Here is a 60948-nt window from a genome sequence, read left to right as displayed (position 1 = left end):
ATTAAATAAAGAGATCTACGTGTGCACTTTAAGAATGAGATACTGTTGGGCGGGCCAAAATTGATTACTCTAGATTTACAAGTTTGGTTAACTATTACTCCATCCGTCCATCTTTATTTATGCAATATACTAAAACCTGATATTCAACAATACTTATTTAAATTATAAAATTAAGAAATAATTTTCTAAATTATCCTTATTATTAATTAGTAATCATTTTTCTATTACATTTTTCAAGATATTATATTTATTATATTCAAAGAATGATATGGTAAAATTATCCATCTATTTATAATTTCTTAAGAATTGTGCAAAGTCAATAGTGGACAAGTAAAGATGGACGGAGGGAATAATTAAGAAAAATTTCAAAAGAGTTGGCATTATAAGTTATTCAATTTAAGCTTAATTCATAGTCAATTTCTTAAACTTTGCTAGGATAATTCATTTAAACACTTAAATTAAATTTTATTTTAATTAAATATCTTGCTTCCTAATAAAGTATGCTTCAATTAGATTCTTTCAATTTAAATTCTGAACTCTTTTTTTTTTGTGTCTGTATTTTCATTCATTTATTATATGATTAAGTTAACTATATAAATTATGTCATCTTCTTTAATTATATGTATTCGTCTTAATAAATTGTAAAACCCCATAATTTTTAGTTTTTTTAAATTAAAGTTAATGCGTATAATTAAAGGATATGGTATATGATATTTAAATAACTCAAACTGCATAATTTAAGAGACTGATGTACTAAACCTTAGATATTATATTTTGGCCACGTACACCTGCACCGCCAATTATCCATAATTTTCTTTCGAGATATAAAAAAAAATAAAAAATAAAAAAGTAACCGACGTAGCCAAAAGAATTGACACGACGTCGTATGCTCGTGCACATAGGTGGATTTCATTTCCCATGCAATTTTTAAAATATATATATATTATTATCTTGCCTAACGCCTATATAAAGGTACCTCAAGACACCATACACGAATACACAACAAAAACACATCAATAAACAGAACACAAAAAACATTCTCTTCTAAACTCATAAATTGAAATATGAGTCCAAATGTATTTGATGTTGCAAACAATAAGGGTTTGGGCAAGGCAGCTAGTTTGTCTAGCCGTGCCTATGTGACATTTTTGGCAGGTAATGGTGACTACGTAAAAGGTGTTGTTGGTTTAGCTAAAGGGTTAAGAAAGGTGAAATCTGCTTACCCTCTTGTGGTGGCGGTGTTGCCTGACGTCCCAGACGAACACCGCCACATACTCATCAACCAGGGCTGTATAGTCCGGGAGATCCAACCCGTTTATCCTCCTGAGAATCAGACTCAGTTTGCTATGGCTTATTATATCATCAACTACTCTAAACTCCGCATATGGGAGGTACGTACGTATAAGCTAGATTTTGGATTTGAGTTTTAACTTTATTTTTTTCCACGTTAAATGTGATGTATATTGATAGGTGTACAAATTTTCGTTAAATGTGATGTATATTGATGGTGTACAAATTTTACCACCACATGTTAAGTGTGTACGTAATATGAGCGATGTACTCTTACTCCCTTAGGGTGTGTTCGGTATGGTGAAAGTTGATTCAGAAAATATTTTTCTAGGAAAATAAGTTTTTTTCAAATGGAGGAAAATGAAGGATAAAAAACTAGTTTCACAAATGACATTTTCACATTAATTGTGTTTTTCTCCGGCCTCCAACACACCGTTTCTTCAGTACCCCTCACCCCACCTCTATAGTATTTGTCTCTATAGTATTTGTCTAGATTATATGCTAATGTTTTTAATATAAATATTTTTCTTTACATACCAAAAAAAATTCAATTATTTTTCGAGAAAACATTTTCTTTTGTATTGAACACACAAAGGTCACACACTTTTTTGACCAATCTATTAATTATTATTTTTTTAAGAAAAAAGAGATTAAATTGGTGCAAACTAGTAATTATTCTTTTTTTAATTATTTTTTTTTGTGATGAGTAAATGCAGTTTGTGGAGTATAGGAAGATGATATACTTGGATGGAGATATTCAGGTGTTTGAGAACATAGACCATTTGTTTGACTTGCCAGATGGCTATTTCTATGCCGTGATGGACTGTTTCTGTGAGAAGACTTGGAGTCATAGCCCACAATACAAAATTGGGTATTGCCAACAGTGTCCAGAAAAAGTCCAGTGGCCTGAAGAAGAGTTGGGACCAAAGCCTCGTCTTTATTTCAATGCAGGCATGTTCTTATTTGAGCCAAGTCTCCCTACTTATGATGACCTTTTGAATACCCTTGAAGTAACCCCTCCTACTTCTTTTGCTGAACAGGTAAAAATAACATTAATCTTGCCTTTTTTGTTCTTCTAGGTTGATCTTTGTCCAATTAACTTATATGGGTTGTTGGGGGAAATTAACTTGTGCAGGACTTATTGAACATGTTCTTCAAGGACATTTACAAGCCAATTCCAAACAAGTACAACTTAGTTTTAGCCATGCTGTGGCGTCACCCAGAGAATGTAGAGGTTGACAAGGTGAAAGTTGTTCATTACTGTGCAGCAGGATCTAAACCATGGAGATACACAGGAGAGGAAGAGAACATGGACAGACAAGACATAAAGATGCTGGTCAAAAAATGGAGGGATATATACAATGATGAATCACTAGATTACAACAATATTAAGAATGTCAATACTACCAACAAGTTCATGCGTGGCGCTGTCCGTTACATAACTGCCCCATCTGCTGCTTAGCTTGGTGACAGAAGAACCAAAACTGATGTTTGATCTGTATGGGGTATTAAAGAAAGTTATAGTACTCTACTAAATTTATAGCAGAGAGATGGAGTTTATGTATTTACATATAGGAGAACGTGCTATTTTAAGTTCTCCTTGACAATTTATGTTTATTATTATTATGAAAATATATTGGGAGAATACATGAATGAAATATATGTATTATTAGTTTTGTTTTGTTAGTTTCTATATCAAAGTTCAATGTTAATATGTAGTTTCTCAGTAGTATAAGTTGATCTCCTCAAGAACCCAATATCGGATCACATATAGGAGAAAGCTAGCACAAATGGCTGCTGTGCCAAGAACAACTAGAATCCGAACCCACAAGTGAGATATAAATGCGTCAAGGACTATTGCATCCCACAACCAAAACCAGAAAACGGAGAAAGAGAATCCCAGTGCAGCACCCACGGTTACTTGGCTGATTGTGTGAAGAAGTTGTGAAACCCGTAGCCATGACTGCACAAACACAAGGAAAGAGCAGATCAATTTATGGCGACAACAGTTAAAATTTTGTGTAGATAATCAGTTGAAAGCAGGTACAAGCCGAACTGCTGCTCTGCAAGCATATGAAAATAATTTGACAAAAACCAACTATATGAAGGTCCAGTGGTACACTTACAAAGTAGGATCCAATTGCAAAGATGAGTGCACTAATTACTGCAGTGATTCCGTTTAACCCAAAATATTCTACCACTGTGTCAAACAAAAAGAAAAGACTTATCAGAGGTTGGGCATGGAGAGTTTTAAATGCCATAGCTGCACACAGAAACTCAAGAAAATAATAAGTTGAAGAGTCATACAAAGGCGCACACTACCTGTGTCCTTTCTAGTAATCTTACTCATCAAATGAAAACAATATTGTTCTAAGGTGTATCTGAGGCAAAATCAATTCAATCTTAATCTATATCAGTCAAGAGCATTTGTGAAGATAAACGCTATTAGCAGACAGGTTATTCAAGTACAGAAGTTATCATAGGACATCATGATAACATTAATTGGAGAGCTGCTGCCATGATTTCTATATAAGTAGGCATAATTTGGCTAAGTAGAGGTAGCAAGAGTTTTGTAGTACTTAGCCAAATTCGAGTGTTCCTTTTGTAAATCTGAGAGAGAGATAAATAAAAGGTTGGGCATTTTGCTCGTACATTGTGTGTGTTTGTTTCCTTTGTGTGTGTTTGATACAAAATAAACTAAGTGTCAAACGTTGTTAGCGTTGGAAGGCTGAAGTTGGCTGCGAGTCGACTGCCGAGCAGTGGGAATTTTTGAGGTGAAAAATCGCCCTTGTTTCAACGCCCATGCCAACACGCATGTCTGCCGATGCCAACCCCATTGCATGCACGCATGCCCACCCGGTGCCATGCGCCTATCGCGTGCATGCCCGCCTGATGCCATTCGCCTATCTCGCGCCGCTGACATTCGTCAAGCTGCTTGCTATCACCCAATCACCTTGACATAGCTGCACACCATGACATCGGCATGCAACCCCGCACATTGCTTGCCACAGCCACACAGGCCCGTGTCAAGGGGCAATGTACAAGCCCTTGACACTGCCCTCGCCCACCATACGTCTAAGTCCGAACTTGGGGGTCTAACAACTGCCCATATTTGCTCCTGATCATCTCCTTCAACAAAGCTTGGTATTCATTAGCATATCTCCATAACCACTTCATCAAAAGGCAATTATTATGTAATTTCAAATTCCTGATACCAAGATCCCACCTGCTTTCTTCTCTAGTTGAACAACATCCCATTTCACCAAATGAAAACCCTTGTCCTCCTTGTTTCCATTCCATAGAAAATCTCTTCTGAGCTTTTCAAGTTTATCCTCCACCCAGCTAGAATTGGAAACATAGACATTACATAAGTAGGTAAAGAGTCTAACACTGCATTTATCAGAGTCAGTCTACCTCCCCGAGATAAATACTGTGACTTCCACTTTGAGATCTTCGTTTCTGTCCTCTCTATAATCCCATCCCAGATAGCCAATTCCTTGTGCTTGTAACCCAGAGGCATGCCTAGTACCAGGGGCTTTTCTGAGTTTGGATCAGTTTAAATTGATAAGGCTGTACTTTTTGTTGAACTGTTTGTATTGAACAAGTGGTGTTTGGTTTATATATAACAACTATTACTTCTACGCCTCAATTCCAATCTGGTTAGGTTCAGCTAGATAAATCCTCACTATCCATGTCGCTCCAATTCAAAGCTGCTTCATACCATTTTATAAAAAAATAGGTTTCTTATATTAGTGTTTGGTTTAAATATATTAAAAAATATCATCTGTGAACTGTAAACAAACATAGATGCAAAGTAGAATTAAGTATGTTTACTTTGGGTTCACTCAGAGTTGGAACTTTCTTAAAGAGCCTATACAATCTATCAAGGCCAATCATTCAATGGGAAGATTTTCACTATAATATCACAAAACATCTTTTAACCTCCAAAGAACCCCCTCAAATCGCTCTTAACTGTCTAAATATCAATCCACTATTGTGCGGGATGACCAGAATTCAAACATACTTTAATTTACACTTAACACATTGGAATCAAGTATACAGGGTTTGGTAAGATATTTGTGATTTCTACGCTGTTAGAAGATAATGTCTCATGTTCAATACATGTTGCCATGAATTTTGACTGATGGATATCCTCCCATGCCCGGAAATATTTTATAAGTTGTTGTCCCTTCTTGAATCTTGATTTGTTAGGAACTTCCTGTTTCTCCCATATTGTCATTTAGTCAATTCCTAGCTCATTAGAGTTCTGTTTTGGCCTTTTAATTGCTGATCTTTTAACAGGATAGGGCTTCAATCAAAATTTGCTTGCATGTTATTTTCCTTAGTTTATTTTTGAGTTCACTTTATTGATTCTAATTAGTAAATAATATGCTATCTCATCTGTAAACAAAATAGAACTTTTTGTAGTCTTTGGCCTCTGTGTAAACTGCACCAGATATGTGTTATCTGGCCACGTGTGTATGTTTGAGAAGTGTGAGGACTATGGTGACTTTCTTGCGCCCAATGTGTGTGTGTGTGTGTGTATATATATTAGTTTGGTTGTTCTTGCTCAATGTGAAAGATTCCATGCAGGTGACGTGAACAGTATTAGTATTGGAGCAGGAAGCAATATCCAGGACAATTCTCTTGTTCATGTAGCCAAATCAAATCTAAGTGGAAAGGTTTTGCCAACAATTATTGGCAACAATGTTACTGTAGGTGAGAACTATTTGGCAAATCAATAACATACACCCGCTGTGAATATTTGCAGTAACCTTGATGGTAACTTTGAAATCTAACTTTGAAGGTCATAGTGCTGTTTTACATGGATGTACTGTTGAAGATGAGGCATTTGTTGGTATGGGTGCAACTCTGCTTGATGGAGCTGTTGTGGAGAAAAATGCAATGGTTGCTGCTGGTGCCCTTGTCAGGCAGAATACAAGGATTCCTTGTGGAGAGGTTTGTGGTAACTTCAGTTTTAAGCTATTCATTTTGCCATCATCTTAGGTATCACACAGAACACACATCTGACTCTGGCATGGTTATTGACCTAAAGATGGATTTTCTTGTAAGTTTCGATGCTAGTTGCTATGTCATGCAATATGTTTCTTAATTTTCAACTTAAAAAAGGTCTCTTATTTTTCATATACATAAACTTGTGAAGTTGTAGTGTAGAGATAACATGACTTGGGATGTGAATATAAAGATTCCCGCGTAATATCCTTTTTGAGTTTATTTTTATGTTCTCTGCCACCTTTCTACCTTGCCAGCATAGTGCACTTCCATCACTTGGGATGAAAAACTATGAAAGACAATTGATTACCTTTAGCTTGCTAATAAATGTTGTTTTGGTGTTCTTTTTCATAAACAGGTCTGGGGAGGAAATCCAGCTAGATTTCTGAGGAAGCTCACACAAGAAGAAATTGCTTTTATCTCGGAGTCAGCAGCCAACTATTCTAATTTAGCACAGGTTCATGCTGGTGAAAATGCAAAAAGCTTTGATGCGATTGAATTTGAGAAGGCGTTGCGGAAGAAATTTGCTCGAAAAGACAAGGAGTATGATTCTATGCTGGGTGTTGTCCGTGAAACACCTCCTGAGCTTGTCCTGCCTGATAATATCCAGGCACCAAAGGCCATTTAAGTGTGGATCCAAGTTGATTATCCTTTGGGTTTTGTGGTGTTAGCCAATTTCTTTTTTCATTGGGCTGATCAAACAAGAAAATACCTACGTTACATTCTCAATAATTAAGGTCAGGCTTCATTTCCTGTGCTGATCCTGTTTTCCAATCAGAAGCTTTGATTGTGGATCAAGTACCAATTGTACTGTAGACAAGATGGTTGTTTTTTTTTAATAATCAATTTTTTATTTCCTTTTCTCTTCCCCTTGTTTTAGTTAAGGGTATGTATTTCAATAAATTGTCAAGAAACTTCAGCAATTCGTACATAAACGTGGATATGTACGTGTTTGTTAGGTCAAATGTATACATCCTGACTCCATTAATTAATACTAGCCAGGGCCAGGCAGATATAGTTTTCAGTCTAGAAATACTATACTTGGTGGAATTTGCTTGGATCGGCAACAAAGTTCGACCCCTTTTGTGCATTATTCTAAATGATATGGCATAAGTTAAGTTTTAAAATCTTAACTTTTTTGAAATTAAAGTACATTATTATAGAATGTTATCAACAATCGTAGATTAAAATCATGTAAACTTTACCTAAATCCCATAATGGAAAAGTCTAATTACTATACATCCCTCATTGTATCAAAATTACCCGATATCCCCTTTTTTTCCAACTTTTCTGATACATTAGTTTTGTATCTGATACATCAATTATCTAATGAGTAATTAATGAAGATCATCTATTTATGGATAATATCTTAATATAAGGGATGATTGGTTCTTTAAATCAATTACTAATCTAATTAATGGGATTAATTTGGTTAAAAAAATAACGGTTGTGAAGTTGAAGATTCAAGCCAAAAAAACAGAGCATAAATTCAAACCAACTTCGATTTCAATTTTTTTCCAGTTTTGGTGATACATAAGTTATGTATCTGATACATCAATTGTTAAAAAAATCAATTGTTATGTCCATGAAGATTCAAGCAAAAAAATAGAGCGTCGTCTCGAATGGAAAAAACAGAGCATCAATTCATACCGAATTTGATTTCAGTTATTTTTTCACTTTTGCTGATACATAAGTTATGTATCTGATACATAACTTTAGCTATAGAATAGTTAATGCACATCAGCTATTTATGGATAAAAGATTGGCTCTTTATATCAATTACTGATCTATTAAAGAAGGCGACAGTTATGTACGTGAATTTTAAAAATTAATGTATCGGAATCATTAAATATTGAGAAATGAGAATCTGATACATGTGCATGATGTATCATAATAAATAAAACTTGATTCATGTATCAGAATTCACAAAATGTGACACTTATGAATATTATACTCGATACAAGTTTGATACAGTACAAATATAAAACATAAACTTTGATTTTATATTCGATTTTGACACGAGAGAAAAACATAGTAAATCTGATGTATGGAAATATTAAAACATATTAAATCTGATACATTACAGTTTATGTATCAGATACATTAAAAGAATCAGAATCACCTAAAATGTTTACTATAAAAAAAAACTACTTGACATCAATCAGTTCTCCTTGGTTTGGAGAGATGTCTCTCTTAGTTTTTTTTTGGATCGTCGTTATCGCTAACACAACCATTCATGGCCTTCTGACAACAATATCTCCACCTATTGATGATTCAAAATCATCAAGAAAATTAGCCCTATATGCCGTTCCGAATCTCAATGGGTGGGACGGGATCTTCTTGATGACGTATTTCATTCCCTGCATTGACATGAAAATGGTTAAATACAACTTGAACTTTATACATAAATACGATGTATCATATGCATTAAAATATCTGATGCATGAGATGAGAATCTGATACATACAGAAGATGTATCAGAAACAATTATATATTATATTCTGATACATAAATGTAGAAGTATCAGAATCATTAAAACTTGAAACATCAAAAAATGACACTTACACATGATGTATCAGAAATAGTAAATCTCCAAAAAAATGCATTTGAACAAAACATTATGTATCTGATACATAAATGTATATGTATCATAATCATTAAAACTTGAAACATCAAAAAATGACACTTACACATGATGTATCAGAAATAGTAAATCTCCAAAAAATTGCATTTGAACAAAACATTATGTATCTGATACATAAATGTATATGTATCATAATCATTAAAACTTGAAAATAACAAATACTGAGACTTAAAGATGATGTATCAGAAATAATAATTCTCAAAAAATTGTATATGAAACAGACATTATGTATCTGATACATAAATGTAGATGTATCAGAATCATTAAACTTGAAATAACAGAAATTGAGACTTAAACATAATGTATCAGAAATAGTAAATCTCAAATAATTGCATTTGAAAAAGACATTATGTATCTGATACATAAATGATATGTATCAACTTCGTTAAAACTTGAAACAACAGAAACTGACACTTAAACATGATGTATCAGAAATAGAAAATCTCCAAAAAAATACATTTGAAAAAGACATTATGTATCTGATACATAAATGTATATGTATCAGAATCATTAAAAATTAAAACAACAGAAACTGACACTTAAACATGATGTATCAGAAATAGAAAATCTCCAAAAAAAATACATTTGAAAAAGACATTATGTATCTGATACATAAATGTATATGTATCAGAATCATTAAAAATTAAAACAACAGAAACTGACACTTAAACATGATGTATCAGAAATATAAAATCTCCAAAAAAAATTCCTTTTAAAAATACATTATGAATCTAATACATAAATGATATGTATCAGAATCATTAAAACCTTCACAAAATTTTCATTCTAAAACAAAAAACTTAATTGAACACATACCTTTGGGAGATTAGGGCGTGTTGTAACCCCTTCAATCTTGTTATCTATTTCTTTGGGTGCATGTTTAACTGTAGCTTTCGACTTCAATTTCTCACGTAGCTTATTCATTACTGTTGGATCGTTACGATGTTTGGATCTAACTTCGTCGTAACCTTCCCAAGACGAATCAGAACCAGGAGAAACAAGAATTCGTTGATTTTTAGTGGACTGTTTGAGACCATGAACGGATTCCATTGAAGGAATGAGAAACAAAAACAGAAAGATTTACAGAAGAAAACAAATGATAAAAATTTAGAAGATTTTTCAAAGATTTTCAAAAGAAATCAAAATATACAAATTTTAGGAGAAATCAGATTGAATGAGGATGAAGTAAAATTCCATATAAGGAAAGATTGAAATATACCTTATTTGGAACCTTGAAATTGATTAACAGTTGAAGAGTAACAAATTAACTAGAGCAAATTAGGGCAAGAATAAAAGAATAGGCGGATGTATCAGAGAGGTATAGAGAGAGAAAGGAAAAAGAGGGAATTTGGAAATTTTTTGGTGTAAATGGGAATAAAAGTAAATATATTAGGGGAATATGTGTAAAAGGGTAATTTTACCTAAAATCATCCTTGAAGAATTTTTAATACATTGTTCGGAATCCATAATGGGCCCAATATCCTTGGCAACAACCCTTTTAGAATTGTTTAGAAGCATGACTCACTCCCCAGCAGTGGGTTGGGTGTCAGGGTGGACCCACGTTGTAGGTGTCGGGTGCTCGAGCGACTAGCATTCATCGACGACCCCAATGCAAATTGCATATATGTAGACCAATCGAAGTGACTTATTTTAAGTATTTTAATAGGTTTGGAAAATTTAAAAATATTTTTAGCATTTATTTTTAAGATAAAAATAAACCAAAATATGTTAGAATTTTTAACTTTATCGCTTTCGGCTTATAAGCCCACATACAAAAAGGTCTGATGGATACTTTGTTTTCAAGGCAGAAAGTTTTGTGCGCATTATATGAGAAGCAAGGGATCAATACTCGATTGACCTTTTGTTGATTATTTTTTGAGGAAACAACACAAATTTCGTTAGTTTAGGTCCGATTTATGTTTGGACACGGTAGTTTAACAAATTACCTTCCATACTATTCTTTGTTCGCCGATACATGTATCTGGCGGGCTCAGATATATGTATCACGAATACATGTGGTGTCAAGGTATAATTTATTCTAGATACACGGTATTCAAGCGTGATTCACATGTATCTACGATACAGTGACTCTCTCGCTCTCCCCTCTCCCTCTCTCACTCATCTCGCTCCCTATGTATATATGTATTTTCGAATGTATATAAGTCTCACAAATATTATGTATCTGTTATTCAGTATCAATTTGATTCAGTGTATCTGCTATCAATTTCATCTCATATATTCCATATCAATTTCATTAGTGTATTTGATGTCAATTTAATATATTCGAGCATAAGTACATATATTATTATAAAAATACATTAATATATTCATCAGTATATATGTGCATAGAGAGAGAGGAAGAGAGAACAGGAAGAAGGCGAGAGTGAGCGAAGGGGAGAGAGAAGAAAGAAGTGAGAGAGCGAGAGAAAAAAGGAGAGGCGAGGGGGAGAGAGGGCTGAATAGCGAATGGGAAGGAGAAATGAGTGATTATGTAATAGTTTAGAATATTTATAATTATTTTAAAGTATAAAAAAATAGATATGATAAAAATTAGTTTTTTCTTTTTTTTTCCCCACTTTTTCTATTTCCTAGATCTCATTCACTAGGACAAGTTTTTTTTAGCTTCCAGCCAAACTTTGAAGCGTAAGACATGCATAACGGTAAGTCGTGATATTATTATTTATCATTTTCAAAATATACAAAGTCATCTAGTTTTAGTGATTAAAAGTCTTTTCCTTACTAGTTATAATAGTAACCGTAGTTTTCTCAATGACTTACGACTAAAAGTGTCGTATTCTCGTTGAATTTTTTTTTCATATTCATATTCAAATAATATTGTATATTTTAATTTAAATAAATAATCATAAATTATAATTTTAAAATTTTGAATTTGCAACGATAGAATGAGGGCAGCTTCATAACCGCAAAAATTGCACATAAGAATATTAAAGTTGGTCTTGGACACATGCTCATCAGTCCAATGTTCCCACCTAAGTCTATCTAAACCTATTTCCCCATAATATAGGATAATGTTTTTGGACGGTTTGAACTTTTCAATATCTGAAAACAATATCTTATCTTTTTTATACACAAAAACCAATCACATATACTAAACCCTCCAATTCATTTAAGACCAACTATATTAACTACCCATGAAAGAAAAGTTTGGAAAAAGACAGCTTCTATTTGTTCTTCAACGTTCTTTTCGATATAATTCTTTTTTCTTATATTTGACTCTTTGCATATTATAAAGATTTAAATTAAGCATGAAAAACTTACCCTTCCATATTTGAATTCGAAATCTATTATTAAAAGCTCTGCATCATTTAGTAATGCTACTCGGTGCTTACTCTTTTTAATTATTTTTTTATTTCACACCCTAATTTTGATATTTATTCTAAGATCAATTTATTAGTAATTTTAATTTTATGAACTCGCATATTAATATCATAGTATATAAATATGTTGTTATTTAAAAGAGCTCATTTTTTGATTTTATAAAGTGTTAAATTATTTGGGACTAAAAGTAAATATTTATTAATATGAGGGTTAATTTAAATAAGAAGAAATTCATAGACTTTTTTATATGTCTAATGAAGACTTACTGAAAATGTGTTTTTAAATAACTTGATAAAGCACTTTAAAAAAAATTTAAAAAAAATATTTTCTAAATCTGAAGAACGTTATTCTTATGTATCATCTCTCTATCTAGTGATTTACTTACGGTCTTGAATTGAATATTTAAAATTTCGTATTCGATATTTGTATCGAAAAGATAAAACATTTTCTATTAAAAAACAACATTTACAAAGCTCAAATTTGTGATTTAAGAATGTAGTTTTTAGTACGTGGTGTTCTTCTAGATCTTATTTTTCCATGAAGCTTAACGTGACAAATATTTGTTGAAACGTGGCAAAATTGTGGGGGCAAGTTTGAACTTTTTACGTAAAATATTCAATCCACGTGGCTCAATGTTTAATAACTGAAACTGACGTTACAATACCAAGTGATTTTTTATCGGCGATAGTTACGCTAGTCAAAAATAATTTGTATTTGTTGCACCTAATGAAAGTAAATAAATAAAGAACGTAATGTCTTTGTTTTTTTTATAAAAAAAAATAATCCATCCTTTTAACCCTTTAATAAATTTTTTGGATTTGTTTTAAAGAGAAGTTGAATACAGGACAGCAACAACAACAACAATCCAGTAAAATCCCACATCGTGGGGTCTGAGGAGGGTAGAGTGTACGCAGACCTGACTCCTACCAATGTAGGACGGCTGTTTCCGAAAGACCCTCGGCTCAATAAAAGCATAGAAAAAGGTTAGACAAGAATATTAGAGTAAATAAATAGATGACGAAAACGGTCCAAACAATAGTATAATCAAAGCACAAAAAAACAGTAGATATTATTATTGGATAATAACATAAATACCATAACTAACATACATCAGAGTACAAGAAATCATAGTGCGTTAATACACCTACGAGTAAGGGAGAATAAAACCATTATGTACTAGCCTTCTACCCTAATGTGTGTCCTCCACACCCTCCTATCTAGGGTCATGTCCTCGGTAAGTCGTAAATGCGCCATGTCCTGTCTGATCACCTCTCCCCAATATTTCTTCGGCCTACCCCTACCTCTTCTGAAACCATCCATGGCCAACCTCTCACATCTCCGCACTGGTGCATCTGGGACTCTCCTCTTCACATGTCCAAACCATCTCAGTCGCGTTTCCCGCATCTTGTCTTCCACCGAGGCCACTCCTACCTTTTCTCGAATAGCCTCATTACTAATCTTGTCACTCCTGGTATGCCCACACATCCATCTCAACATTCTCATCTCGGCAACCTTCATCTTTTGCACATGGGAGACCTTAGCTGGCCAACACTCCGCCCCATATAACATAGCTGGTCTAACGACCACTTTGTAGAACTTGCCCTTAAGTTGTGGTGGCACCTTCTTGTCACATAACACACCGGAGGCGAGCCTCCATTTCATCCATCCTGCCCCAATACGGTGTGTGACATCCTCGTCGATCTCTCCGCTGTCTTGCATGATAGAACCAAGGTACTTAAAACTACTTCTCTTTTGGATGGCTTGGTCCCCGAGCCTAACTTCTGCGCCAACCTCTTGAGGTGTCTCACTGAACTTGCATTCTAGGTACTCTGTCTTGGTCCTACTCAGCTTAAACCCCTTAGACTCCAAGGTGCGTCTCCAATCTTCCAGCTTAGCGTTAACTCCGCTAAGAGTCTCATCGATGAGGACTATGTCGTCCGCAAAAAGCATACACCATGGCACCTCACCTTGAATTTGTCGCGTCAATCCATCCATCACCAAGGCAAATAGGAACGGGCTAAGAGCTGATCCTTGATGCAACCCCATCATAACTGGGAAGTGTTCTGAGTCCCCTCTTACTGTCCTTACCCTGGTTTTGGCACCCTCGTACATGTGAAATAGCAAAAAAAAATGTTTTTGTTAATTATAAAAGTAGCATAAACTGTTTATTCTAAAATTGTTAAGACAATTGTTTCTGTAGATAGGATTTAGTCGGTTCATAGATATACCAACTTACCATGTTTGGTTTTGAAAAAAATAAATTGAATTTCTACTTTATCCAATAAATTTCAGTTTACATTTAATTTGAACCTATGGGTAGGGGATATAAACCTTTTATTTTTATTGTAATTTGTAATAATAGATTATAATTTTTCTTTCGCAAATAAATAGTAGTAGGAGAAAATAAGTGTGTTTGACCAAGAGGGAGTTGCAATTGAGCCTAGGGTCTTTCAAAAATAGTCGTTCTACCTTGATAGGAGTAAGGTCTGCGTATACTTTATCCTCCTCAGACTCCACATTGTGAAATTTCACTGGGTTGTTGTTGTTGTTACTGTTGACCAAGAGGGAGTTGCAACACCTTTTAAGCAAGACCCCTCCAACAAAAACAACTATGAGAACACTGTTTGAATTTACTTTTGCTTGTTCAGTTTGAATTTCACGTATTACTTTAATAAATAATAATTGATATGTGTAATTTATCATACATTCGTACTAATTGATGTTTAATTTTAAGTTTTTACAAAATAATTTATGAGATATAAGTAATTAATATTAAGAATGAAATATTTCAAAAATAATTTAATATAATGAACAAATAAAATTGAACGGAGGAACATTTATTACAACAACAATAATAATATATTCAGTGAAATCTCATAAATGAAGTTTAGGGAGAAGAAAATGTACGAAGACTTTATCAGTATCTCATGAAGACGAAGGAACAGTTATTAATAACAAAAATCATGCTCCTTGATAATGGGAATCATGGGAGAAAAAGGGGATCTCCTTAATTCCATAAGAATATTCGCAAGATTTAGGACACGTAAGTCATCACTTGAGAGGATAATGTTTTTGGTCGGTTTTTTCAACTGTTAAGACCAACTAACTTAACTGAAAAGTTTGGAAAAAGTAGCTCAAGCAAATAACTATTTGTTATTTGATAAGTTTTAAGCTATATAATTAGTGTGAGAAATATTTATATTCGATCCCAAGAGAAGGAAAAGATCTTCAGAAAGTGGATATTTTATAATTCGATAAAAAATTATTATCTTTACATGTTATAACATGTAATATGTTTATTTAAAATATATATATATATTTATTTTTTAAAAGAAAATATTTATAAATATGCTTGATAACTTTGATTCAAACATTACATTACTAAAAAGTGTTTGATCGTCAATAATTGTATTAGTCAAATATTCACATATTGCATCATCTAGTGATATTTGATCGGAGACAAGTATGTTAGTCAAATATCCAAATATTGTGTCACCAAATAACGTTTTGTGCCCGATGATTACATTAATCAAATACTTTTATGGTGAGTCAATAACTTTTGTATTTATTATATTAAGTTAAAATAAGTGGAAAAATTTGTATTTGTAAATCCGGTCATTAATTTTATTCTTTTAGTTAATTTTAGATATTTCTAAAAGGAAAAATGGAATGCATAATAGCACGAAATAAATGGTATGTAAATGAGTTGTCCCCTTCGATGTATGAAGATTCTTAATTCGAATTAAACTACATTAATATTTTTATGTCTATTGGCCATGCGACAAAATGAACTTTTAATTGTCAAAATTGATTATTCAAAAAATCGCTTATTATTTTCATCCTTGTCTAATTTTAAAGCAATTATTTAACATTATAATATTGATATTACTTAAAATAAATGTACACTTTAATATCAAATGATTTACGATCATCTTACATAACTCGACAATTATATAAAATGCACGTGTCGAGAGATTTAGGTAATTGAAATGAGTGCTTTTTTTCTCTTTTTGTAGAAAAATGTTAATTTTTGGACTATTTCTTGAACTATGTTGTCAGATATGGACTAATAGTACAAGGCTAACATAATTAAAGAGTAATTAATTGATCAAACCATTAATAATCATGCTAAATATGTGAATATTTATTAATAAAGAGATCAAAAATGCATTTTTTATTTAATTAAAGGACAAATGCACTCAGTTAAATATTACAAAACTATAATTAGATTTTTTTTCTAAAATTGAAGGGTCAAAAAATGTTTGTGAAGTTTTTTTATTAAAAAGTTTAAATTCAACAGTGAATATTGAGGTCATCATGCAGAACTCTGAATTGGCTAAAACCTTAACAATTGTGGCTCAAATTTTGCATCACCGAGTATCCTTAAGTCGGTGAGGGTTATATTAGTCAAAATACCCAAATATTGCATCACAAAGCGCCATTTGATCATTGATGATTACGTTAGTCAAATATTCAAATATTGGATCATCAAGTGGCACTTGATTGGCGATGATTACGTTAGTCAAATAATCAAATATTGCGTCACCAGATGTCATTTGATCAGAAGCGATTACAGTAATCAATACCTTCATTTATGAGTAAATAATTTTTTTGTATTTATTATCGACGATGATTACATTAATCAAATACCTCAGTCCGTGAGTAAATAATTTTTTTCCTTTATCATAATATGCTGAAACAAGTGATTTTTTTAATATTTTGGTAAATTCGATCCTTCACTTCACCTTTTAGTCAATTTTAGATATTTTCAAAAGAAAATATGAATTGCATGACATCACAGAATAAATAATATGTAAATGAATCGTTCCTCTTCAATGTGAAAAAGTATGTAATTGGAATTAAATTACAATAATATTTTTTATGTTTAATGAGTACGCGACAAATTAATTTTTTAACTGTCAACATTGATCATTCAAAAATTCCTTATCTTCTTCATTTGTGCATAATGTTTAAGTCATTTTTTTAATATTACGATATAAATATGACTTATAATAAATGTACGCTCCAATATCACACGATCTACGATCATCTTATATAACTCGATAATTATGTGCAATGCATGAGTCAAGATCACTCATCAATTGAAATTAGTGTTGTTGGTACATTTTGAATCTTTTGTAACTGTATTATTATATCAGATACGGAATGACAATATAAGCTTAATATAGCTAATGAGTAATTAAGTGATAAAAACTATATATTGATAATCATGTTAAATATATAAAATTCACAAATAAAGGAATAAAATTCATTTTTCATCTAATCAATGGTCAAATATACTTGGTCAATATTATAAAATTTAAATTTAATTTTTTCTAAAATTAAGGGATCAAAAAGTTCTATTATTTTTTTTTTATTAACTCTATATATCTTAAATGCTATAATGAAAATTGAGGTCATCATGCAAAAACTCTGGAATACGAAGTTGAACTAGCCTTGACAATTTTGACTCAAATGTTGCATCATGACCAAGCAACGCTTTGTTGGTGGCAATTATGTTAGCAAAATATCCAAAAATTGTATCACTAAGCAAAATATGGTCGGCGATCGTTACGTTAGTCAAATAGCAAATATTACATCATCAAGTGGTGTTTTGATAGACGACAATTACATAATTAGTTAAATACCCAAATATTACATCATCAAGTGGCGTTTGATCGACGATAATTATGCTAGTCAATTACCTCTATTTGTGAGTAAAAAAATATCATTCATTTTATTCCTTTAGTTAGTTTTAGATATTTCTAAAAGAAAACATGAAATTCGTGATATCAAACAATAAATTGTATATAAACGAGTTCCTTTCGATGTAAAAGGGTCTTTAATTCGAATTAAATAATTATATTAATATTTTTTTATGTTTAATGAGCAAGAAATAAATTGAATTTTTAAAGTCAACATTGTTCATTCAGAAAATCACTTATTGTTTTCATTCATGTATAATTTTTAGGTCATTTTTTTTTATCATTATACTATTGATATTACTTTACATAAGCATACGCTCTAAAATCAAGCTATCTGTGATCATCTTACATGACTCGACATTCACGTGCAGCGCACATACGAAAGACTTGTTAATTGAAGTTAGTGTTTTTAATCTTGTTTGTAGCAGAATATTATATAAGATATAAAACAGTGCAAGCTTAACATAACTAAAGAATATGATTAGGTGGTTGAATCATTAATAGTCATGCTAAATTTGTGAATATTCACAAATAAAGGAATCATAAGTGCATTTTTCATCTAATTAAAGGTCAAGTATACTTCGTCAAATATTACAAAACTAAAATTACAATTATTCTAAAATTAAGGGATCAAAAAAATGTTTTGTAGGGCAAAAATATCCCTTCAAACTCTTTTTTATACATCACTTTTTATATATTTAGGGGTCATTTGATAGGGTACATAAAAACAATGTTAAAGAGAGTGTATTAATAATGCTTGTATTAGTTATGCTTGCATTAATTGTACATAGATTATTTCTTATGCATTGTTTGATTTGGTATATTAAAAATAACATGGATTGCATAAAACTACTTATTTATAAAGATGTCATCCACAATTATGATGTAAAAAGAGTTTTGAGGGGTAATTGAGTCTTTAACCATGTTAATGCTTGCATCATATTCCTTTGCATTACTAATACCTAGAAAATTTATGGTATTAGCAATACACACTAGAGTGTATAACTAATGCACATAGCATAAAAAAGTTTACCAAACAAGATATTACTAATACACAGAGCTAATACATGCATTATTTTTGTTAATATACTCTACCAAGCGATCCCTTAAACTTTTGGAGGATATTTTTATAAACAAACAATTTATTCTTAGAAATTATGTCATTCATATTATTTGTCATACTACAAATCAAATATTCACTAAAAAATAACACTAAAACAATAAATCTAAACATAATTAATCCTGACATAACTAATCTTATCATTACTTGTCTTCAATCCAAACTACCTTTTAACTACGAATAGTCCAACAATATATATATATATATATATATATAACGTAACTTAACGTAACTTATTTTCATTACATGACATATGAGAAGATATTATTATAAACTTAATTTCTGGTATAATGTTATTTGTGTCAGAATCTAAGCTAATAATATTTTCAATTACTAAAAGTTTCTCCATTTGGGATATAATATACGACTTGTTTTATCTAACTATACTACACTTGTATTGCTCTCATAGAAGAGATTTGGTCTATTTAATTAACCTATCGGACTCTAAAAACTCAATACTGACTTCTTCCTAAGTAGCCTCACATTTTCTTTAAAGGAAATAAATTCAAAAAGAAGTTAGCTGATCTTTTACATTAAATAAAGAGATCTACGTGTGCACTTTAAGAATGAGATACTGTTGGGCGGGCCAAAATTGATTACTCTAGATTTACAAGTTTGGTTAACTATTACTCCATCCGTCCATCTTTATTTATGCAATATACTAAAACCTGATATTCAACAATACTTATTTAAATTATAAAATTAAGAAATAATTTTCTAAATTATCCTTATTATTAATTAGTAATCATTTTTCTATTACATTTTTCAAGATATTATATTTATTATATTCAAAGAATGATATGGTAAAATTATCCATCTATTTATAATTTCTTAAGAATTGTGCAAAGTCAATAGTGGACAAGTAAAGATGGACGGAGGGAATAATTAAGAAAAATTTCAAAAGAGTTGGCATTATAAGTTATTCAATTTAAGCTTAATTCATAGTCAATTTCTTAAACTTTGCTAGGATAATTCATTTAAACACTTAAATTAAATTTTATTTTAATTAAATATCTTGCTTCCTAATAAAGTATGCTTCAATTAGATTCTTTCAATTTAAATTCTGAACTCTTTTTTTTTTGTGTCTGTATTTTCATTCATTTATTATATGATTAAGTTAACTATATAAATTATGTCATCTTCTTTAATTATATGTATTCGTCTTAATAAATTGTAAAACCCCATAATTTTTAGTTTTTTTAAATTAAAGTTAATGCGTATAATTAAAGGATATGGTATATGATATTTAAATAACTCAAACTGCATAATTTAAGAGACTGATGTACTAAACCTTAGATATTATATTTTGGCCACGTACACCTGCACCGCCAATTATCCATAATTTTCTTTCGAGATATAAAAAAAAATAAAAAATAAAAAAGTAACCGACGTAGCCAAAAGAATTGACACGACGTCGTATGCTCGTGCACATAGGTGGATTTCATTTCCCATGCAATTTTTAAAATATATATATATTATTATCTTGCCTAACGCCTATATAAAGGTACCTCAAGACACCATACACGAATACACAACAAAAACACATCAATAAACAGAACACAAAAAACATTCTCTTCTAAACTCATAAATTGAAATATGAGTCCAAATGTATTTGATGTTGCAAACAATAAGGGTTTGGGCAAGGCAGCTAGTTTGTCTAGCCGTGCCTATGTGACATTTTTGGCAGGTAATGGTGACTACGTAAAAGGTGTTGTTGGTTTAGCTAAAGGGTTAAGAAAGGTGAAATCTGCTTACCCTCTTGTGGTGGCGGTGTTGCCTGACGTCCCAGACGAACACCGCCACATACTCATCAACCAGGGCTGTATAGTCCGGGAGATCCAACCCGTTTATCCTCCTGAGAATCAGACTCAGTTTGCTATGGCTTATTATATCATCAACTACTCTAAACTCCGCATATGGGAGGTACGTACGTATAAGCTAGATTTTGGATTTGAGTTTTAACTTTATTTTTTTCCACGTTAAATGTGATGTATATTGATAGGTGTACAAATTTTCGTTAAATGTGATGTATATTGATGGTGTACAAATTTTACCACCACATGTTAAGTGTGTACGTAATATGAGCGATGTACTCTTACTCCCTTAGGGTGTGTTCGGTATGGTGAAAGTTGATTCAGAAAATATTTTTCTAGGAAAATAAGTTTTTTTCAAATGGAGGAAAATGAAGGATAAAAAACTAGTTTCACAAATGACATTTTCACATTAATTGTGTTTTTCTCCGGCCTCCAACACACCGTTTCTTCAGTACCCCTCACCCCACCTCTATAGTATTTGTCTCTATAGTATTTGTCTAGATTATATGCTAATGTTTTTAATATAAATATTTTTCTTTACATACCAAAAAAAATTCAATTATTTTTCGAGAAAACATTTTCTTTTGTATTGAACACACAAAGGTCACACACTTTTTTGACCAATCTATTAATTATTATTTTTTTAAGAAAAAAGAGATTAAATTGGTGCAAACTAGTAATTATTCTTTTTTTAATTATTTTTTTTTGTGATGAGTAAATGCAGTTTGTGGAGTATAGGAAGATGATATACTTGGATGGAGATATTCAGGTGTTTGAGAACATAGACCATTTGTTTGACTTGCCAGATGGCTATTTCTATGCCGTGATGGACTGTTTCTGTGAGAAGACTTGGAGTCATAGCCCACAATACAAAATTGGGTATTGCCAACAGTGTCCAGAAAAAGTCCAGTGGCCTGAAGAAGAGTTGGGACCAAAGCCTCGTCTTTATTTCAATGCAGGCATGTTCTTATTTGAGCCAAGTCTCCCTACTTATGATGACCTTTTGAATACCCTTGAAGTAACCCCTCCTACTTCTTTTGCTGAACAGGTAAAAATAACATTAATCTTGCCTTTTTTGTTCTTCTAGGTTGATCTTTGTCCAATTAACTTATATGGGTTGTTGGGGGAAATTAACTTGTGCAGGACTTATTGAACATGTTCTTCAAGGACATTTACAAGCCAATTCCAAACAAGTACAACTTAGTTTTAGCCATGCTGTGGCGTCACCCAGAGAATGTAGAGGTTGACAAGGTGAAAGTTGTTCATTACTGTGCAGCAGGATCTAAACCATGGAGATACACAGGAGAGGAAGAGAACATGGACAGACAAGACATAAAGATGCTGGTCAAAAAATGGAGGGATATATACAATGATGAATCACTAGATTACAACAATATTAAGAATGTCAATACTACCAACAAGTTCATGCGTGGCGCTGTCCGTTACATAACTGCCCCATCTGCTGCTTAGCTTGGTGACAGAAGAACCAAAACTGATGTTTGATCTGTATGGGGTATTAAAGAAAGTTATAGTACTCTACTAAATTTATAGCAGAGAGATGGAGTTTATGTATTTACATATAGGAGAACGTGCTATTTTAAGTTCTCCTTGACAATTTATGTTTATTATTATTATGAAAATATATTGGGAGAATACATGAATGAAATATATGTATTATTAGTTTTGTTTTGTTAGTTTCTATATCAAAGTTCAATGTTAATATGTAGTTTCTCAGTAGTATAAGTTGATCTCCTCAAGAACCCAATATCGGATCACATATAGGAGAAAGCTAGCACAAATGGCTGCTGTGCCAAGAACAACTAGAATCCGAACCCACAAGTGAGATATAAATGCGTCAAGGACTATTGCATCCCACAACCAAAACCAGAAAACGGAGAAAGAGAATCCCAGTGCAGCACCCACGGTTACTTGGCTGATTGTGTGAAGAAGTTGTGAAACCCGTAGCCATGACTGCACAAACACAAGGAAAGAGCAGATCAATTTATGGCGACAACAGTTAAAATTTTGTGTAGATAATCAGTTGAAAGCAGGTACAAGCCGAACTGCTGCTCTGCAAGCATATGAAAATAATTTGACAAAAACCAACTATATGAAGGTCCAGTGGTACACTTACAAAGTAGGAGCCAATTGCAAAGATGAGTGCACTAATTACTGCAGTGATTCCGTTTAACCCAAAATATTCTACCACTGTGTCAAACAAAAAGAAAAGACTTATCAGAGGTTGGGCATGGAGAGTTTTAAATGCCATAGCTGCACACAGAAACTCAAGAAAATAATAAGTTGAAGAGTCATACAAAGGCGCACACTACCTGTGTCCTTTCTAGTAATCTTACTCATCAAATGAAAACAATATTGTTCTAAGGTGTATCTGAGGCAAAATCAATTCAATCTTAATCTATATCAGTCAAGAGCATTTGTGAAGATAAACGCTATTAGCAGACAGGTTATTCAAGTACAGAAGTTATCATAGGACATCATGATAACATTAATTGGAGAGCTGCTCGTAAAAGCACAATATTATCTCGACAAGCTAAAGTGTTGTCTTCAAGGTCATAAAGAGTTTTAAAGTTTTAAGTATATGCAACACAATCACATTACAACTATCACAGAAACGGAAGAAAGAGTGCAAATTCAGCAACGCATACCATCTTTTTAGGTGAGAACACGGAATAGAGAGCTGAAAAAGAGCCTAAAGATGGAAAGCCTATGCAGAACAAGGTGATAAAACATTCATATATAAAGAAGTAACAAGGTAACAGCAAAATTCCTAATGAACGCATTTTATCGTTTTATCTGAATTGCACGTAGCCTCTTTATATCATAACCGGAGGGACAAGGCCATTTTACTTCTTGTAGTATTAACTCTTCTTACGTAAAATGCATATTGACAGATTTAGAGTTTAATGGATGAAGAATATCCAAAAAAAATATTTTTTCTCCATCTGAGCAATTAGCTAAGAAAATTACTTGAGACAATACAGAACGTCACTGTATAAAACATTGACTGTGCATGAGAAGATGGCATTCCAGGGTCTGATCTTATCGTAGGAACAGGTCGCTCTTGGTTTAGTATTCTCTTCAATACAACCGAGAGTCCAGAATTCAGAACAGAACCAGAAGCAGCCCAAAGAGCTTCTGCATCATGCCTCCAAAGGAAGATCATACCAAAAAGTGCAGCCACCAGCCACTTACTCTGCATTTTAGTAACTAACAAATTAGAAATCTTTACAAGATATTTCTCCAAAGCCAAAATTTTGAGGAAATTTGAGAGATGGATACAACCAGTTACATTACTGCAAAGAAATTAGATCAAGTAAAGTTACCAAAAAGCAATCCAAAATTTTCCAGTCAAGCAAGCAGGTCTGTTGCACCAATCTGATCATGGTGATGAAATGTATCTTTAATTTATAGTGATGTCAAAAAGCATGGTGAATCAAACGACAGTTAAATTTGGAAGTCTCCAGGTAAGTTGCATAACATCGCTAAAGAAAAGCTCAGATCTTTATGAGAGGTATTCTTTCATTAAACAAAAATAGAGGGTAAGAGAATATACATAGCACCCAAGACGACCTTCAAAAATAGTAGATCAACATTAGCAGAAAAAAATGTGTGAGCTTCTAGGATCAAAAGCCAACCTAACACCAAAACTGGTAAACCAGCTGCAGTCTACTTCCAAAGATGAAGACAGAAGCAAATTAAAGATCCTTAATATCCTGTTATTCGCAACAATCTATACATTCCAAAATTTTCAATTTCACTTGTTCTGGAACTTAAAACCTAGCTCATCTTGAGAATCAGGGGCTAGCAATAAAATGAACAACAGTACGGCTGCAAATGTAGGATTATCAGGTTAATTTGAAAGGTCTTCAAAAACTATAGACCCCAGGATGGTACAGGACAACACCAAGTTAACATGCTTAAGACTAAAGGTCTTTTGAATTGAAGAACTCCAAGATAGTAAAGCGAAACACGGAGCAAGTATGCTTCATATAGCCTCAAATTCTTAGCATTGCCGTAGCCTACCACTAGCAATTTCAGCTTGAACTTTGGTGATAAGCAGAAAAGGCCGAATAAGTTGACAATTTACTTACGTAACACTTCAACTCTTTTATAGGTCTAATCAACAGTATCACTTAGCAAATTAGCCTTGTATTAGAAACATTTAATTCATCAATTGTGAGCTTCAAAGGATTTGAAAATTTTCATGGGGTTGGGGTAAGGGTGCTTATATAAGTTTGACACCAACACAAGGAATGAAAATTTAGGACTGGCCCCTGTGGCAAACAAGACGAGGGAAGGGAGGCTGAGATGGTTTGGACATGTGCGAAGGAGGTGCGTTGACGTCCCAGTGAGGAGGTGTGAGAGGATGGTTGTAGGGGGGAATCGGAGGGATAGAGGTAGGCCGAAGAAGTATTGGGGAGAAGTGATTAGACAGGATTCGGCGCAACTCCATATTACTGAGGACTTGGCCCTAGATAGAAAGGAGTGGAGGACGCGTATTAGGATAGAAGGTTAGTAGGGGGAGGGAAGTAGTGGAGGATCAGCGTGTTGTGTTGTATATTGTGTCTCTATTATCACTCTTTTTTGTTGTTAGTTGTTTCTTCATTGTAGACAATTCTATTAATCGCTATGCTGTCTTGTTTCTTATTCTATTACTTGGGTTTGAGGCACTTGAGCCGAGGGTCTTTTGAAAACAGTCTCTCTACCTCTTCGAGGTAGTGGTAAGATATGCGTACACTCTACCCTCTTCAGACCCAACTTAGTGGGATTCCACTGGTATGTTGTTGTTGTTGTTTCTTCTTCTTCTTCTTCTAGCTAAGAACCACGATCAAGGGTGTAACCTAGTGGTCAATCAAGTGGTTGAGAGTCATGAGGTCTTGGGTTCAAATCCTAGCACAGACAAAAATATTAGGTGATTCTCCCAACTATCCTAGCTTTAGTGGTCAAAGTTACCTGTTACTGGTGGGAGGGGGCATGTATCCAATGGAATTAATCATGGTACTTGAAAGCTGGCTCGGACACAACATTCATAAAAAATAAAAACCTAGGTAAGAACCAAAATTTCCGTCTTGTCAGATGAAAATTAACATGTAAGCAAAAAACAAATGAAGAAACTGTATAAAGAAGTTAAACGAACCAAGCTATTGAGAGTGGCATTGAGTCCAGCAGAAGCAGAAGTGGAGGACCCATCAACGAAAGTTTCTTCTTTTTCAAAACAGACACCTACCGCCTCATCTCGTGCAGTGGTTCGAATTCTAGCAATACTTAATGGAGATTCCATTAATGGGTGTCTTGTATACCGGGAGAAGGAAGCGAATTTCCGACAGAAATCCAATTTGGAATTGGAAAATTTTGGAAAACGAAGAAAGGGGGAATTAACAAGGGCAGTTGCAGTAGACATTTTGAGAATTCTTCTCTAGTTCAAACCAAAAGCCCCAAAGGCAGAAATGTAATGTAACAGGAAACAGCAAGAAAATTTTGAGAATTTTTAAGGTTACTAATAGTTGTTTGATACTACAAGAAAACTCAAATAACTAATAAGTGGCAATGGTTAGTTCCTCAAAAAAATGGAAACCATTTTGTTAGATGTGGTAGATTATTTTTTTTGTTTGATACTAGTATCCACTAATTTTTAAAATTTTATAAGACATACTTAAGAAAAAAAAAATTGAATTTGAAATTTTTAATCAAGAGTCCAGGTACTTATTTATCTCGCCATAATTTTGTTGATGATAGTGGCACTATTTTAGACTTGGGCATAACACTCGTGAATAAAGGCACTTTAGAAATTTAATTACCTCAAACTGATTTGAGAAATTTAATTTTAACACAATATATGTCTTACCTTCGCAATATAGGCACTTGTCATCAGAAAAAAATAAATCAATTATGCACCTATCAACTCATTGCCGAATTCAGTTTTGTATCTTTAATCTTGTCATGACTAAAATTTGATTATGCACCTATCTTGAACTTTTAATTCTGTTTGTCCGCAAGATTTACTTTTGGCCTTGAATGTATGCCCGTGGGACAAGTTAGGTAAAAAGTTCAAAATCAATCATTTCCAAGGTCATTGGGTGCAATTTCCTGCCAATATTCACTTGTAGAATTGTTATCAAACACTTCCAGAATCCTTCAATTTCAGTTAGTACTTTCTCACTATATAAAGAATCAGTTTTTCTCAAGAACCCAGTATCGGATCACATATAGGAGAAAGCTAACACAAATGGTTGCCGTGCCAAGAACAACAAGAATCCTAAACCACAAGAGGGATATAAATGCATCAAGGACTATTGCATCCCACAACCAAAACCAGAAAACCGAGAAAGAGCATCCCAGTGCAGCACCTACGGCTACTTGGCTGGTCGTGTGGAGTTGTTGCGAAACCCGTAGCCATGACTGCATAAGGAAAGAGCGGATCAATTTATGGTTACAACAGTTACAACTAAACCAAGGTCTTGTGCAGAAACCGGTTGAAATAAAGGTAGAAGCCAAATTGCTGACAAGTGAGGCTTGCCTAAGTGGTTGAGCACCACCCCCGTCAACCAGTAGGTTGAGGGTTTGAGTTATACTAGGTGGTAAATGGGAACACTATTGATCCTCCTGGAGGGTGGGAGTGGGAAATAAACCAAACTGCTATTATGCAGGCTGTCTACTTACCAAGTAGGAGCCAACTGCAAAGATAAGCGCGCCAATGACTGCAGTGATTCCGTTTAACCCGAAATATTCTACCACTGTATCAAAAGAAAAAGGACAATATGGTATTAGACGTTGGTATGGAGAGTATTTAATGATATAGCTGCACATAAAAATTCAAGAAGCGAGAAAAGGAAAATTGAAATGTCAAACAAGGCGCAAGCTTGCTGTCCTTTCTAGTTATCTTATTCATCAAATAACCATATGGCTATAAGGTATATTTGAGGCAAAATCAATTGAATCTGAACCAATACCAACCAGAGCACTAGTGCAGATGCAAAATTGTAGCAGACGGGTTATTCAAGTACACAAGTTACCATATGACATCATGACAACATTAATTTGAAGAGCTGCTTGTACAGGCACAACAATATTATCTGGACATGCTAAAGCACCGCTTTCAATTGTCATTAAGAGATCATAAAGTTTAGGTACGTGCAATTCAATCACATACAGCTATCACACAAGGGGAAGAGAGAGTGCATATTCAGCACAAAATTTCACTTCTCCATGCCCGATTAGGGATTAGAATCTGCTGTGTTAAAACTTGTGGACAGCCTGGAAATGTTAGCACTATACTCACATAAATCACTAACACAAACTGTTCTTTGTCATATACTTTCTATACCCACATCAAACATTCAGGACGGCTAATGACTTTTCTTTGGCTGGTGCATTTCCTACACTCTTTACAACAGTAGTTTATTACTAGAGGAACTTTAAGCATGAATGTAGATTGATAACAGATGAAGCAGAATTTGAACACTACTTTGTTGTAGCTTAATTCTTTGGGCTCAAGTATTGATAACTATTGCAAGAAAAAATATCGAATTTACAAGGGATATGTTCTAGAGAACCCATGAAGGTTGAACAGTTCTCAGTTACATCTAACTATTGCCCTAAAACCTTGGTGTGAGAATCTATAACGGTGCATGAGTGACTCTCTAGAAGCCATTCATTTGCATCCTATTATATCTATGATCAGAGGAGAGAAGTTGTACAGATCATTTAATTGATTGCTTAAAACCTTGTATGAAGTTCTAAATCTAATAGGGAATAAGCAATAGTCCGGTGAAAAAACTCGCAGCAATTCAATGAAGAAAGGGGAACATATACTAGGAGAAGAAAGAGACTGAAAATAGAAAGCATAAGTAGAACAAGGTAATGGGAAACTTACAACAAAAAAGAGGGACAAGGTAACAACAAAAATCCTCATGAACCTATTTTGTAAGTTTATCTGCAATGCATGCACGCCTCTTTCGTTATTAAAAGGATAAGGCCAGTTTGGTTCATGAAAATTTACTCTTGAGCAAATGCACAAGGATGAATAATTATCTAAACCAAGCATATTTTCTTCATCTGATTGACTGAGAATATTACTTGAGACAATACAGAACATCACTATATAGAAAATTGACTGCGCATGAGAAGATGGCATTCCCGGGTCTGATCTTATCGTAGAAACAGGTCGCTCCTGGTTTAGTATTCTCTTCAGCACAGTTGAGAGCCCAGCATTCAGAATAGAACCAGAAACTGCCCAAAGTGCTCCTGCGTCATGCCTCCAAAGGAAGATTATACCAAAAACTGCAGCCACCAGCCACTTACTCTGCATTTTGAGGTAATTAAGAATTCAGAAATCTTTACAAGATTTTTCTCCCCGTGCAGGTGTACATGGCCAAAATATTATATCTAAGGTTTAGTCCTACATGGTCAGTCTCTTAAATTTATCAGGATATGTTATTTCGATATTTAAATTAAGTTATGTATTAATTGAACACCTCAACTCCAATTAAAGTGTTCTAATTTAATACTTTAAGGGGTCGTTTGGTAGAGTGTATATAAATAATGCTAAATAGAGTGTATTAGTAATGCTTGTATTAGAGTGTAAGCAGAAACTTGAGAGATGGATATTTTTTTTTGGTCAATTGAGAGATGGGTATAACCAGTTACATTCGTGCAGAGAAATAAGATCAAGTAATGACCATAAAGAGTTTCAAAATTATCAGGTCAAGCAAGCAGGTACGCTGCACCAATCTGATCTATCTGAGCCTTAATTTATAGTGCGATGCCAAAAGCATGATGATTTGAATGATAAGAGTTAAATTTGAAAGTCTCTGGATGAGGGCCTTTTCATTTTGAAAAGTAAAAGTCTCTGGATGAGTTATACAACATCGTTACAGAAAAGATCAGATCTTTATGGAAGGTATACTTTCATTAAACACTAGAGTTTCAGAATTTTTATTTTCTTTTGGTTTCCCATCCAGGGTACCCATATTGGAGCCAGTGGAGAAGCTAGCAATTTTGCTAAGGGTGTTCAAAACTTTAGCATGTATCTCTAAAAAGTTTTTTTTAACCTATATATACATAATTATTTTCTGTATGCACAATATAGTTTTTCAACAAAGGGTGTTCGAGTGACCACCCTTGGGTCAATGTAGCTACGCCACTGATTGGAGCCCGACTAATCCGGATTCGTGTTGCATAGGGCCCCTTCGGGGCAAAGCGCTCCCTACCAAGTGTTTCAGAAAATATAGATAGATCCTCAGGGGGGGAAAACGTAGCATCCAGGATGACATGATGCAGCACAAAAAATGTGTGACCTTCTAGGAACCAAAACCAATCTAACACCAAAAATGGTAAACCAGTTGCAGTCTACTCCTCTCCTTTGAGTGCTGACAGATGCCAATCAAAAAGCTTCACGATTTCATGTTACTGTCATGCCATTTAGTTGGAACAACTATGAAGATTAGATTTTCAAAATCTGATAAAATTTCATGACCAAGCAGATAAATTTTGTAAAATCTATGGCCAAAAGCTAGCTAAGACTTCAATTACACAGAGAAAATTCAGGGGGCTGGCAAAGAACAAAGCTAATAGGAATTGCCTAGAACCTGATATCCAGTGAAAATGCCAAGCTATAGTAAAGGAGAAATCTTTCCTCCTCTCTTTCACTTTTCTTGTCAAAATTAATTACTCCCTCTATTCCATATTCACTGACTAAGAAAAAAAGTACACGACATAAATTGAACACTACTTTTACATTTTTGACTTTTTGGTTATTCGCAAACTACTCTTCAAAATATAAATAAAATCGAAGTAAAATCATAAATATGACCAATTAACTCTCTTGAAAATATCACATAGAAAATGTAAATGAGGGGTAAAACTTGGAAGAAATTTCCAACAAATCTATTCAACTTTGAACCATTCAATTTTGAACATTGAAAAACGCCCAACAATTAACAAGTTAATATGGAATAGAGGGAGTAACATGTAAGCAGAAAAGAAATAAAGAAAGGGTACAAGAAGTTAAAATGAATGGTGAAAATTAACGAACCAGTCTATTGAGAGTGGCGTTGAGTCCAGCAGAAGCAGACTTTGAGAAGCCATGAATGAGAGCTTCTTGTTCAAAAGCTCCAAGTTCTACAGTAACACCCTCACCAGCCATATTGGGAGATGGGTATCTTCTATTCCGGGATTAGGAAGAGAATTTCCACCTCAATCGAAAATGGTTTGGGTTTTGGAAAGTGGAGAAATAACAAGAGTTTGAAGCCAAAGAGCCCCCCCCCCCCCCCCCCCCCGCCCCCAAATGTTAATAGTAACTCAAAAGTTAATAGTTAAAATCATCCTAACTTGCCACACTTTATCAATTTTTTAAAATCATGGCTTATTAGAGGGCAGGTAATTCCAAAAATTCATGTTTAAGGGGCTTCTCGGGATAAATAGTTTCAAGAATTTTTGTTTGAGAGGGTAATTAAGACTTCTCATAGTTTAGGTGTGCATTTGATAAAGTGTATCAAGTTTAAGGGTGATTTTAACTATTAACTCAAAAAAAATGGAAGGTAATTTTTGTTGGATGTGGTAGAGGTGGGCTCTAATAAAAAATTTACCTAATTACACTCCTTTATTTACCATATTTTCCATTATTCCTATCCATTTCAAAACATTTCAAAAATTCTTTCTTTCCATCCGCATACATTAATTTTGATTCATAAATTATCTTTATGTTCAATGTATCAAGCTTTAAATGTTGTCTGCTGATACATAAAATCATAATTAATGTATCCAGATTACTAAATTAATTTATCCGAATTACCATATTTTTAAGGGATTTTTGTAAATTGAAAAAGGGTAGAAAAATGGTAATTAGCCCTCTACACTATGTGATTCCTAGAAGATCTTCTAATTTTAGACTTGTCGCACTCATAGTGATTTGAGTAGGTTTCATTGCTACGCTTCTTTCATCTATCACTTAATTTTTAAGGAAAACTAAGCTCATATCCATAAAAGTAAAATAATGGAATAATTACGCCACAGGACCATTCGCTAAAAGTAATTACCAAAAAAATGGTCATTCGCATATAGGCATGTATAGTCAGTATATATTTCAGTATAGTCAAGTTATATTCAGTTTTTGAGTATATCATAATGTATATTCAGTGTATAGCTCATGTATAAGTAATCTATATTGTATAGTCAATGTATACTTTCTATGACTTTTGGCAAATTATATTGTATAGTCATTGTATATTTTCTATGATTTTGACTATTTTTTATGTAAATAAAACATGGTTATATTTTTTGTAAACTAATTAGTTTATTGTATATATTTAAAATTGTCCCTAAAATAATTACACATAAATATTTCTTTACAATTCATATCCCAAAGCATGCGACTCGCGATCAAGATACTATCGCAGTATCAATATATTGATATGGTATCATTGAGGTTTGCTTTAGTCCAAATGATACCACCACAGTATGTTCATATACTGTTATGGTATCATTGATGTCTATTTCAATCCTTCAGCGACATTTCCATGATACCATCATATACAGACATGGTATCATTAAGGATTATTTTATATAATTAGTAACACTCTCCAAATCATGTATGATACCATTGCAATATGTGAATATCAATGATTCCATCACATAATATCATATATAATAGCACAGTATCATTCACCAATGAGCAGTCCTTCAAGTATATATCATATATTGACATGATACCATAAATATTTTTCTAAGTCATTCGATATTACATGAATGATGCTACCACAGTATATTCATATATTATCATTATATTGAAAATCCTTAATAAGACACATCCTCAATGATATCATAACAATAAATATTTAGGAAAAATTACACAAATCCTGAATGATACCATCATAGTATCATAAATGCGAATTGGGCTTAGAATAAAGGGGGTACAAGGGGTAATTAGTTTAGACCGAATGGGTACGTAAAGAAATTATCTAGGGGTGGGGTATGGGGTGGTAAATAGTTTGTTTAAAAAGTCCATTTTGTGTATTTATCCCTAATTTTTAAACTAGTTTCCCAAAACCCCGTGTTGTGCATGAGCTCAATATTTGCTTATAAATTTATTTTTTAGGTGGTATTAATTAAAGGAAAAACTAAGTCTATGCCCCATAAAAGTAAAATAATTACAGACAAATACTCCTTTACAATTCATACCCCCAAAACATGCGACTCGAGACCATGATACCATCGCAATATCAATATACTGACATGGTATGATAATTGAGGTTTGCTTCAGTCTGCAGTGATACCACTATAGTATATCTATATATTGTCATGGTATCATTGATGTCTACTTCAATCCTTCAGCGACATCTTCATGATACCATCATATGCTGGCATGATATCATTAAGGATTGTTTCATATAATTAGTAACACTCCTCAAATCATATATGATACCATCGCAGTATGTGAATATATTATTGTTGTAGCACTAAGATTTTCTTTATTCATTCATTCATAAAATTACTCATTCATTAATGATATCATAACAATATATTCATATACTGTTATGGTATTATTAAGATTTTCTACATTCATTTATGTACAACTAAGTCAATCCTCAATAATACAAACACATTATGTACATTAGTATGGTATCATTAACTAATGAGCAGTCCTTTAAGTGAGAAATTCATAATTTCTTAATGATGTCATCACATAATATCATATATGATAGCATGGTATCATTCATCAATGAGCAGTTCTTCAAGTATGTAGCATATACTGACATGATATCATCACAAATGTTGAATGATACTATCATAGTGTGTGTATATATATATACTGTGATGGAATCATAAAAAAAATTAAAGTCATTCGATATTACATAAATAATACTATCACGGTATATTCGTATATTTTCATGATATTAAAAATCTTTAATGAGACACTTTTAAAATCTTCAATGATATCATAACAATATATTGCATATGTTATGGTATCATTAAGGAATCAAACATTTAGGAAAAATTGCACAAACACTGAATGATACCATTATAGCATATATATATATATATATATATATATTGTGATGGTATCATAAACGTGAATTGGACCTAGACTAAAGGGGGTACAAGGGGTAACTAGTTTAGGCCGAATGTGTACAGAAATGAATTATTTAGAGGTGGGCTATGGAGTAGTAAATAATTTATTTAAGGAGTCCATTTTGTGTATTTATCCCTTAATTAAATAATATTAAATTATCTCATCAAGTGTAAAAAAAATACATGATAAATATTATTAATATTGATAAATTTTAAGTGGTATTGATTAAATAAGTTCAAATTTTTACTTAAAATAAATTCCAATTATATTTGTGCGGTAGTAAATCATCTCATTTTTTCTGCATCAATCTAATGTGAAGAGGTCCATTGAGATGTCTATAATTAAAATATTTTTCGTCATCGATCATTGATTTCTTGCTTAAAATAGTTACAAAATATACACAAATATTATCGATATTCAAAATAATAAGGCTATTACTAAAAAATATTAATTTAAAGTTAAAGGTCATAGCTAAGGCGGATCCCCAAAAAAGGTTTACTCAAATTTTTTCCTAACATAACTTTCTTACAAAATACTAATTACTTTAAAAAAAACACAACCAATTCTTTTCATATTGGTGCGTCCGGAAATAAAGAAATGACTCTCCCTTTATAAGAACAAAACAAAACTTGGACTCTGTTAAAAGACAAATGGATAAGTGGGGCCCACTGCCCACTACTTGTCTTCATCTTTTGGCTATAAATAAGCCACCATTTACCATGTATAAGATATACAAAGAAAAATTAATAACACGTTATTGGCTTTCTCTCTTTTCGATTCTCCTTTCTTTCTTTCTTCTTGCTATTTTCTTAAGTTAGTATATTTTATAACACGTTATCAGCACGAAACTTTAATTTTCTTCAGATATATTAACTCCTATATCAGGTATATCTACTGAAAATTTTTATTTTAGTTGTCTTTTTTATTTCTAAAATTAATTTCTATCTCAGTTTTATTATGTCAAATTTATCAAAACTTGAATTTGTGGCACTTGACATTTCTGGAAAAAAATATTTATCATGGATCCTTGATGCTGAAATTCACCTTGACGCTAAAGGTCTTGGTGATACTATTAAACAAGATAATAACGCATCAAGCCAAGATAAAGCAAAGACCATGATTTTTCTATCATCATATTCATGAAGGATTAAAAACTGAATATTTAACTGTGAAAATCCTTGACGCTGAAATTTACCTTGACGCTAAAGGTCTTGGTGATACTATTAAACAAGATAATAACTCATCAAGCCAAGATAAAGCAAAGGCCATGATTTTTCTGTCATCATATTCATGAAGGATTAAAAACTGAATATTTAACTGTGAAAGACCCTCTTGAATTATGGACTAATTTGAAGAATCGGTATCACCACCTAAAATTTACGACGTTACCAAACGCCCGATATGATTGGATTCACCTTCGATTTCAAGATTTTAAAACTGTGACAGAGTATAATTCTGCTATCCACAAAGTAAGTTCCATGTTAAAATTATGTGGAGATTCTATCACTGATGATGACTTACTTGAGAAAACTCTTTTCACTTTTCACGCTTCAAATGTGTTGCTACAACAACAATATCGTGAAAAGGAATTTAAGAAATATTCTGAATTAATTACATGCTTACTTGTGGATGAACAAAATAATACTTTGCTGATGAAAAATCATGAACCTCGTCCCACTGGGTCTACTCCATTCCCTGAAGCGAATGTTGTAGCAGTGCATAATCAGTCTGAATCAAGATAAAATAATTATTACGGCCGCAGCCGTGGGCGTGGGCGTGAACGTGGGCGAGGACGTGGTAGAGGACGAAACAATTATCGTCATCATATTGAAAATAGACATGAGAACAATAAAGTTCCTCAAAATAATTCTTCCAGAGGTAAATCCAATATTTGTCACCGGTGTGGTATGAAGGGTCATTGGGCACGTGAATGACGTACGCCCGATCATTTTGTGAAACTCTATCAAGCCTCTCTCAAAAGAAGAGATAATAATGTGGAGGCACACTTGAACTTTCGAAATGATGATGATGAAGCAACCCTCTCAAATAAACATGAAAATATTGAAGCAAATATTACTTATAAAGATGACAATTTCGGAGATCTACCAAATATTAATCATTTGGAAGCTGAAAACTTTATGAGTATTAATTGAGGAATTGATCATCTAACTAGGGATAAATCTTATAAAATAGTTACGGTTTTCTTAATTATGTTGTACTTCGTAAAAAAATATTTCTTAAGACAGTGCAATTTCTTAAAGTTTTTATGTTGTTAGTTTTTCACGTTCTTATAATGTATCTTTTTATTTATGAAGAATATGGAAATTCTCCAGTCATCAGTTGGATCCAAAATCAATTATGATAATATGTGTCTTATTGATAGTGCCACAACACACACTATTTTAAGAGATAAGAAATATTTCTCTTATTTAATTATGAAAGAAGCAAATATTAATACAATATCTGATAGTACAAGATTAATTGAAGGATCCAAAAAGCTAAAGTTGTACTTGTCGGAGGAACAAATTTAACAGTTAATGAAGCATTATATTGTAGTAAGTCTCAAAAAATTTATTACGTTTCAAAGACATTCGTCAAAAATAATTATCATATTGAGACTACAAATGATGAAAAGAATGAATATCTTTACATTATAACAATGATTTCGGACAAAAAATTTATACTTGAAAAGTTACCCGCTCTTTCATCCGGCTTATACTTCACAAGTATTAGCATGGTTGAAACACATGTCATAGTAAACCAAAAGTTTACTAACTCAAATAATTTTATTATTTGGCATGACCGGTTGGGCCATCCCGATTCTAATATGATGTGCAAAATAATTGAGAGTTCACATGAACACTCTTGGAAGAACCAAAATATTCTTCAATTTAAATAATTCTCTTATGCTGCATGTTCTCAAGGCAAATTGATTACTAGACCATCAGTAATCAAAGTGGGCATTGAATCCCCAATATTTTTTGAACGTATATATGGTGATATATGTGGGCTCATTCACCCATCATGTGGACCATTTAAATATTATATGGTTTTAATAGATGCATCTGCAAGATGGTCACATGTGTGCTTATTATCAACTCGTAATATGACATTTGCGAGATTACTTGCTCAAATAATCAAGTTAAGAGCACAATTTCCAAATTATGCAATAAAGATAATTCGTCTTGATAATGCTGGTGAGTTCACATCTCAGGCATTTAATGATTATTGTTTGTCCACTAGAATAACAATTGAGCATCCGGTTGCTCATGTTCATACTCAAAATGCTCTAGCGGAATCATTGATTAAACGTCTCCAATTAATTGCTAGACCAATGTTTATGAGAACAAAACTTCCTATTTCATTATGGGGTCATGCTATTTTGCATGCAGCAAGTCTTGTAAGGATCAGACCCACAAGTTATCATAAAATCTCCCCATTATAATTGGCTTTTGGTCAGGAGCCGAACATTTCTCATCTTAGAATATTTGGATGTGCAGTATATGTTCCAATTGTCCCACCACAACGCACAAAGATGGGACTTCAAAGAAGATGGGGAATATATGTTGGGTATGAATCTCCTTCTATCATAAAATATTTGGAACCAATGACTAGAGATTTATTCATCGCAAGATTTTCTGATTGTCATTTTGATGAATCAGTATACCCAGCATTAGGGGAGAAAATAAGCAGCTGAAAAGGAAAATAGATTGGAATGCATTATCACTATCTCATTTAGATCCTCGTACAAATAAATGTGAACTGGAAGTTCAAAAGATAATTCATTTGCAAAATATTGCAAATCAACTGTCAGATGCATTCACTGACCTATCAAGAGTTACTAAATCTCATATCCCAGCTGTTAATGCTCCAATTCGAGTTGATATCCCAGTAGGACAATTAATTAATGCAAATGAGTCTAAATCACATTTAAAACGTGGTAGACCGATCGGTTCCAAAGATAAAAATCCCCGAAAAAGAAAAGAAACAAATAATTACGATGGTCATGATATGAAAGAACCTGCTCAAGAAGAGCGAAGAGACATAACAATTGATAAAACATTGGAAGAAGTTAAGGCACCTGAAAATGATAAAGAAATTTCAATAAATTATGACTCATTAGAAAAAATATGGAACCGAAATAATGTAATTGTCGACAATAGTTTTGCTTATAATATTGCTATGGAAATAATGCAACAAAATGAGGATCTTGAACCAAAATCTGTCGATGAATGTCGACAGAAAAATGATTGGCCAAAATAAAAAGATGCAATTCAAGTTGAATTAGCTTCGCTTGAAAAACGTAAAGTTTTTGGACCGATAGTCCAAACACCTGAAGGTATAAAATCAGTGGGGTAGATATGGGTTTTTTTGCGAAAAAGAAATGAGAAAAACGAAGTCGTAAGATATCAAGCATGACTTGTGGCACAAGGATTTTTGCAAAGATCCGACATTGATTATATAGAAACATATTTTCCTATGGTGGATGCAATCACTTTCAGGTATCTTATAAATCTGACAGTTCATGAAAAATTTGGCATGCATCTGATGGATGTCGTTACAGCCTATTTATATGGTTCTCTAGATAACGATATTTTTATGAAAATTCCTGAAATATTTAAAATGTTTGAAATATATAAAGATTTCTGAGAAACTTGTTCAATAAAACTTCAAAAATCTTTATATGGCTGAAACAATCAGGGCGAATGTGGTACAATCGTCTTAGCGAATATTTGCTTAAAGAAGAATATAAAAATGATCCAATTTGCCCTTGTGTGTTTATGAAAAGGTCTGGATCTGAATTTGTCATAATAGCAGTATATATTGATAATTTGAATATTATCGGAACTACTGAAGAACTTTAATAAGAGATGCTCCAACAATATTGTATGAAGACAATGCTGCATGTATAGCTCAATTAAAAGGAGGATACATCAAAGGAGACGGAACCAAACATATTTCACCAAAATTCTTCTTTACCCATTGTAACACCCCAAAAATTTCTACGCCAAGACCCGTAGCATTCTTCATATATGTATAAGATCGTACTCGACGACTTTAAAGTATATGCATGAGTTAGGATCAATTAATAAGTAATTTAAGGGTATTATATGTGATTTAGGGTCATAAGGGATCCCTAAAACCAAGCCAAGTCCAAAGAATTCGTCTTGGCTAATTTTCCGAATGAGTTCGTATAAGGGTCAACTTCAAACGATCATATCTCCTGGAATATAGCGAATTGGTGGACCATAACCTATCAAATCAAAGGTCTTTGAGTCTTCTTTCCAACGCCACCAAGATTGTAATTTTTGGAGTTTGGAGTCAAAAGTTATGACCATTTTACCACAAACTATCTTTGTAGAATTTCAGGCAAACTAGCCTCAGTAGTTTGGGTGCTGGCGCGTCGCGCCAGCTATAGCGCCAGCAGTTGTTTTTGCCTATTTTCCAGATTTTTTGATGAAGGGCAACTTGGGCATTTTCCCAAAATGTATATACACGAACTTGAGCATGTTTGGGAGTCATTTTTCAGCCTTTCACCTCTCTAAAGAACCCTAAACTTCATCCTCTTCTCTCTCAAATAATCCCCTCCAATTTTTCTATCAAACTCAAGGATTCAAGTCTCCTCATTGAAGACCAAGAATCAAACTTTCTTAAAAGCTTCAATCTAAGGTATGTGGGTTTTCATCCATGGGTTCTTCCACCCATGGAGCCCAAATATTTTCTCAACTTTGTATATCAATTTTAAATGATGAAATCTTATGTTATCTTACATAATGTTTCAAATGCATAGATTATGGTATATTTAAGTTTATTTACTCCTATTGGTATATATATGTGTATTGACTCTTAATTTCAAGTGATGAGAAATTTTAGGAATTTTCATATTATGATTCCAAATGTATAGATTCTTGAATATTTGAAGTTTATTACCTATATTGACTTATGTTGATTCTTATTTACATGAAATGGATGGTTTATCAAGGTACTTATATGAAAGCTTGAAAGTAGTTTTAAAGTGCATATGGTGTGTTATTTTTAAGATGTTTGATTTGATGCATTCATATCACTCTCATGCATACAAGTATTCTTTAAATGTATTTGAAAGTCATATGAAATGAACCCACCTAGTTTTCTTATGTTGAAATGAAGTTGAATTGAAAGTTTGACTCCAAATAAAAGTTTATGAAGCAAATGCCCATGTTTAAGGGAGTCTTGTGAAATGATTGAATGAATGATTGATTGATAAAAGGGCTTCTTAGCCAAATTAAGGTTTCAATGTGAAAGGACAATTCTCACATTGAATCAAATGAAATGTTTAAGGTTATGATATGACATGTTTGACCTCCCTATAGGCCGTCAATGCTTTTGAACATTTTTTCAAAATGGAAGGTCCGATTAGTATGGTACCCGAAATGCCATCACTGATTGTAGACCTAATTTTCTTATAAATCAAGGTTTATTAGTAGAACGGTAAATAGGGCATGGTATTCATGATGATATTATAAACCAAAGGTTTTAATGAGCTATTCCACCGATGATGATTTGATGTCTAAAGTAATACAATGCTTATGTTATTATGATATATAAATATTATTCCATGGGATTTGACCTAGCACCGAATGTAGCATGTAGATGGGAACTCGACCTAAGGGGTTCTTAAGTAAAGTCTCATGTTGCATTAACTATGTGCCACCATAGGAGCCCTTGTCGGCTAGTCCTTTGTAGCCACCAAATGTTAAATAATTAAATGTAATCTGAATGGAGTTCTACCTAGCAAGTAGTCTCCCCGTGCCAACGTAGGGGCTTATGTTGGATTCCATGTAATAGCTCGCATGGTCTTAAATGTCGGTTATGGTCACTTCTCCATAAAATAAATATTTTAAAGTTTCATATGATGATGTCTAATGCATGCATTCACTTATGCATATTGCTTACTCATGTCTCTCTTATGTTCTTCATTCCATAGCATACTTACATACTTAGTACATTCAAAGTACTAACGCATACTTTTGCCTACATGATATCACTATGTAGGAACCGACATCACTCCTCGACCCCCTCCACGTGGCTAGCTCAAATTAGTTGAAGATTTCTTGTGGTGAGTTCCCTTGTTTCGGGAATGACATCCTTTTTATTTTAATCTTATGTTATGTAGAATAGTAAGACTTTTATTAAGACATTTCTTGACACTTATATTAAGGGTGAGCTAGGGACATGTCTTAGCCCCTCGCCAAGTCTATTAGTAGAGGTATGTTTGGACACAAATGGAAAAATGTTTTTATTTCTGCTTATTATTGTTTACCGTTACCAATGAAATGCTTAATGATTGCTAAGAGGCTTGGGTGAGGTACCTCCGGGTGTCTCATTCGCCGTATCACGTCTAGGCCCTCGGCTCGGGTCGTGACAAACCCATGATCTTCAAAAGAAAGGTGAAATAAATGTTCAACAAATCCGTTCAAGTGATAATTTAGCCGATATATTTATCAAGGCATTGCCAACTTCAACCTTTGAGAAATTGAGATACAAGATTGGAATGCGTCATCTTCGAGATATTATATGATGTCTTCATCAGGAGGAGTATAATACGTGTTGTACTCTTTTTTCCTTAGTTTTGGTTTTGTACCACTGGATTTTCTTAACAGGGTTTTTAATGAGGCAGCACTCAAGGTGTATTACCAGATGTGTGTACTCTTTTTTCTTCACTAGTTTTTTTTTCACTGAATTTTTCCTAGTAGGATTTTAATGAGGCACAACATTTATGGATATTCAGAATAACTATGTATATTGTTTGTTTGTAGTAAAGTTTTTTTTCACGTGGACATCCAAGGGGAAGTGTTAAAAGACAAATGGATAAGTGGATTGTCCATTTTAAATATTTTTATATTTTAAGTGGGGCCCACTGCCCACTACTTGTCTTCATCTTTTGGCTATAAATAAGCCAACCATTTACAATATTTAAGATGTACAAAGAAAAATTAATAACACGTTATTGGCTTTCTCTCTTTTCTGTTCTCCTTTCTTTCTTTCTTCTTCCTATTTTCTTAAGTTAGTATATTTTATAACAGACTCCAAATTATATACTCTAATAAGAAAAATAGTAATAAATGGTCAAAGTTTTGTCTACCATATAACCATGCTTTGACTCCAAAAAGTACTTATGACCAAGCAAATTGGCACATGCCACATATCTCACACCCCTCATTTGCATAAAGCGACCAACTAATTAAAGGTAACAATCAAATTGTCTATCACTTTGCCAAACTTTTTATCTATCTTTACCGTTTTCATGGACTCTATTTATTTTGAGGTATTTTTAATTTTCTTAAATTTGTGATCTTTAATTTTTGTTTTTACTATTAAATTAATAAAAAATTATGGGTCAAAGTATTCTAAACTTTAACCTAAGTTTGTTGGATATAAAAATTTTTAGAGAATTTTTTATAATTTTTTATTTAGAGAGCAATTATAACTCCTGTCATTGAACTTATACCCTTGTAATTATTTTGTAATTATCAAATTTTATTTTTATTTAATAGGCTAATGAATTTTACAATTTAAACTCATTAATTAAAAGAAAGTCATGCATCTAAATTCATTCATTTACAAAAATAATTATGAGAGTAACCTATATATATTTTTTTGTATTCCTTATCAACTTTATTCACTTGATTAAAGCTTATAGCTATGAAACAATTTTCTCCATAATCAAAGAAAATTATAGCCATCAAAATAAAAGGTTAATAACGTATTATAAGTTGAAAAATGATGAACTTTTTTTTTACTTGTATCTGAAAATAATAGATAGAAATATCATTATATATTTTTTAAAAAAATCAAATCAACAATAATCAAATCGATGGATATGAATTATATTTGATTTGATTTAGTTTTAATAATTAAAATACCAATTTAATCAGCTTGATTTTCATTTTGCTCTACAATTGATCCAAATCAAACCATGAACACCTCTGGTTATACTTTATTCGCTTCAAAATAAGTGGTGATTTTACCTTTTTCATTTTGTTTCAACATAAATAGTATTTTACATAATCAAGAAGACATTAATAATGTACTTTCAAATTTATCTTTATTTAAACTAAAAAAGTTTACATAACAAAAAAATAATCTAAAGAACTATGTATATCTTATTCAGTATATTTATTAAAGTTAAATTAGTAAAATACATTTTACTTTTTAAAAATGAGTAATTTCTTTAGATATATATATATCAAACTAAAATATTATTTATTTTAAAAGGGAAAAGGGTATTATATTCCCCTCAACTTTGCTATTTAGAGTTGATACACTCCTCGTTAAGGGTGCTCATGGTTCGATTTAGATCGATTATTGATTAAAACCAAAATCAAACCAATTTAATAGATTTTTAAATTTCTAAAATCAAACCAAACCAAATCAAAAAAAAATTGTATGTTTGATTATTGTCGGTTTTGGTTCAATTTGATTCAATTTTTTTGGTTTAAAAATAATAAATTTGTTGAAGGCATCCACATCTCGATAGACACAAACATCTAAAACATGAACAATCTACAGGAAAGCTAATGTGGATTCAATTAAGCAGTTAAGCAGTATTAGATTTATTATTATACGAAAAAAGTGATTTAGTTAAGCAATATTAAAGTCATTATATACAAAAGATTAATTTTTTATAGAAAAAAATAACCTCAAGCTCAACAATTGAGGAACTATCCGTGGGAGGGGTACAAGAAAATTATACACCAAAATTTAAGTGTTGGACTTGAGAAAACGGTAAAGTTAAAGACCTAAATTAATTAAAATTTAATAAAATATCTATATTTTATTTATGAATAATATATAAATAATTATGAAATTTATATATATATAATTTCTCAGTTCGGTTTGGTTATTTTTGCAGTTCATTTTAGTAAAATCAAAATCAAAATCAAAACCAAATAGTATCAATTATCAAAATTTAAAACCAAACCTAACCAAACCAAATAGCTATTTCTGTAATCAGTTTGATTCGGATTGCGGTTCGATTTTATTTTTTAACCATAACCATGAACAACCCTACTCCTCGTTATAAAAGTGGCTTACATATATCCTTACTGTTATAAAAATGGCTCACATATACCCCACCTTACAAAAATAAGTCACATATATTCTTTTAATATTACGAAAGTGAAAAAATAATTTTAAATTTAGGTTTTATATCTTTTATTTAGCATGGAAAAGTATTGGTAGAGGAGACCCTTATTAAATAGAGATGACAGTCATACTTTCATAAACTCTTGAATGAAAAAGGAGACAGAGAGATTGTGTTGGGAGATTTGGAACATACAGGGAGGCGTCACGATTTTGGGTGTTGCAGGAGTATTACGGTTGAGGAGGTTAAGGGTGTGGTTCGTAGGTTGCGTTAGGGAAGAGCGACCGGACCTAACGAGATTTCTGGAGAATTTTGGAAGAGTGCAAACTCGATAGGTTTGGAGTGGCTGTCTAGGTTATTTAATGTCATCTTTGAGACGATAACGATGTCCGAAGAATGGAGGTCGAGCATAATGATCCCTCTATACAAAAACAAGAGGGATATCCAGAGCTGCAACAACTATAGAGGTATCAAGCTTCTAAGCCATACTATGAAAGTGTGGGAAAGAGTGGTGGATATGAGGGTTAAGAGAGGCGTGTCTATTTCAGAAAACCAGTTTGGATTTATGTCGGGATGATAAACTACAGAAGCCATCCTTCTTATGAGGAGACTGGTAGAGCAGTATAGGGAGAGGCAGAGGGACTTGCATATGGTATTCATCGACCTAGAAAAGGCTTACGATAAAGTCCCATGAGAGATACTATGGAGATGTCTGGAGGCTAAAGGTGTACATGTGGCGTACATTAAAGTGATCAAGGACATGTATGAGGGTGTCAAAACCAGGGTAAGGATAGTAGGAAGGGACTTAGAGCACTTCCCTGTAGGGATGGGGTTGCATCAAGGAACAACTCTCAGTCCATTTTTATTTTCCTTGGTGATGGATGGATTGACGTGACAAATTCAAGGTGAGGTGCCATGGTGTATTCTTTTCGCGGATGATATAGTCTTGATCGATGAGACTCGTAGTGGAGTTAACACTAAGCTGGAGGATTGGAGACATACCTTGGAGTCTAAAGGGTTTAAGCTGAGTAGAACCAACACATAGTACTTAGAGTGCAAATTCAGTGAGACACCTCAGGATGTTGACGCAGAAGTTAGGCTTGGTGACAAGGCCATCCAAAAGAAAAGTAGTTTCAAGTACCTTGGATCTATCATGCAAGGCAACAGGGAAATTGACGATGATGTCACACACCGTATTGGGGCAGGGTGGATGAAATTGAGGATCGCTTCCGGTGTGCTATGTGACAAAAAGGTGCAATCACAACTTAAGGTCAAGTTCTACAAAGTGGTGGTTAGACCAGCTATGTTATATGGGGCAGAGTGTTGGCCAATTAAGGTCTCTCATATTCAAAAGATGAAAGTTGCCAAGATGAGAATATTGAGATGGATGTGTAGGCATACCAGGAGCGACAGAATTAGAAACAAGGCTATTCTGGACAAGGTAGGAGCGACCTTGATTGAAGACAAGATGTGGAAAATACGACTGAGATGGTTTGGGCATGTGAAGAAGAGAGACACAGATGCCCTAGTGCGGAGGTGTGAGAGGTTGTCCATGGATGGTTTTAGGAAAGGTAGGGGTAGGCCAAAAAAATATTGGAGAGAGGTGATTAAACAAGACATGGAGCAATTACAGCTTACCGAGGACATGACCCTAGATAGGAGGGTGTGGAGGACCCATATTAGGGTAGAAGGCTAGTACATAGTCTCGTTAATCCTCCTTATTAGTAGGCGCATTAGCGCACTATAATTTCTTATGCTCTGCTTTCTGTTATTATCTATTACTTTTTGTACTTTGATTACTCTATTTTATCCTTGTCGTTCTCGTTATTTGCTTTCTCATATATGCCTTATCTAACCTCTATTAACATTATTTTTCAGGCCGCATCTTTCTTTGGTGAACTGTATCATCGATCTCAACCACAAATATTCTAACTTGCTTTATGAATTGCTATTATTTCAGTATGATTTGAAGAAGTAGCAACAATAGACTGCTTTGTAGATCACCATGATATAGCAGTTCCTCCGTATGTAAATAAATAGCCTGTTTGAGATCGAGCTTTATGTGGGTCTGATAAATAACCTACATCTGCATAACCAATAAGGTCTGCATAACTTTTGTTAGTATATAACAAACCCATATCAATAGTACTCTTAAGGTGTCACAAAATATATTTGATACCATTCCAATGTCTTCCCTTTGGGGATGAACTATACCTTGCCAGCAAATTAATAGAAAATATTATATCAGTTCTGATTGCGTTAGCAAGATACATAAGTGCACTAATAACACTGAGATATTGTACTTCAGGACCAAGAAATTCTTTATTCTCTTTTAGAGGTCAAAATAGATCTTTGTCAACTTCAAGTGATCGAACAACTATTGGAGTACTTAATGGATATGCTTTGTCCATGTAAAATCATTTTAAGATTTTCTCAGTGTGTAGATTGGTGGAAAAAGACCCCGTATTCTAAATGTTCAATTTACAGACATAGACAAAGTTTTGTCTTTCCAAAATTTTTCATCTCAAATTCTTTCTTTAGATATTCAATTGCCTTTTGGACCTCTTCAGAGGTTCCAGTGAGATTTATGTCATCAACATAAACAGCGAATATAACAAACTCTGATTCTATTTTCTTAATAAAACACATGGAAAAATGACATTATTTATATAACCTTAATTTATCAAGTACTCACTAAGGCGATTATACCACATACGCTCTGATTGTTTCAGACCATTTAATAATTTTTGCAATTTGATTGAGTACATCTCCCAAGACTTAGTACATGCTTCAGACAATTTTAATCCTTCTAGGATTTTCATGTAAATTTCATTATCAAGTGAACCATAAAAGTAAGTTGTAACTACATCCATTAGATGTATTTCAAGATTTTTATGTATAGCTAAACTAATGAGATATCGAAAAGTTATTCCATCCATAACAGGTGAATATGTTTCTTCATAATTGACCCCGGGTCTTTGAGAGAATTCTTGTGCAGCAAGGCTTGCCCTGTATCTTACAATTTCATTTTCGAACAAAAACCCATTTATAGCCAACTGGTTTTACACCTTTAGGGTTTGGACTATGGGTCTAAAAACCTCACGTTTAGCAAGTGAGTCTAATTCGGATTGAATTGTCTTTTTTCACTCTGGCCAATCACATCTACGTCGATATTCTTTGATGGATTTAGACTCAAGACTTTCACTATCTTGCATGAGGTTAAGTAGAACATTATATGCAAAAAAATTATCCATCGAAATTTTTGATGGATCTAAATTAATCTCATCACCGGTAGAACTTATTGAAAGTTCTTCATTCACTTGAGTCTCGGGTTCACTGGTTTCCTCAGGAATATCAGACTTACTCAAATCTTGACTTTCTTCAGGAGGTTCTTTTGCAGTATCATCTTTATTATTTCTCATGCTTCTCTTTTTATGATTTTTATCCGTTGAACCCAATGGTCTACCACGCTTCAAGCTTGTTTGGGATTCAAAAGTTATGATACTAGTAGATGGTCCTTTTGGGACATCAATCCGAATAGGCACATTCACTACATTAATATGTGACTTAGTTATCTGTTTCAAATCAGTAAATGTATCTGTCATTTGATTTGCTATTTTTTATAAGTGGTTAATTTTTTGGACCTCCTGCTCACATGTGCGGATACGTGGATCAAAATAAGATAGTGATGAAACTTTTCACGCAATTTGTCTTTTGGGTTCCTTCTTTTTCTCTCCCCCTAATTGCGGAAAAGTTATTTCATCAAATCGAAAATCTGCAAATCGAGCAGTAAATAAGTCTCCTGTCAACTGTTCAAGGTAGCGAATTATGGATGGTGAGTCAAACCCAACATATATGCTCAATCTTTCTTGATGACCCATCTTTGTACGTTGTGATGGTGCTACACGCACATATACCGCACAACCAAAAATTCGTAAATGGGCTATATTTGGCTCATGACCAAATACTAATTGTGATGGAGAGAATTTATTATAATTTGTCAGTCTGAGACATACAAATGATGCTGCATGTAAGATAGCATGACCCCAAACAGTAATCGGCAATTTTGTTTTCATAAGTAGAGGTCTTGCTATCAATTGTAGGCGCTTAATAAATGACTCTGCAAGGCCATTTTGAGTATGAACATGAGCAACAGGATGTTCAATTTTTATCCCAATTGATAAGCAATAATCATCAGAAGCTTGAGATGTAAATTCTCCAGTATTATCAAGGCGAATAACTTTAATTGGATAATTTGGAAATTACATCCTTAATCTTATTATTTGTGTTAATAACTTCGAAAACGACAGGTTACGAGATGATAAGAGGCACACATGAGACCATCTTGACGATGCATCTATTAGGACAATAAAATATCTAAACAATCCACTAGGTGGATGAATAAGTCCATATATATCCCCATGTATACACTCTAAAAAGGTAGTAGATTCGAGGCCAACCTTCAGAGTTGATGGTATGACAATTAATTTGCCTTGATAACAAGCAATACATGAAAATTCATCATTCGTAAGAATCTTCAGATTCTTTAATGGATGTCCAGTTGAATTTTCAAGAATTCGTTTCATCATTATTGATCCAGGATGACCTATTTGATCATGCCATAGTACACATGTATTTAGATCAGTAAACTTATGATTTACAATCAAATGTGGTTCAATTGCACCGATTTCTGCATAATATAGGTCAGACGACAAATTGGTAATTTTTCCAAAATATATTTCTGGCCTGAGACACTCTTGGTTATACCAAGGTATTCAATATTCATTTCATTTAGTGTCTCAACATGATATCCATTTCTACGGATATCTTTAAAACTTAACAAGTTTTTTGGGGATTTAGAAGAGAACAATGCATCTTCTATATTAATCTTTGTCCTCTTAAGCAGAAATATAGTAGCTTTTCCGGAGCCTTCAATCATTGTCAAATTACCAGAAATTGTAGTAACATTTGATTTTCTTCTAAGCAAGTAGAAAAAATATTTCTCGTCTTTAAAAATGGCATGAGTTGTTCCACTATCAATTACACAAATATCTTCGTGATTGATCATTGATCCAAATAAAATTTGAGGCATATCCATATTTTTCTTTAAAAAGAAATAATAAGGTAAACGTAATAATTAAAACATGGTTCATTATACAAATTTTATTTATTTACATGAATTAGAAAAATATAAACATATTATTTAGTACAAACAAATGAAAAGAAAATTATTTAAATATTATTAGGCTTACCAATATTCATATTTTTTTCTGAAAAATTGAAGAAATCAGCTACATCTATATGCATCAGCTCAATATTATCTTCAGAGACAAAGTTTGTCTCTGATTATTTTTTTCTCTCTTCAAGAATGCCTGATATAGTTGAACTAGACGTTTTGATGACCGACAGGTCCGTGACCAGTGCCCCATACCTCCCCATCTATGACATATACTTTCTGAATTTTTCTTTGGTATAACTTCTTGCTTCTCACTCTTCTTTTTATATTGCTTATCATTTCTCGGTGCCAGACGAGCATCATGGTTATAATTTCTTCTTCTACTACGCCCACGCCCACGCCCACGACTGGGGCTATGACCTCCTCGTCAAGATGGTAGCGGAGAAATATCATGACTTTGGCATGGTCTTGACTAGATGCCATATTGTCATCTTTGATGGTATCTGCCAAACCCATCGATTCTAGGTGTATTTCAGCATCTAGTACCCATGATAAGTAGCCTTTTCCAGATATATCAAGAGCAACAAATTCAAGTTTAAAGATATTAGACATTTTAAATAAATTAAATTCTTATCCCTTTTTTACCTTTTTACAAAATAGCTCAAAGTGATGGAGGCCCGTGCTGATAACGTGTTATAAAACAAACTAACTTAGCAAATTAATAAGAATGAGAAATAGTAAGAGAAAGAAAAAGAGTTGAGAGATTTCCATGTCATTTTTCATTGCAGATTCATTATCGACAAATTTCATTAAAAAAATGACTGAGCTACAATACAAATGCGTGTGAGCTCCAGTGAAAATACTATTTATGTGGTGAGAAACTGTTAGATAACTTTTTGACTTGTTTTACAACATTATTAATATTTCTCCACTGGAATAAAAGCAAAAAAATAAATAAAATGAAACCCCCCCTCTCTCTTGACGGGTGTTGATCTTTCATCGTCGAGATTCCAGAAGCTAACAACTTTCGAATCAACTCACCATCTTCGCAGTGAGAAAAACTCTACTATCCATTTTGAAATCTCAACTGTAACACGAATTGTAGCATTTGATTTGAGTAAAATGGCAACTGTACAGAGTGATTCTCTTCGAGTTTTCTGTATCGGAACAGCTGATACTAAACTCGACGAGCTTCGTTTCCTCTCCAAATCTGTGAGATCCAGTCTCAACAGCTTCTCCAATAAATCCTCATTCAAGGTTTGTTAAATTCTCTACGTTACCTTTTGGCTTTCGCTTCTTTGTTAATTGTTGAAAAGTTGTAATTTGCAAAAGTATACAGTAAGTTGGATCATAAGTGGAATACTTTTCTGTAGAACATTTTGAATTCCTTAGAATTATGTTGCTCGGACTCTTAAAATCTGCCCCCAGGTGCTGGATTTGGAGGATCCGACACATGTGTGGCAACATTTTTGGAGAGTCCGAGCAACATAACCTTAGATCGATGTCAACCTTATGCTTATACATGGCGATTTATAGGTAGGAGTGACAGTTGTTGATGTCTCAACCAGCCTGAAGGAGACAGATAGTTGTGCTGATTTTGATTTTGTACCGAGGAAGGATGTGCTGTCATGCTGTGAACAAGGGGGAGAATCTGTGGTCCAGCTTCCAGATGATAGAGGCCAAGCTATTGCAATCATGAATAAAGCTCTTGAAACTTTCCTAAGTAAAGCTCATAATGACCAGATTCTTGCCGGAGTGATTGGCCTTGGGGGTAGTGGAGGAACATCTCTATTGTCATCTGCCTTCGGATCTCTTCCAATTGGGATCCCAAAAGTTATAATATCTACAGTTGCCAGTGGTCAAACTGAATCTTATATTGGAACATCAGACTTGGTATTATTTCCTTCAGTTGTAGATATTTGTGGGATTAACAATGTTAGTAAGATTGTTTTATCTAATGCGGGTGCAGCATTTGCTGGAATTGTGATTGGAAGGCTTGAAAGTTCAAAAGAACATAGCATCACTAATGGAAAATTTACAGTTGGTGTAACTATGTTTGGGGTTACGACTCCTTGTGTTAATGCTGTCAAAGAAAGATTAGTGAAAGAAGGATATGAGACTTTGGTTTTCCACGCCACAGGTGTCGGGGGCAGGGCCATGGAGGATCTTGTTAGAGGAGGTTTTATACAGGTAATCGTGTTGCTATATGACTACTAATGGTTTCAACAACAACAACAGCAACCCAGTGAAATCCCACAACGTGGGGTCTGGGGAAGGTAGAGTGTACACAGACCCTACTCCTACCAATAGTTTCAGTGGTATATAAATAGGCAAGGTATTGATCTTTCCTATTTCCCTTATCATGAACTTTAAAGTTCTAAAATTGAAACTTCTATGGACAAATAAATCCTCTCTTCCTAACAATCCTAAAAGTACTAAAATCTATTTACATTATGTAGTATTTTGTTTCAAATCCCTATTTCATTATTGGTCCATTTGACATCTTATAATGTAAAAATACCATCTGATTTAATCATAACAAAAAAAACATTAATTATATATAAGAACAATGATGATACTAATGGCCTAAGTAGTGACAAGCTAACGATTTTGCTTAGTCATTCTCTTGTACGCTCATGTATTGCTTTGAATGGCTTACAGCTTCTTAAATAGTTAATTATAACATAGAATTGTTTCCCATTTATATATAGTAATTCATATTTAATTTTCTAATTCCATGAGTTTATTCTTCATTTCAAATCCAGAGTGTTCCATTTTAACAGATAAACCAGTGCAAGTAATTTGTTTATTTTCGATCTTCGTTCCAATTTGTTGTTGTCGTCACCATCTTCGTCATTATAATTATGATAAACTAATTCATATTTGTTAACCTTTGCATATTGCCATTATGGGATTGGATAATAAGAATAGATTCTTTCAATATAAAACTATCTGAAATTACGATCCTAATTATTATTCCAATTACTGTTTCATTAATTTTAAATGGTTATACATCTTATTCATAATCAATTGAGCTAGAGGGCACTTGGAATATATTATAATGCTATTAGCATTCAGGAACTATAAGAAATAGTATGAGAAGTAGGATTTAATGGTCTCTAAAACTTTTACTGGGTTTACAGTCAATTACAAAGGAAATAGGAAATCATTTGCATGATGCGCTGGTCTGGATGCAAAGCGCGGCCTCATTAGTTCATTGCAATTGATCCCTTCAAACTACTGGTAGAACTAGGGAAATTTTTTGCTAAGAAGGTAGAGACTTGCAGTTTGTTCACTGAAATGGCTTGTCAAACATGTTACTGCTGTCTGAAGTATTACATTATCTCTTTCTGGAAAACAATTAATATCCATCTGTTACTTAACTTATTTTAGGGTGTGTTGGATATTACGACAACTGAGGTTGCAGATTATGTAGTTGGAGGTGTTATGTCATGTGATAGTTCTCGATTTGACGCAATATTAGAGAAGAAGATTCCTTTGGTTCTGAGTGTGGGAGCATTGGACATGGTAAATTTTGGTCCTAAAACTACCATACCTCCTGACTTTCAGCAAAGAAGGATTCATGAACATAATGCGCAGGTGATTCATCTTTTCATTTTGCTCCTTTTTGTCTCTAAAAAACTTCCATAAGATATTGAGCAGTAGTATTATCTAAAAGTTAATGTTGGAACACTTACCATTCACAGTTTGACATTTTTGTGGTCGTTAAACAGAGTAGCGTGTTTGATGTCATCTTGCATAACTAGAACAAGTAGAGACAGCTAGCCATTCGAAAACCGTCTCAGGGCATCATGCTTTTTTCCATTAGGAGATATTTTGAATACTTTTGGAAATTTTTTGTATTGTGTCGTGACTGCACAATTAAGCATAAGTGTTTCAATTTGATTAACTATCAAGTAAGCATTTGAGGTGTGCCTTCTGGTTAAACTAATGGAATGCTATGTTACAGGTTTCCCTAATGCGTACTACAGTAGGTGAAAATAAGAAATTTGCTGCATTTATAGCAGAAAAGTTGAACAAGGCATCATCAAGTGTATGTGTTTGCTTGCCAGAGAAAGGTGTCTCTGCATTGGATGCGCCAGGGAAAGACTTTTATGATCCTGAGGCAACTAGTTGTCTTACACATGAGCTACAGATGCTTCTTAAAAATAGTGACCGCTGTCAGGTACCACAATTATTTGTAAGGAAGAGGATGGCAGCCTATGATGTTACATTCCACTGCAAAACTCAACTCAGATAGTTGAAATGTTTGTTCACTGATAGGTTAAGGTATTTCCTTATCATATCAATGATGTGGAGTTTGCAAATGCTTTAGTTGATTCATTCTTGGAAATCTCTCCGAAATCTATACACGTTGAATGTCAGCCAGCTGAGTCCGAATCTATCCAAGACATTCAGAATGATAATGCTGTTCTTCAGAAATATTCCTCATGCAGCGAAAAAAGCTTTTCTTGCCTGAATGACTTTCCAAATGCAAAACCAGGTGATGATTCTTCCTAAAATCAAGGCTAATAATTGCCATCCTAATGACATGGCAAATAAGCTGCTAGAGAATTACTGAACAGTTTACACTATATGATTACTTCTAGTGAATCCAGGTTTCTTTTAATTTATTTTCCAGTTCCCGCAGGAGTGTTAGGATGTTCACATTATTTTCTAGGTCTAACACAAATCTTTCTTCTATCTTTGCCAATGCTCGTGCACTCCTATCTTTGACGCCTATGTTGATTTAAGATGATAAGTGGAATAAACTGGCATATATGTAAACCTTAGCTTGCCATAGAAGCCAACAAAGTGAAAGATGACAGGAGAGTGCTTTATAATTTCTTAGCGTGAAATATGATTGATCTTATCTCAGGAATTATTTTCTTACCGAATAGGCTGCTGGTTATGGGCTAGCTTGAAATGCCATATCATGGATTCTTGTCCTTCATTGTCATCATAATAATCTCTACTATTGTTATGTGAATGTCTCAGAAATGGCATATACTGGTTCATCAACAGGGAAATGAATCTAACAGCTTCTCAGATAATGATTTTTCTTTTCTTCTTTTAATTTGTATGAAGACTTGATGAGAAGCCTAATATTCCTTCAGCAGAAACTTTGCAGAAAAGAATTGTGATACTGCAGAAATTGAAAGATCAAATAAGTAAGGGCAAGCCCATTATTGGGGCTGGTGCTGGTACAGGTATTTCTGCTAAGTTTGAGGAAGCTGGTGGTGTAGACTTGATTGTCTTGTACAACTCCGGGCGCTTTAGGATGGCAGGAAGGGGATCCTTAGCTGGTCTATTGCCCTTTGCTGATGCAAATGCCATTGTACTTGAGATGGCCAATGAAGTATTGCCAGTAAGTCCTACTTGTTGTGTGCTTTTTTAGTTCTTCCGAAAACCTTATAGGCTTTTAGGCTCAGTTTCATCTCTTCGATTGTTTGATTTTAGCTCGGGTTGGACTTGAACACGACTTTACTGTTCAAGTTACTACAACCTGCTGTCAAGCAAGTTCATGTTCGATTCAAAGGCTTAACAAATTGATAAAGCCATACTTGACTCAACATAAACAAATCACTAAGAACTTTGAGCAGTTGGAAATTTCTACTGACAAGTGACAAGGAAACTAAGAATGAAGATCACTAAACCAACACACCCCTGCTCGCAATACATAGACTAAAAGTAGCCTCCAGTTGACATCCATATTCAGATACATTAAAGCTGATCCTTGTCATTTCTATGATTCTTGTCAGTACCTCTTTCTTGGAGTAGAAATCTAAATGTTGCCTCAAAAAGGCGCACTCAGGAAATCCCTGCCAAATTTGCAGTAAGCTATGGACCATCACTCCAGTGGTTGGTTAAAGATGAAAACAAATGTAGATAGAATTGGAACCAACTTCAGTCCAGCTTGGACTTTCAGCAGCTTCGATATTGTCAATTTCAATCCGACCTTAGTCTTAATCCAATTACATAGTTGAACTTCTCAGTTCTCACACTTACTGACTTAGATGAGAAGCTACGTAGTTGAGATGTCCGATTACATATTTGGGAAAATCAGAGGTTCAACTTAGTTTTGTAGAAGAATGACTACACCCTGCAGAACCACCTATCTGGCTGGTCATCTGTAATTATGAACTTTTCTTTCTGCATTTGTCATAGGACAAAAATGCTCACAATTTCAGGTATGGAACTAATTATTTTTAATTTTCTTCAAAATTTCAAAGGTGGATGGATTACAACAGATTACATATTTTTTCACGATGTGTATATATACTTTTTCCGTATGAGTTTTGTTGCTAATAGTAACCATGATTGAGGTTTCTCATTATGTCCTTCAGAGGGAGGTCCATAATCTAGAAAGTTTCTGAGTAATGAGAAAACTTTTACTGATGGTTCATTTGAGATGCTTTGTCCATTTTTTTAAAAAAAATGGAAGGTGCTGTTTGTTTCTCCTTCCTCATATATATTCTTACCTTCCTGAATGGTGGCTTAGTTTCTATCAACATTGAAATCTTCAGGTAGTTAAGGAAGTGGCAGTTCTGGCTGGAGTTTGTGCTACTGATCCTTTCCGCAGGATGGATAACTTCCTGAAGCAGCTGGAATCTGTTGGATTCTGTGGGGTGCAAAACTTTCCAACTGTTGGTCTATTTGATGGTAACTTTAGACAAAATTTGGAAGAGACTGGAATGGGTTATGGGTATGTTTCAGTAGATATGTTTTAGTAGTAAGACAAGCTTATATCCTTCTAATTGTAAGAATGGTGACGGTTTCTAACAGATGAACATTATCATGCTATCTTACTTTATATTCAGCTTGGAGGTTGAGATGATTGCAACAGCTCACAGGATGGGCCTTTTGACAACCCCATATGCTTTCTGCCCAGATGAAGCCGTTGCTATGGCAGAAGCTGGTGCCGACATCATAGTGGCCCATATGGGGCTTACAACATCTGGTTCGATTGGTGCAAAAACAGCTGTCTCATTAGAGGAAAGTGTAACTTGTGTCCAAGCTATCGCAGATGCTACTCATAGGATAAATCCTGATGCAATTGTGCTCTGCCATGGAGGTAATCGACGAAACCTATAGTAACTAGAAAATTGTAAGGCAAAAAATGAAAGAAATGACTGGATCAATTTTATATTGTTAATGTAGCCAACTAAACCAAAATCTCTGCCAAATTCCAGCGTCAGTTGAAATATTTTGACAATTAAGCAGTACTCTGATGGTGTACCAGATGAGTTCACTGTTTCATTAATTTTGTTAGTCATTTTGTCTTTAATTCCTGGGCGCCTAAAGAATAAGTTAGGTAGATTACTGAAAGCTTATGCATGTGTGGGCTGCTTCTCATAGCACTTGTGAGGATTCTCATATAATGTTATTATTTTCAATGTAAGGCTGTGTACAATAGACCTTTGTGGTCAGGCCCTTCCCCGGACCCCGCGCATAGCGGGAGCTTTAGTGCACGGGCTGCCTCCTTTATTTTCAATGTCCTATCCCAATGTTTACGGGTGCAAATCCTAAGGAAGTTGTCTATGTTACATCATTTAATTAGTGCACTTGTATGAGTTATACATGTGGTAATATATATGAACCTAGAGATTCTAATAAAAGAAACATTTTGTCAAGTGGTGAAGATTGATATTCTACTGTCTTTCTTGAATGATCCATGTATGTGCAGCAGTCCACATAGCTTTAGCAGTGATTCCCTGCAGTTTTTCTATTGTCTCAATGAGTTATGACCAGAAAAACAAATGATGGTTGAAACTTTTGGATTTACAGCTGCATTTTTTATTGTTTATTTCCCTTAAAACTTGCTGATTAAAGTATTTCCTATGACATATTTTCTGGTTATCTTCCATGATATTTGTGTGAGTAGACATTTATTTTGTTAGAGGTATTTCTTGGTACTCCTTTGAATTTGTGTTTTTCTGAGTCCTATAATGTACATTCAGTTCTTTATGAAACAAGGAGGGTGTGTTTTTATTTGCTTTTTTGTAACTTGAAAGTTGTATCATTCAAACATTTATTTTGCTTTCCGTATCAGCAAGAGAAAATATCGTTTTATGATGGATGTCAATGATACTTACGGCATAATTTTCACTCTAAGGATGTGTTTGGTATGAAGGAAAATGTTTTCTTGGAAAATAAGTTGGTTTCTAACTTATTTTCTCATGTTTAGTTGGTAAGTGGAAAACAACCTAACCTCGACCTCGATCCTTGAGACCCCACCTGAGACCCGAGAACCGACTTCGACCCCGACCCCGACCCGGACTTGAGAACTGACCCGAACCCCCGACCTCGACCTGAGCTTGAACCCGACCCCACCCGAGATCCGACCCCCGACACCTGATCGAACACCCTACCCCGACCCAACACGAGACCCCGACCCGAGACCCAAGTCTCGACACCCAACCCTGACCCGAGTCCCGACCTGAGATCCAAGATTAGTATGGAGAATTGATACCCGAGATTTAAATTAAGATGGGAAGTTGGTGTGAGGTTCAAAATGATTTTAGAAAATGTTTTCCTTACTTTTTTAAAGGAAGTCATGTTCCTTAAATTTGAGGAAAATAAATTGATTTGGAAAATATTTTTTAAAACATTTAAGCCAACCAAACATGAGAAAATTGGAAAGCATTTTCTTCATACCAAACACACCCTAAATGACGTCTGCTCTAATTCAGGCAATGAATGAGTCTCTTTTGTTTGTATCTTCTTCCTTTTTTCAATATCTGCCCAAACACTTGGTATATTTGTAGAATATCTTGGACTTTTTTTATAACATAAAATATTTGCTTGTTAAGCCTTGGAGTGGCCTCGGTGGAAGACAAGATGCGGAAAATGCAATTGAGATGGTTTGGGCATGTGAAGAGGAGAGACACAGATGCCCCAGTGAGGAGGTAGTGAGGAGGTGTAAGAGGTTGGCCATGGATGGTTTCAGAAGAGGCAGGGGTAGGCCGAAGAAATATTGGGGAGAAGTGATAAGACAGGACATGGCGCAGTTACAGCTTACCGAGGACATGACCTTAGATAGGAGGGTGTGGAGGACCCACATTAGGGTAGAAGGCTAGTACATAGTCTCGTTATTCTGCCCTATTAGTAGGCGCATTAGCGCACTATAATTTCCTGTGTGGAGGACTGAGATTAGGATAAAAGGCTAGATGACTCATCCTTTACACCATAGTAGTTGTAGTTTTGCTCATTATTTTTTGCCATTTGATTTCTGCATTGTATTGTTGTCTATAGTTGTGGCGTCGTTGTGCTTTGATTATCTTATTTATTTATTTATAGTAGTTAATGCCTCTTTCTTTTCGTACCTTTCTACCATGACTTTCCCACTTTTGCTATTCCTTGTTTCCATCTTGTTTTCGATATGATTGTCCTTATCTGACCTTTTATCTTGTTTTCCTTTTGTTTTCCTCTCTTGAAGCCGAGGGTCTTTCGGAAACAGTCGCCCTACCTTTCAAGGTGAGGGTTAGGTCTGCGTACACTCTACTCTCCCCAAACCCCACATTGTGGGATTATAGTGGGTTTGTTGTTGTTGTTGTAAGCCTTGGAGTAACTAGTAAAGTTGCTGCCATGTGACCAGGAGGTCACGGGTTCAAGCCTTGGAACTAGCCTCTGGCAGAAATGCAAGGTAAGGCTGCGTACAATAGACCCTTGTGGTCAGGCCCTTCCCCGGATCTTGCGCATAGCGGGAGCTCTAGTGCACCGGGCTGCCCCTTTTTTTAAGTAGATAAGGGCAGTTACTATCATTTTGTAATCCAACATTTTACTTGACATCTTAATCTTGTTCAAAAGCAATAATGTTGTTCTTTCTCTGACATACAATCCATGAAGTCTTATTTGGAACAAAATCTTAAGCTGTCAAACAAATACTAGTAGTTATAATTTTACATTTATCTGAGAAAGATTACATTGGGGGTAGTTGATTTTATGCTTGACAAGTTTTTGTATCGTCTTCTGTAGTCTTTATTATGACGGCACGTTCTTTTCTTCTCCTTATGATTTATTTATGTAGCTAAAGTGAAGAATCTTTGCTCTTTTTGCAGGCCCTATATCTAGCCCTGAAGAAGCAGCATATGTACTGAAGAGAACCAGAGGAGTTCATGGATTTTATGGTGCTTCAAGCATGGAGAGACTACCAGTTGAGAAGGCTATAACTGCAACTGTCCAGCAGTTCAAATCTATTTCTATGGAGTGAGATGCAGTGGATTTAGGTTCTTTAAAAGTCCGAACCTATATGTATGATCTTCACCTCTTTCTTTATATATTACTCTTGGTCTCTCGACTGTTGAAAGAAATTTGTAGTAACCTGAGATTGATGATGCAGATCTTATGCATTAGCTCTTTTTTGGCTGAAATGTTGTCTTAATATGCCAATGAAGCTTTCTCCAATTATTTTTTACACATTCACAAGGGCAAAATATTTTTCTTCATATCCAAGTTCTTAATCTTCAGACAAAGGGAAGTACGCAGGGATGGACAGTTATTCTGAGCCTATCCTCATCTAGCAACTTGACACACTACAGCACTGCAGCTCCAGTTGTTATTTGTCCAAATGATATCAATTTTAACAAGTTATCGATGATCTTTTCATTGTTGTCATCTGCCCAAATGATATCAATTTTAACAAGATATCCACGATCTTTTCGTCATCAACCTTGCGTGAAGTTTTCATGATGTTAGTTTCTATTGAGAGATTGGATACTGTTGTCTTGAAGTCTCCATTAGCTCATGCGTGCCTGGACATATTGCTTTATATGCTAAATGGATCTGTTAGGTTGATGATAAATACATTCTACAAGGAACACTAATTATCTTCCCTCTTTCCACATTAATTTGTTTTTTCAATTTTAGTATCTTTTCATCGTAGATAGAAAATTCTCCTACATCTTGCAACACATCGAAGCACCCTTCAACCGCTTACAATTTCTAAGTCTGTCACTGATTTAGTGTCCTGTATACAGTAATCAACTCTTCCGTGGGGTGCCAAATATAACTAGAGGTAGATGTAGTGTTGCGGCACTAGATTCATGATCATCTGAACCCAATACTTCATGTGTACAAAATTCACTGAAATTGCAACAGATAGTATGTGTGAACCCGTAATTTTAATAATCATGTATTCAATTCTGAGAACTTTAAAGGTTGAACCTATAGCTATTAAATTCTAAATCTGCCGCCTCTTGGCTATACTCTGGTACCTGATCCTGACTTGAAATGGTGGAAGGCAGCAGAAATTTCGCTGCGGTTTCTCATTTTTTTCTTATGTTGAAATGGCTAGATGTGCTGATGTGAATGTGCTGTCCTGGATATATAGAATCTTCAAAGTCCACCCAGTCTAGCCATTGATTATGTAGTTGTAGACATAATTAAACAAATGTGCTGCAAGAAATTGAATGAAGAATGTCTGTTTTCAGTGTTTTTTTCCCATTGCAGGTGACATTATCTGGTTTATTGAATTTCATTGACGGTTTATGGTCGAGTTGTGGTGACGAAAGGATCATAATTTTCACAACAAATCACGTAGAAAAGCTAGACCTTGCATTGTTAAGGCCTGGCAGGATGGACATGCACATTCATTTGTCATATTGTACACCCAGTGGCTTCAGGCTTCTT

The 60948-nt window shown here is 33.8% G+C and overlaps 5 protein-coding genes across 11 annotated transcripts; 4 read left to right on the top strand and 1 right to left on the bottom strand.

Moving 5' to 3' along the window:
* The first annotated feature begins 1010 nt into the window (after positions 1 to 1010).
* Positions 1011 to 3004, top strand: LOC129873777 (galactinol synthase 2-like). The gene is made up of 3 exons (XM_055948952.1): positions 1011 to 1391; positions 2007 to 2330; positions 2426 to 3004. Exons 1-3 carry the CDS (start codon positions 1065 to 1067, stop codon positions 2750 to 2752), a joined length of 978 nt encoding a protein of 325 aa, XP_055804927.1. The 5' UTR covers positions 1011 to 1064; the 3' UTR covers positions 2753 to 3004.
* A 2752-nt stretch (positions 3005 to 5756) lies between these two features.
* On the top strand, positions 5757 to 7166 carry LOC129873779 (gamma carbonic anhydrase 1, mitochondrial-like). The gene is made up of 3 exons (XM_055948953.1): positions 5757 to 6009; positions 6098 to 6249; positions 6662 to 7166. Exons 1-3 carry the CDS (start codon positions 5772 to 5774, stop codon positions 6929 to 6931), a joined length of 660 nt encoding a protein of 219 aa, XP_055804928.1. The 5' UTR covers positions 5757 to 5771; the 3' UTR covers positions 6932 to 7166.
* A 13487-nt stretch (positions 7167 to 20653) lies between these two features.
* On the top strand, positions 20654 to 22619 carry LOC129872959 (galactinol synthase 2-like). Its single transcript, XM_055947917.1, has 3 exons — positions 20654 to 21034; positions 21650 to 21973; positions 22069 to 22619. The coding sequence occupies exons 1-3, from the start codon at positions 20708 to 20710 to the stop codon at positions 22393 to 22395; spliced, it is 978 nt and encodes a 325-aa protein (XP_055803892.1). The 5' UTR covers positions 20654 to 20707; the 3' UTR covers positions 22396 to 22619.
* Positions 22583 to 31198, bottom strand: LOC129872960 (lipid phosphate phosphatase epsilon 1, chloroplastic-like). Of its 3 annotated transcripts, none has more exons than XM_055947919.1 (4): positions 30980 to 31198; positions 23914 to 24139; positions 23060 to 23133; positions 22583 to 22896 (listed from the first exon to the last, which is right to left on the bottom strand). In XM_055947919.1, the coding sequence occupies exons 1-4, from the start codon at positions 31088 to 31090 to the stop codon at positions 22657 to 22659; spliced, it is 651 nt and encodes a 216-aa protein (XP_055803894.1). In that variant the 5' UTR covers positions 31091 to 31198; the 3' UTR covers positions 22583 to 22656. The 3 variants fall into 3 exon arrangements, with proteins under 3 accessions (XP_055803894.1, XP_055803893.1, XP_055803895.1); XM_055947918.1 differs by lacking the exon at positions 30980 to 31198 and adding an exon at positions 26084 to 26517; XM_055947920.1 differs by lacking the exons at positions 22583 to 22896; positions 23060 to 23133; positions 23914 to 24139 and adding exons at positions 27020 to 27345; positions 27607 to 27680; positions 29023 to 29248 and having other exon boundaries at positions 30980 to 31181.
* Positions 31199 to 50266: 19068 nt separating this feature from the next.
* LOC129874238 (toMV susceptible protein tm-1(GCR26)) lies at positions 50267 to 59765 on the top strand. Of its 5 annotated transcripts, none has more exons than XR_008762857.1 (10): positions 50267 to 50574; positions 50854 to 51507; positions 52711 to 52917; positions 53288 to 53503; positions 53602 to 53821; positions 54435 to 54685; positions 55845 to 56023; positions 56139 to 56392; positions 56479 to 58794; positions 59379 to 59484. XR_008762857.1 is itself a non-coding variant. In XM_055949499.1 (10 exons), the coding sequence occupies exons 1-10, from the start codon at positions 50440 to 50442 to the stop codon at positions 59415 to 59417; spliced, it is 2193 nt and encodes a 730-aa protein (XP_055805474.1). In that variant the 5' UTR covers positions 50267 to 50439; the 3' UTR covers positions 59418 to 59765. The 5 variants fall into 5 exon arrangements, 4 of the variants coding, with proteins under 4 accessions (XP_055805474.1, XP_055805472.1, XP_055805475.1 ...); XM_055949499.1 differs by having other exon boundaries at positions 58757 to 58794; positions 59379 to 59765; XM_055949497.1 differs by lacking the exon at positions 56479 to 58794 and having other exon boundaries at positions 59379 to 59765.
* The last annotated feature ends 1183 nt before the right edge of the window (positions 59766 to 60948 follow it).

The sequence above is a fragment of the Solanum dulcamara genome, chromosome 11 (genome assembly GCF_947179165.1).
Source record: "Solanum dulcamara chromosome 11, daSolDulc1.2, whole genome shotgun sequence".
Taxonomy (NCBI): Eukaryota; Viridiplantae; Streptophyta; class Magnoliopsida; order Solanales; family Solanaceae; genus Solanum; species Solanum dulcamara.
The sequence above is the reverse complement of the archived record's forward strand: the minus strand, read 5'-3'. Positions and strand labels throughout refer to the sequence as shown.

Bases quoted from the DNA above. Each gene is read 5' to 3' on its own strand.
- LOC129872960 (XM_055947918.1), bottom strand. From the start codon at position 26,347: ATGTCTACTGCAACTGCCCTTGTTAATTCCCCCTTTCTTCGTTTTCCA. The intron at 24,140-26,083 runs GTTCGTTTAACT...ACTAAAATGCAG, and splicing joins ATGCCACTCTCAATAGCTTG to AGTAAGTGGCTGGTGGCTGC. The intron at 23,134-23,913 runs GTAATTTTCTTA...TGTTTGACACAG, and splicing joins GACGTTCTGTATTGTCTCAA to TGGTAGAATATTTTGGGTTA.
- LOC129873777 (XM_055948952.1), top strand. From the start codon at position 1,065: ATGAGTCCAAATGTATTTGATGTTGCAAACAATAAGGGTTTGGGCAAG. The intron at 1,392-2,006 runs GTACGTACGTAT...GAGTAAATGCAG, and splicing joins CTAAACTCCGCATATGGGAG to TTTGTGGAGTATAGGAAGAT. The intron at 2,331-2,425 runs GTAAAAATAACA...TAACTTGTGCAG, and splicing joins CTACTTCTTTTGCTGAACAG to GACTTATTGAACATGTTCTT.
- LOC129874238 (XM_055949497.1), top strand. From the start codon at position 50,440: ATGGCAACTGTACAGAGTGATTCTCTTCGAGTTTTCTGTATCGGAACA. The intron at 51,508-52,710 runs GTAATCGTGTTG...AACTTATTTTAG, and splicing joins TTAGAGGAGGTTTTATACAG to GGTGTGTTGGATATTACGAC. The intron at 56,024-56,138 runs GTATGTTTCAGT...CTTTATATTCAG, and splicing joins GAGACTGGAATGGGTTATGG to CTTGGAGGTTGAGATGATTG.
- LOC129872959 (XM_055947917.1), top strand. From the start codon at position 20,708: ATGAGTCCAAATGTATTTGATGTTGCAAACAATAAGGGTTTGGGCAAG. The intron at 21,035-21,649 runs GTACGTACGTAT...GAGTAAATGCAG, and splicing joins CTAAACTCCGCATATGGGAG to TTTGTGGAGTATAGGAAGAT. The intron at 21,974-22,068 runs GTAAAAATAACA...TAACTTGTGCAG, and splicing joins CTACTTCTTTTGCTGAACAG to GACTTATTGAACATGTTCTT.
- LOC129873779 (XM_055948953.1), top strand. From the start codon at position 5,772: ATGTTTGAGAAGTGTGAGGACTATGGTGACTTTCTTGCGCCCAATGTG. The intron at 6,010-6,097 runs GTGAGAACTATT...CTAACTTTGAAG, and splicing joins TGGCAACAATGTTACTGTAG to GTCATAGTGCTGTTTTACAT. The intron at 6,250-6,661 runs GTTTGTGGTAAC...TTTCATAAACAG, and splicing joins CAAGGATTCCTTGTGGAGAG to GTCTGGGGAGGAAATCCAGC.